Source organism: Thermobia domestica, chromosome 1 (genome assembly GCF_964235325.1).
Source record: "Thermobia domestica chromosome 1, izTheDome1.hap1.1, whole genome shotgun sequence".
Classification (NCBI taxonomy): domain Eukaryota; kingdom Metazoa; phylum Arthropoda; class Insecta; order Zygentoma; family Lepismatidae; genus Thermobia; species Thermobia domestica.
Genome location: NC_137454.1, coordinates 366,145,700 through 366,217,788, shown reverse-complemented (window position 1 = coordinate 366,217,788; position 72,089 = coordinate 366,145,700). Strand labels below are relative to the sequence as shown.

The window sequence follows — 72,089 nt, the reverse complement described above, 5'->3', positions numbered from 1 at the left end:
CCATAATGAAATGAAATTTTTGTTTAACGCCCCCACCGTTATGCCTTTTAAGGTAAAATAGACGGGTTCATTCTTTGTTACTTTGTATTTCAGCATCAACTTCATCTTAATAATTAAGGCGGTTGTTGTACAGCACTTTTTTTCTTTTTTTTTTTTTTTTACATTTCGAAAATATAGTTTTTCTCATATCCGTGAACCTGGCCCCCACCTACACAAACACTAATTTTAAAACATACGCTCAAAGTCAATGCCTAATTAGTACTGACGGCCTGTAATGTTTATATACATTACACTGTTACACAAACGTCAATAAACAAAAACAGATTCTGAACCCAGTGCCCTGCCGTGGATAATCAGTGCCCAGGACGAGAGTATACGATGACGCCCCCTATACATGTGAGTGAAGCCGACAGATTAGCCGCGAAGCGCCACCATGGTTTGCACGAATCGTAAGAAATTTTTCAAAAATGAACCCTGCTTTTCCTTGATTTTAAGCACTTTTTATTACTTTTTCCTTCCATTTTATATATGTGCACATGCATTATAATAACATGAGTAACATTAAAGGACCTCTTAAATATTAGATTGAAAAAATACCGCTGTTGATCTAAAATACTCCAAGTATTTTTCCTCTCTCTTTTCTCTTTCCTTCTTTCTCTTTTTTCCTCCCGAATTTTGCGACCCCTTATTACGACCCTGCTGGCTCGCACAATGGCACGGCACTATCTAATTCCATACACGAAGTTAATGTTGAATTAGTGCTGATGATACCACATAGAAAGAAGATTATTGCTCTTATCAGAAAACCAAAAGGTACATAAAAATCTTTAATGGCGGCATAATCAAAGGAAATAATCGATTCCTAATTTTCATAATAAGATAAATAGCACTAATTTTCTTTCCATGGGGCACTGTTAGCACTAATTCAACACAAACTTCATGTTTTAGCTCAGAATGTTTTTCTTTTCTGTTTTTGGACGTTTGTGTAACATCACAATTCTTTTTAACATTATAAGTCGTCAGCACTGTTTGGGCACTAACTTTTAACATGTTTTAAAATTAATGCTGGTGTGGGTGGGGTCAGCACGTGGAGATGGCCCCACTCACTTTTAATAATGCAGCACTAATTTTGTAAACTATGCCAAAAATTAGTCCTTAGGTTACCGTATAGAAAGAAAAACAATACTATTTATCTTATCATAAAAATGAGGAACCAATTGTTTCCTTTGGTGACGCCACCATTAAAAATTTTCGTCTATCTTTTGGTTTTCTGATAATACCACTAATTTTCTTTCTATGCGGTATTGTCAGCACTAATTCAACACTAACTTTGTGTAAGGAGTTTTATCTCAATCTTGGTTGAGTGGGTGGGGCTAGCGTCCATGAACCTAGCCACACCCAGAATCTTTTATTATTATTATTATTATTATTATTATTATTATTATTATTATTATTATTATTATTATTTATTTATTTTTTTTGCTTTTGACATTTGTGTAACAGCACAAATTCTTTTAACACTACAGTCGGGTAGTATTAATTGGGTACTAATTTTTGGCATATGTTTTAAATTTAATGTGGATGTGGGTGGGGCCAGGACATGTTCTTTTTCTCGATTTTCATGGAAACTACCTATGAGAATCCATTGGCGGATTAAACAAAAAGTCTTAGGGGGGGCTCTTTATTGTAGAGTGGGATATGTTCCCCGAAATCCCCCCCCAAAAAATAAAGGTAAAACGGATTCAGGAAAAGAGGGTGAAAGATATAATTGCTACGGAATTTACACCACAATGCCCCCTCCCCGAAAAAGATATTCCGCCTTATCATTTTGCGTCTACTGCAGAGTCATTTTGACGTTATGATTAGCGTCATACTAAAAGCCTTACTACTGCAGGGAACACATGTTAGTCGAACTCTTTAGTATGGCACTAATCACGCGTCAGAACGATTCAGTATAAGGCCCATTCTGTCTACAGGCCTGGTCGTGGCTATGCTTTACTAAATATTTCGCTAGAAAAAATATCTGGTTAAACATATTTTAGAACGCTCATAATGTTTCTGTATTTTAGTAAAATGAATTCAACAAAAGGACAAAAAAACTTACAAGTTACAACGCAAAACACGCTTTTCGGCGAATATCGCACAAAGCGTATTTGTCGATATAATACTGTCGCGATCTACGACAATGTCCCTGTGACATTTAAAAGTGCTGGTACATTCAGCCGCTTTTCGCCAGAACGAGATCGCAACCACGTTTTCAGTCGGTGCAATGTGGATTAAGATCGTTCTGCACTGGCCACGCTCGAATGCAGGGTTACAAGTTGAGTTGATGTTGAGTTAAACGTCCCTTTCAGCAGCGAGGCTATATGAGACTTACTGATTAACGTGGAATCCGTACACAGGGTTACAAGTATGCGCAGCAGTTTTCGAATAGTCACGTGAAGATCTTCGCGTCGCTGGTGGTCAAGGCCTCCAACACAGTCTGTGATAGAAAAAATGAAATGAAATCTTTGAGTTTTACGTCCCACGGTTATGCCGGTTAGGCTAAAGGAGACGGTGATTATGAGAGATGAGTGAAATGGTGGAATGAAGAAAGTGGGAGGAAACGGGAGAACCCCGAGAAAACCCACGAGCACGGTATTTGTCCACCACAAAGTTCACTTGGCGGGGGCTGGGATCGAACCCGGGACCCCAAGTACCAGAGGTGAACGCTCTACCACTGAGCCACCGCGCCCCCCCAGTCTGTGATAGAGTTCCACCTTTTTCTTTAATTCTCTTCCATTTAGAAGTGCAGATTGCAAATTCAGAACTAAAGAGGGAAAACAGCATTTTTTCTTGAGTTCCGATAGTTTTGTAAAATCTTTCTGCTAGAACGCGGAAGTTGTTGCTCAGAGTTTAGTCAGTTGCGCGTGTTAGCAATAGAATGTTGAGTCCTTATACATTTAAATCTTCCTGCGAAAGACGAGTTTTGAGGTCTTCTACAACGACTCTATCAACGGAATGTAGACAGTTCTTCAGTAGTAAGATGCCGTGTCATCTGGCCTGAAGTTCGTACGATGTGTTGTCTTTGGGTGAGATGAGGAGTTTGAATCTGCACGTCGACACTAGTAACCATTCTGGATATTGCTTCGAAAGTTGCCTTGAATTCTTTGCTGTTTGAACGCTTCTTGTTTCATGCTGTGATAGTGTCCTGAATGGCATCTGACGTTGCGTTCATGTCTAAATTTGTCTTCTGCAAAAGTAGATTGAGGGGAGGTTATCGTGAAAACACCCTGAAGACACGTAATAGTTACGATAAACTCGCTGTCATGCATGGCAGAAGAAAGTGCCCATGCTTTGACTGCTGTATCTAACTCGGATCACTTGGAACACACTGTAGAACCTCACTTATTTATTGAAATTTCACGTGAAATTGTAACACCGCGTCGATCCGTTCAACCCACCTCGTTTCACACAATGTCTCCAACTAGCCACTAACCATAAGCTTAAGGACAGTATTACGTTTTGACGATGCGGTGAAAAACGTAATGATCTCTTTCGTTGTTCCCAGACAGTTCCTCATGCACTGTACTGACGACGACCTGAAGATGGACAAGTTGAGGCTGTGACTGCAATATGAACAGTGCAGCGCGTTTGAAGCCTCCTTCTGGATCTCCTGCACTGCCCGGCGACTTTGAGAGGTCGTGACGGCGCAACCATCTGTACCAATACCAACGCAGTTTTTCGGGTCGAGTGAGAAGTCTCGTAGTAAAGATAGAACAATTTTTCCAATTTTCCCTCCAGTCAATGAGAGTTCTGGCGGTTCTGCATCTTCGGATTCCGAGCTCGAACCAATGCCTTCACCTTTCAGCTCTGCTGATCGAGGATCAAAGAAACCGAAACAGTCTTCTCTTATTTCAGCCATGTGTTCGTACCTTAGAATCAAAGACAGCTGAGATGTGTGCGAAACAGTGTTGGGCAAAATCAATTGAAATCAATTGCAATTGATCAATCAATTGAAAGTAATTGCTCTGAAAATCAATTGCAATTGATTTCAATTGCAATTGATTTCAATTGCAATTGATTTCAATTTGTAATTGACAATTAATTTCAATTGCAATTGAATTCAATCTTAAAATTTGCAATTAAATTTTCGTCAATTGTTAATTGTTAATTGGTCACCAGGCAATTGAAACTTTTAATTGTTAATTGTCAATTGCAAAGGGTGCAATTGAAATATTCAATTGTTAATTGCAATTGACAATTGAAACTTGTAATTGTTAATTGTAATTGTTAATTGCAATTGAAATCAGCAATTAAAACTGAAGATAAGAAGATGTGTGTATATTGTATTGTCCACTGGTTACTGTTTTACATATTTCAAATAAGGTACTTATAAGAAATGCTGGATACCTACCATCCCTTTCCCCCCCTGGGAAGAAAGTCGTGAAACTAAGTATTGTTTAAATATATTATGTTTATGGTTCTATCCCCCTCGAAAGAACTCTATATGCCCGTCATGCATACAATGGGAATGAGCACGAGCGAGTTCGAGCGAGTTTTCTTTAAAACTCGACTCGACTCGAAGCAGACATATTTGAGTTCGACTCGAGATCTCGGCTCGAAAAATTTCCCCAACTCGACTCGAATTCGGATCGAGTTTCCAGTCGAGTCGAGCCAATTCGAGCTAAATCCTTTGTGTAGTTCCAAGTACTACCATCTTCAAGTATCCTACATAGACAATATAATTATCAATGATACTACTACTACTACTATAACTAATTATTATTATAACCTCTTCAGTCCCAAGCTGTTAGTTGGAATCGCAGAGTTAGGAGTTTTATATATTATGAAATTGGGGTGCTATGAAACACATAAATGACAGTTTTGTTGGGGTGGGGTTGACGGGGTGGGGTGGGGGGCCTGTTCAGCCGGCTGAACATTTGTAACAAGGCACTATATTTCTGTCCATAATCGGATACTTATCTCTGGAAGAACAGGGAGATTCACCTTCTTAAATTTTGAGTACATTTATTTCTATATTTATCGTACATTTAGTTATGTATGTTGACTATGTTAAACTAATATGGAATGTGTACCAGGGGCGGATCCAGGACCGACTTCTGGGGGGGGGCGGTGGGTTGTCATACTGCAATTTTTAAGGGCTCCGAACTTTGGGATGGGTTATATATATATAATAAGAAAGTTTTGTCTTCTGGGGGGGTATCGCCCCCCTGGATCCGCCCTTGATGTGTACAATATTTATAATGTGTTTATATCGATAATTTGTGAACTATTAGTTCTTTCCATTTCATTTCCCTTTCTGCATTTCATTATCCGGTTCACTTTCCACAGAAATCATAGAAACAGTTCCTGTTTTCCTGAATGCAGAATAATACTGCAATAGACACATTTGGAACCTGTTGATTTTGAACACCCTGGTTTATTGTTTATATGGATAAACAACTAGAAACAGTTCTTTACCTGGACATTCGACTAGCTACTGGCACGCTTAGTACTAGTCCTGTTGCCAGCCCTTATGTTGAAGCCAACGAACATTCATTAATATATCGTCGTAGGAGGCTTCTCCTTAATTATTCTGCACACGTACTCTGTATTTCTAATCACCTGTGTAGATTTTTGTGTGTCATGGCCGGATTTACGACCTCTATGCTGCACATCATCGCTGTACACATGGTCCGTCCATGGTACATCCATGTGTGTAAGAGTCTCCTTTCTGACGAATTTGTGTGGCCCTCTCTATCGTTGCTTCAATTTTTTGTTGTCCCGTCAAGGCTGCTTCGATCACCACGGTTTGAATTACGCTTGTCTTCACACCCCAAGCAGCATACTAATTCCCAGGTGTACCAGCAACAGTTTGCCGCACTCTTACGGATGATTTAAAGAGGGAAATTCTGTTGGCTGTGCCTTTGTCATTGATGAGAGCAACTCAGAATATAGCTTACATCGCCTGTGATCCGTATATACTGCTTAATTTATTGCCATTAAGCTTGCCCTGGAACATGTTCTCACGCTCCCGTTCCGTTGTGTGCTGGCTTGCATCGATTCTCAGACCGTAATTAGGGGCCTCCAGAAGTCTTCACTAAGCACGGCTTCGTTGAAAACATTTTTCTGAGATCCAGCCATCAGCTCTAACACCAGGACTGTGTCATCGTTGTCTGTTGGATGCCGGGTCATGTTGGCATCCGGGGAAACGAACGTGCTGCCACAATCGCCAAGAACGCCGCCTTGTCTGAAGTTGCATTGGAGCATATTCTTCCTTACTGCGATCTTTACTCAGTTTTCCTCCTTGATACGCACTCATTGGCAAGCAGTTTGGGACAAGCCTAATGAAAATGAACGCAGTTAAGCCGCTCCTAGGAAAGTGACATACATCTTCTCGCTCTAGTCATCGAGATGAAGTATCTTCTGACGCGTTTTCGTATCGGACATTCTCGCGTGACACATGAGTATTTGCTGCGTGGTTTGGGCCGTCCATATTGTGAGGAGTGTATTGTTCCTCTGAGTATTCAGCGCATTCTTGTGAAATGTCCTGAATATTCAGATCTCAGAGAACGTCACGGATTGTCTTGTACCTTTACCCGCGCTTTGGTGGATGATGATGGTATTGTTAGCTTGGTACTTCAGTTTCTTCATGCTTCTGAGGTTGATCACATTCTCTGTTCTTTCTAGTCTCTTTATTCTTTTAATTGCTGCTACGTTTTTAACTATTGTTCTATCTTTTTATTGTTTTATCTATATTTATTGTTCTTTTTATCTATTTTTATTCCATATATTTATTCTTTTATCATTATTTTTTTAATTTTGCAGCACGTTTTGTTTTTATATATTCGTTTTAGCTTTTCCTTGCTCTTCTATTGATGCAGTACTTGTGCGAGCAGCCGTGTCCGTCGTGACACGAACACATGGCCTCAATGCTGAGGTCCCCATTCACTCCCCCCCCCCCAACTCAGTCATACATACAGATTACTAAACTGGTAATTAGAAATATTAATAAGCTGGATACACTCATCCCGTCAATGAATGCAGCCTAAATTCAAAAATCACAAAAATGTGGAGCAACATTATGTTTACTTCTTCCTCTTCAGAGCTTAATACTTGAATACTAACTGTTTCATTCTCGATCCATCACTTTCATAAGTGTCAATATCGCTTTCATCAATCATTTGGAGTACATCATCCTGGTCAAGGCCTCGATCTGAAATGGAAATCGAAACGAGTTTTCTCTTTAATTAACCAGAATTGTCAAGTTCTAGAGTTAATTCGTTAAAAAGAAACGCCAAATTAACATTTAAAATAATTCATACAACATTAAATAAATACAGCAACAATTCCAGCTAGTTAAGCATCCAACCCTGGCTACAAGCCTAAACAATTATACAAACAATTGTTCAATGTTTCTAGGAAGTAACAATAAAAATGAAATACGATGCAGTAGTACAAGGATTAGCCAGAATTTTATCAGTTGCGTACGATTGTTCAGCCGGCTGAACATGCCAACAATGGCGTCTTATATTTCCAGACTTTAGTTCATATCAATGAAATTTCCTACTAATAATACACAACAGACATTTCTTGATAAGCAAGAAGCGAAATGTATTCCCTAAAATAGGTTTTATAATGAATAGACGTACCTTTCTGAAAGGACGATGCAGCTTCCCGCTTTTCTGGACGTCCAGCCATACTTCGGAACACAAAACAAACAAAAGAGACGCGACACTCGCACTACTCACGTATACAGATGAAGTACAATGTTCAACGAGCTCGATGACGGAACTTGAGTGCATTTGCCCCGTTTGCAATAATACAACGTGTCCTTGAAATTTGTTCAGCGGGCTCGACAAGGGGACTGAAGAGGATAACACCGTGTACCTGTATAAACATGGAATATAGGCGGTTTGTATCGGAATACTAAAAATTAATTGACTGTCGATCTCGGTAGTCAAGAAATCTTCAGGAGGCAAGGACATCGGTCACGAGGTTCTTGGTTTGAGTTCAGGAGGAGCAAGTATTCGGGCTCGAGCCAAAAATTGTTAGAAGTTATGGGGTTCCAGCCAAAAATGTTTAAAACTGCTCGACCCGGGGTTTAGGGTTATGAACGACTCAAGCGGCTCGCTCGCAGCTCATTCACTTATCGAGCCGAACCGAGAAGTGAGCCAAGCCAACAGCTCATCCAACCGAGCCAGTTCGAGCCGATGGCTCACATGAGCCGAATCGAACCGAGCTGATTGCTTACCCCAACCGAGCCGGTTCGAGCCATTGGCTCAGTTAAGCTGACTCGAACCCAGCCTATGGACTCGTTTCAACGGAGCTGGTTCGAGCCATTGGCTCCAATCGAGCCGAGTCGATAAGTCGTCTTTACGGAGCCGGTTCAAGCCATTGGCTCAATTGAGCCCAGTCGATGGGTAATCCCAACCAAGCCAGCTCAAGCTGTACGCTCAGTTGAACCGAGCCGGGCCGGTTGACATCACTATTCCGGTTGGGCTTCTACTTTGGCTAAAAAATTGGACCGTGCAGTTCTCAGCCTTGATGGTAAGAACTACAAAAAATGTTATGAAATCATTAGTTTTACGTCCCACGCTTATGCCGGTTAGGCTAAGGGAGACGGTGATGATGGGAAATGAATGAAATGAAGAAAGTGGGAGGAAACGTGAGAACCCCAAGAAAATCCACGAGCACGGTGTTTGTCCACCACAAAGTCCTAACTGCGCGAGCTGGGATCGAACCAGGGACCTCAAGCACCGGAGGTGAACGCTCTATCACTGACCCACCGCGCCCCCTGGTAAGAACTACAGTATATACTTATATTGGTGCTCACGGCGTCATTAACTTGTTCCACCACCAACGAATTTCGAGGTACTTTGTTTTGCATCTTTTGTGCGCATATTCCCACATTTTGTGCATCACCGGAAGTGGGTCGAAATGGGCCTACAAATATGGCGGAACAAATTATTGCTCTTCCGCCACCAATGAATTTCGAGGTCGTTACCTTCACATCGTTTTGTGCCGTTTTGTGCGTCTACTTCCGTTTTGTGCGTCATGGGAAGTGGGTCAAAATGGGCTTGCAAGATGGGACGAAAATGACCAAGAGTTCCGCTACTATCGAATTTTGAGGTCGTTAATTTCACATCGCGTACCCTTTTGTGCGCCTATTTCGACGTTTTGTGCGTCACTGGAAGACGGTCAAAATGGGCCTCGAAGGTGGGACGAAAATGACCCACTGCTCCGCCAGTACCGAATTTCGAGGTCCTTCCTTTTGCATCGATTACTGAATTTTTGTGCTGTTTCGTGCCCCCATTTCCACGTTTTGTGCGTCACCAGAAGTGGGTCAAAATGGGCTTCCAAAATGGGACGAAAATGACCCACTGTTCCGCCAATATCGAATTTCGAGGTCGTTAATTTCACATCGCGTACCCTTTTGTGCGCCTATTTCGACGTTTTGTGCGTCACTGGAAGACGGTCAAAATGGGCCTCGAAGGTGGGACGAAAATGACCCACTGCTCCGCCAGTACCGAATTTCGAGGTCCTTCCTTTTGCATCGATTACTGAATTTTCGTGCTGTTTCGTGTCCCCATTTCCACGTTTTGTGCGTCACCAGAAGTGGGTCAAAATGGGCTTCCAAAATGGGACGAAAATGACCCACTGTTCCGCCAATATCGAATTTCGAGGTCGTTAATTTCACATCGCGTACCCTTTTGTGCGCCTATTTCGACGTTTTGTGCGTCACTGGAAGACGGTCAAAATGGGCCTCGAAGGTGGGACGAAAATGACCCACTGCTCCGCCACTACCGAATTTCGAGGTCCTTCCTTTTGCATCGACTACTGAATTTTCGTGTTGTTTCGTGCCATTTCTACGTTTCGTGCGTTACCAGAAGTGGGTCAAAATGGGCTTCCAAGGTGGGACGAAAATTACCCACTGTTCCGCCTCTATCGAATTTCGAGGTCGTTAATTTCACATCGCGTAACCTTTTGTGTGTGTATTTTGACGTTTTGTGCGTCACTGGAAGACGGTCAAAATGGGCCTCGAATGTGGGACGATAATGACCCACTGCTCCGCCACTACCAAATTTCGTAGTCCTTCCTTTCGCATCGACTAGTGAATGTTTCGTGCCGTTTTGTGCCCTTATTTCAACGTTTTGCGCATCACCAGAAGTGTCAAAATGGGCCTCCAAAGTGTGACCAAAATGACCCATTGTTCCGACACTATCGAATTTCTAGGTCGTTTCTTTCGCATCGTTTAGTGCCTATTTTTTCAAAAAAGTTTTCTGTACCTACTTCCTCGTCTTGTGCGCCACCAGAAGTGAGTTAAGCAGGCCTTTAAAGTGGGAGTTAAATGGCTCACTTCCGCCACTATCGAATTTCGGGGTCGGTTCTTTCCATCGTTTAGGGCCTGTTTTGTACGTTTTGTGCGTCACCAGAAGTGTGTCAAAATGGGCCTCCAAAGTGTGACGAAAATGACTCACTCCTCCGCCACTACCGAATTTCGAGGTCCTTCCTTTCGCATTGACTAGTGCCTGTTTTGTTACGTTTTCTGCACCTATTTCTCGTCTTGTGCATCACCCGAGGTGAGTTAAACGGGGCTTTAAAGTGGGAGTTAAATGGCTCACTGTTCCGCCACTATCGAATTTCGGGGTTGGTTCTTTCGCATCGTTTAGTGTGTATTTTGTACCGTTCTGTTCGCCTACTTCCACGTTTTGAGCATCACCAGAAATGCGTCAAAATGGTCTATCAATGTGTGAGGAAATGGAGCCATTGTTCCGCCACTATCGAATTTGAAGGTCGTTTCTTTCGCATCGTATAGTGCCTGCTTTGTACTGTTTTGTGCTCCTAATTCCACTTTAGTGCGACAACGAAAATGGGTCAAAATGGCCTACAAGTATAGCGGAATAACTTAATGCTGTTCCGTCAGCATCGAATGTCGAGGTCGTTTCCTTCACATTTTTAATGCATGATTTGTGTCGCTTTGTGCATCAGTGGGAGAGGGTCAAAATGAATATGGATTCGACACAAATTCTACTACTTTTACATGTCCCGGTGAACCCCCCTCAGACCCCCTTGGTTCGAATTGTGAAAAAATCTCCTCTGGCCCCCACCAACCCCCAACCAATACCGCGAAAACTATGAATGTGAAACTAACATCTGCCATTTTCTACTACTTTTTACATATGCCGGTAAAAGTCCCTATAATCCTCTGGTTCCAATTTTGAAAAACAATGCCTTTGGCCCACAGCCGATGGGGGCTGTATTTGGAAGTCAACGCCTGTGGAAGTATCACCATTCATCTCAGGGACAGCGAAAACTATGGATTTGACACTAATATCTGTTACTTTCCATTATTTTTACATGTCTCGCAATTCCCCACCCCCGGTGACTCCCGACCCGCATACAATGGTGGCTAAATTTGAAAATCATCGCTAATGACAGTATCACCGTTGATCTCAGCCACCGCGAAAACTACGGATTTGACATCGGTCATTGTGGATTATTTTTACATGTCTCGTGATGCCCCCCTTTATAATGCCCCCTTTCTTAGCTGATGGGGGCTAAATATGAAAGTAAACGCGGTCTTGAGTTTCATCATTGAGCTCAGCTATCCCGAAAACTATGGATTTGACATTAATATCGGTCATTTTCGATTATTTTCACATGTCTCGGAATTCACCCCTCTGGTGACCCAAGGCCCGCATACAACGGTGGATGAATTTGAAAGTCATCGCTAATGGTAGTGTCGCCATTGATATCAGCAACCGCGAAAACTATGGATTTGACACTAATATCGGTCATTTTGGATTACTTTTACGTTTCGGTACCCCCCCCCCCCCACGGCCCGCAGCCGAATACGGTGAGTTTGGAAGTTAATGCGATCGGAGTTTCACCATTGATCTCAGCGACCGCGAAAACTATGAAATCGACACTGATATCGTTCTACTTTTACATGTCCCGGTAAACGCCCCCCTGAGACCCCCTGGTTCGAATTTTGTTGAAAACGCTTTGCCTTAGTGTGGGACCTGGACCAAGGTATCTTTGATCAAAATTTGGTAACTCTCGGTCGACTTTTCTGGTCCCCAGGCCGGTCCCGGTTAACGTCCCCTGGAGACCCCCTAGTAAGAAATTTAAAAAAAATCTTCGTCTTGGTCTGGGGCCTAGACCAAGCTACCCGTGACCAAATTTTGAAAAGTTTCGGTCCACTCGTCTTGTCCACAGACCGCACAAAGATAGACAGACAGACACACGAACAAACTCTATTTTATTTATATTAGAAAGGTCAGATCCGCCGTTATTGTATTAGTGCGGTGCTTGAGCGATTGGTCGTAGAAATTCAAACTCCGATGAGTGATAATTTTATAGGCTTGTTTTATTACAAGTTTAAACTCTTTAGTCAGTAGAGAAGAGGGCGTAAATCATGGGTCAGAGTTGATGACAATGGGTTTTGGTGGGTCTGTGGGTCACAGTGGGTAAGAGTGGTTTATGGTGGGTGGTGGGTCACAGTGGGTCACGGTGGGTCGTGGGTCACGACGGGTGGTGAGTCAATTGGTCGTGGCTAAAGTTTTCATTGCCCCACGCCCTCTCTGAACTACAGTGTTGAAAATTAATCAGTGAAAATCAATTGAAAGTAATTGCTGTGGAAATCAATTGCAATTGAATCAATTGCCAATTAATTTCAATTGCAATTGAATTACAGAATTCAATTGCAATTACTTTCCACTGCAATTACTTTCAATCGATTGATCAATTGCAATTGATTCTCCTTTATTAATGGCCAACTGCAATTAACAATTAACCATTACTTTTTTCAATTGTTAATTGCAATTAACAATTAAATTTAGAGATTAATTGTTAATTGTTAATTCAATTGAAATTTGCCCAACACTGGTGCGAAACGACCGTAGTCTCATCAAACATACTAAAAGAATAAAACTAATCCTCTCGCACTCGATTGACAATTTTACAGACGTGATTTCTCATCCCCAACCATCAATGAGGGCATTTTGTGTGGTTTTATTGGCAAAAATGGTCCTTTTCGATGCTTTCTTCCAGTGATTTTTTAAGAGATCGTCACTACAAGCCATTCTAAATTTGAGCAATTCTCGAAAATTGCCCTCGTTGAACTTAGTTTCTGCACTGTCACCATCTGAGGTCCAATTATCCGAACATTCACCGTCCTTGTGCAAGGGCGCCGATCCCGGGGGCCGGGCCCCCCAAATCTCATGTGGGCCTCCCTATTGTATTTATGAATATACAATATTTGACATAATTTGAATGCAATTTGTCTTAAAATCCTCATATATATAAATTCTGCATCTGAATGGTCCCCCAGATTTACGGAGAAATCGGTGCCCTTGTCCATGTGGCCTTGAAAAGCAATACCTTGCCTTCCGAGGAATATCACATTTCTCAACATTAATTTCAGTTTATCGCGATTTTGGATGACTTGTCTTCTTGACGAATTGATTTGATTCTCGACTGATTTCACTGGTTCCCAGTAGTTTTTCAGAAACGCTTTTCCGACCTCAAGAGCGTTAATCTGATATTGTACCTTGTTGTGAGTTTCTAAAATACCGTAGAAAGTAGCGAATTTCTTCAAAGGTTTAATCTCAAGAGTTTGGAGAGGCACGTTTCTTCGATAGCGCCCCCCCCCCCCCCGCCCAAAACCCGTTGCAAAAAGTGAGCAATATTTACAAAAAAGATCCCTCTCCTTATGGGAAAGAACCAGCCATGGATAGTTTTCCAGATGTTCTGGCCTCAAGTAACATCGTCCTTCTTCCTGAGATTTATCTGATATTATGACTCGAATTATCGTTAGCGTAAACGCGTCATGCCGGATAGAGACTATTTTTAAATAGAATTTAAAGAATTAACCCTCTTTTGAAATATTGCAAGAATGATCCCAAACTTTCGTTCGTGTGGCGGTAAGCTACGAGCGGCAGTGTGTGTAATTTTAATATTTTAGAGGGCTCTTGGGGGAAGGGGGGCTATCGCCCCCCTCGCCCCCTCCTTTAATCCGCCCCTGTGAGAATCTGCCTATATCATTTTGGAATTCAAAACAGAACATTAAATTTAGTAACAACTTGAATTTTAAATGATTAAATGTTAGATAAATATAGTACGTAGTTATAATAAAAATTTGTTTTGTTTGTTATAGATACATGCTATAAATTGCAGGAAGAACATTAAAAAAAACCAGAAAGCTTTCTTTTAGTTATTCTCTTTTTCCCATATACATACTAATATATTTGTATTTTCAGTTGCAAGATTTTTCTTTTCTTTTTCAAAAAAAAAAAAAAAAAAAAATTGGAAATATGCATTAAGTGGATAGAGTTAACATTGCCTTGTATGCGTATCAGTTTTCCGCGCGCGAGTCTTTGTGTCACTGCATTATCAAAGGAACATACATCAAAATAAATCGGAGCGTAAAGAATATATTAAACATTAATTTTGTTATGCATTCATTAAGAAAATGAAAGTGGTTGTAGTTATTAAACTGTATATTTACCAAATACATACAGTTAGGATACTAGGTGGTTAAATATGGTGGTACAACAACTATTAATGGCAGAAGATAAATTTAATTATCACTTGTTTTGAAATAATAACAATTTAAGTTGAAACAATAACAGTTTTTAAGTTCCGATAAAATAGCCACAATCGGAAAATCGGTCAAATAGCACAGGTAGGAACATCTCTTAGCGTCACGCAACAAAGTGGTAGTACAGGTAGCAACATCTTTCAACATCAGGCAGGAAAGTGATAGCACATATAGCAACATCTTTTAACATCAGGCAGGAAAGTGATAGCACAGGTAGCAACATGTCTTAGCGTCAGGCAGAAAAGTAATAGCATAGGTAACAACATCTCTTAACATCAGGTAGGAAAGTGATAGTACATGTAGCAATTAGCAACATCTCTTAGCGTCAGGCGGAAAAGTAATAGTATATTTAACAACATCTCTTAGCATCACGCATGAAAGTGATAGTACATGTAGCAATATCTCTTAGCATCAGGCAGAAAAGTAATAGCATACGTAAGAACATCTCTTACATCAGGTAGGAAAGTGATAGTACATGTAACAATATCTCTTAACATGAGGTAGGAAAGTGATAGTACATGTAGCAATATGTCTTAGCGTCAGGCAGGAAAGTGATAGCACAGGTAGCGGCATCTCTTAGCGACAGGCAAAAAAGCGATACTGGAGGCAGTGAAAAATCTATTAGCGTGACGTGTAGACTGAGATGTATGCCGTTTATTATTAGGACTACATGACTTTCATATTCCCTTTCTATTAATAGTTTTTATATCTCTGGAAAGCTACTCTTCTTCTAGATAAATTAGGCTTCTAAACTGATTTTAATTTTTTTTTTTTTTAGGGGGGGGGGGTAGAAAGTAGAACGAATTCACAAGTTCATTATATTATATTGGATAATTTCATTCGAGTTTTCGGGTTACTAGGTTTTCAAGATACATGTAACTTTGTGGAATGAATTAATGGGATCTCATATTTTATACTGGGATACGAAACAGCCAAGATATAAGATTTCGGGAGTTGATGGCGTACTTCTGCAATCTAACTTACGTGGAGGCGAGCTTGTGTGTGATAGGGGAATGAGATATTCTGTGTGGGTTGTTCTTTCATGATGGTCTGTGCACTCGGCAAACTGCACCGGGACAAAGGACTTGTCGTGGTTTTGACCTCATGTTAATGTAGTTGGAAACCTTCATTACCTCGATATTATATAAGGACACAAAATAAATAAACCCTATTAAAAGAAAAACGACTAAGCTTCCGAGACAAACTAATCTCGCGGGTTGTAGCAACTCCTGTTTTTATAAACTGCCGATCAGTACTTGCAGTTTGTGGGAAACTTTCCTAATCCAGGGAAATATCATAGGTAGCAAAAAGGGAAAAAGGGATTTTTTAAGATAAAATGTAAAAATCCAAGGAAATTCTCGCGCTAACTGATTGCTCGATATCAGTTTTTTTTTTTTTTTTTTTGTTCTTCAGAAATAAATCAATATAATATTAATAGTGTGTGTGCATGTGTATGTCTGTTCAATGTAGCATCATTTGCACTCATTGTTGGTTACGTTATTTTCGTGTTTCTTTTTTTGTAAAAAAAAAATGAAGAATAAAAAATAGAATCAGAAAACAAGTATGTTTTACACTTCCTTTTATATAGCTAAATTGATCTTATCATATAACTTCTATCATAGGAATCGGACACTCAACAAATTAGGGAAATTTTCTTAAGGACACCTACGCAGTGTTGCGAACAGCCTCTTAAGAAGATAGGCTACATGTCCTTCAGAAATAAGCTTTTTTTTTTTTTTTTTTTTTACGCAAAAGTGGCTAGATTTTGAACTCCTAACTTACAACCCACATTGTAGATTTTAAACCCCTTTTTTGTGTGTAGGATTGTAAGTGAGTTATAGTAAAATTTGAAATGTTGAATATTATTCACTGAAAACTAACAAGCAACATACATGACTTTAAATTACAATAAAATTTATCAACAACTCATCTGATTTGCGAAAGTCAACTGGCAAATTATCAGTTGAATTGAAATAAGTCATCATTGATGACGTCGCAGCTAGACAAGACGCTGGAAGTGGATGCACCAACGTTGGATTGTGGATTGGTTATGTTTGTGTAGACTGTCATTGTCCCAATTTTCAGTAGTACTTCTTTCGGCAGGTCATAGTCCTTACAAACACTTCTTATTTCTCCGTACACCCACACGAGTAATCACGTTTCATTGAGAGTTTTCAAGTTAATTAAATATCCTATTTGATTCCTTTAATAAGCAAAAACAATCTCTGTAGTTTGAAGAACCGAACAGTTTACTAAATTTGTATTGGAAAACTTTTATTCTTGCAATGAAAGGTGAAACTTAAAATAATTAAAAATAGCAAACGGGGTCGTTACGGGAGCGACATTAAAATTCTTTTTGAGTTGATATATATTGTTAAGTAGCTGTAAATGTATGGATGGGGAGAGAGAAGAAGAATGAGAAACAAGTGTTTGTTGCGTAATAACCTCTTCTGTCCTGGTTTCTGGAAAGCACAACAGGAATTTTTCATTATACTTTTTTTGAAGGTCTATGCGGTGGTGAACATAACAAGAATATGATTTTTTGCGTTTGATGACGTCATAGCGGGGTAGCTGATGGTCCACATACGGGGACCTTGGTTCTTAAGTAGTGTTAAAACTTGTTTATGTGATATTATATGTTTAATTTATTATGTTTCCGTTTAACACGATAAATACATGCTGGTGAATGTAATGAAAGCTCAGCCCATGCGAATACAAATTAGTTTTGTGTATTGCAAAAAAAAAAAAAAAAAAAAAAAAAAAAAAAAAAAACTGCTATTGCAGTAACATAAAAGTACATTGGGGGTTCTCAAACTATGGTTACCTATTACTTGGAGCCCAAAACATACAGTGTTGATTTAAAGTGACTACTGTACATACATGAAGAAGCGTGTTGTCATAGGTAGTACTGGAAAACTCTTTTGCGTTTCACATAAAACCGATTAGGTAACTGTTTGTACTTTCAGAAGGTTCTTTATTTCACGATCATCGAGCTGCTTCTCAACTGAAATAAGAAACAACAGAATTTATTCATATAACTAGGAAGAGATACTAATGATTGTTATTGCAACACTGACCACCAGTGGCGGATTTACGGGGCAGGGGATGTTCTGGCTGAAGTCCTCAAATTTCAGGTATTTCAAAAAAATATATATATATATAGTCATGACTACCATAATAAACCTCAAGCGCTTCGTTTCAAAAATTCCGGCATTTATGAGAAAAAGGAAGTATTCCTACGCAAAGTCCCTTCCCAAGATATTTTCTAATTCTACCACTGTTAGAAATTAAACACAACTCAGATATCGAAGAGAAGAATTAAAGATACAAATCCCATGATTTAGTGTAATGGAACATGTTTAATCGACGACATGATAAAAAAAATCTAAATTGAAATATAGCACAATATGACCCCAATGATCAATTTGTGGGTATCTTTCCTTCCTGACCCAACTTGAAGTTAACACAAGTATTAGATATGAATTAGACAAAATGGATTAACACTTATTTAGGTGTATGATACATAGAATCAAAATAATAATAATTTAGTACCTGACGTCCTTTCTTTTTTTCAAAATTAGGAAAATATTTCTGGTCTTGTTCCCCCCCCCCCCCCCGTTCTCCTTAATGTCTCAACTGAATACTGAACTTGACTTCAGTAGTAATGTAAACATTCAATAGTGCGGAAACCAGAGACATAAGTTTGGAAAATTTAAATAATTAAATGTTGGGTGTACAATTAAGAAAAAAAAACTGTTAACATTTGAAGTTTGGGGGCCAGTACCCTCTATGCCCAGCCATATCATCGCCCAAATAGAAAATATCTGTATAAAATGATAAAATGATAAAATATTTATGTCATGTATGCTTTCAATTTGTTTTGTATAACTTAGTACCGTTTATTAGCATTTTTATCGTATGCCACGAAATGTGTGATACTTTCCTGAGAATTTGTATTGTAAACCTGAGGTCCATATTTGTGGACCTACACTAAACACACGTGTAGTCGAAATACTACTACGCAGATCAAAAAATGTAAAATTGCTATTTCTAGAAGTATTAGGGACATCTCTAAAAATATTGCCTTCAAAATATTGAAAATATTAATAAAAAAAATATTTGGCTATTTGCCTTCCTCTCCGCGGAAGCCATCTTCACTCAGCATTCATAGAAACAAAACAAAATACGTGGGAAAACAATCAACAAATGTGCCACCATGTGACAAATTTTTCAACTAGAGAACCCAGTAATGCGATTTTCGCGCACAGATACCCAAGAATTACCAATGTGTAGGAGTATAACGTTTCAGAACTCAGGTACTTTAAATTACAATAAAATCCATCAACGACTCATCTGATTTGTGAAAGTCAACAGCCATATTATCAGTGTGGAATGGACAGAATGGCAGGAGGACAAAATGGCAGGAAATAGTGGCAGGAGGACAAAATGGCAGGCGAACGAAATGGCAGGCGGACGAAATGGCAGGGGACGTAATGGCAGGAAATAGTGGCAGGAGGACAAAATGGCAGGCGAACGAAATGGCAGGCGGACGAAATGGCAGGGAACAAAATGGCAGGAGACATAATGGCAGGAAATAGTGACAGGAGGACAAAATGGCAGGCGGACGAAATGGGAGGAGGACATAAAAACAGAAAGTATAATTTGAATTCTCGGGTTTTAAACTATTTTATTTCTTACTTGGTAAATGAAGATTTCAACATAAATTTTCGATTTATTCATTATGTTTTAAAGTTCGAACTGCCAATAATATTTCAATTCTAATTGACAGTCATCTACAAACACCTTACTATTGCAAGCTTTCTATTCATACCAGCAGTGTCTTAATGAAAGAAATTAGTTTTAATCGTTTTCTTTTTTATATATATTATTTAAGATCTTTTCTGGTATTACTAGAAGGATGCAGCTTTTATCTTTATTTCTCACTGTGATCTGTATTAAAAATTATGTTTGTAATCATAAGAAAGCTAGCGGAAAAAAGTGAAATAGATTTGAGGACAATAAATGTGTATTTATTGAAATAGTTAATTTCTCATTCTCTCTTTCTCTCACGCTCGCATTGGTTCAAGCAGAGGATTAATCTTTTCAGAAGAAGACAGGGAAAGCATATGTAGGTGGATATTTTTGGTTTCCCCTCAGTTTGGTTAACAGTTAGTTTGTATTACTGTTGTTAGTGACTGTTAGTGTATCATGGAGGTATTAGCGTCTAACAAAAGAAGGTGAAAAGATTTTTGATCTCGGATATTCGTACACGAGACAATTAGTATTGAAGGAACTGCAGAGTTTCCTTATAGTGTGTTCTACGATATTTGTTATTATTGAGAATTAAGAAAGATGTACGTAATTAGTCATTCTTACATCTACAAGCTGTTTTTATAATCTAAAGGATATGTTATAGGAAGTTAGAAAAAAAAAACTTAGTCATTCCGGTAACTGTAAAGGAATTTTATAGGTCTGTACTATGATATGTATTAGTATTGAGGAATAAATAGTAACCATTCTTTCAGTCAGGGCCGGCGCCAGCAGTTTTGCCGCCTTGGGCGGTACTTTTACATGCCGCCCCGTTAATCCGCAAACCTTATTTTGACACAATACGTTCAAGTGTCACGAAAAAGTAAGATGCCCCATTCAAAAACATGTATGAAATGGAAAAGTAAACAAAAAATTGAACTACCTCTCTCGAATGCTTACGTAATATTTAAACGATCCCATACATAACACAATATTCGATTTCGCTGTATATCTGTGATATACAGCAGGGTATACAGAAAACAAAATTCTAAAAAATATGCTTTACTCACGACTAAGAATTTTAATTTTTAAGCTTATTTTATATCAAAAGGTGTTTCCAATAGAGTATGGAGCATGACGATAATATAGTGAGTCAGATATTACGGCAATATCAATCAATTCCAATCACCATAGTTATTTAAGGCATAAAAAAAAAGCTAAATTGGCATCACTGCACCTACGAACACTGCTGACGATACGATATGAACTTGTTCAAAGAGATTCTCGTAAATGATTAATTCAATTTTAAATTGTAACGTACAAACGTACATAACTAACCCTGAAAGCACTCAATCAAACCTGGAAACGTGTATGTTAATTCAATTTTACACAAGATTATGTTCACGATTTTAGTAAAGAAAGTGAAAGGCTAAATTCGTTATTAAAAGTCATTAAATGTACTCATAAAGAAGCTCTTCAAGTTAATAATGCTTCATGTTTCTTATTTTATAAGATGTAAAACAGCTGCACCATCTACTTTTCATAAATGACTATAAGATCTGACTGAGATAATGGGAAGCAATACGCACAAATGAAGAGGTCGTGGCGTGAAGTTTTGTACAACGTTCTAAGAAATCAAGGCAAACCCGAAGTGTTGTAAATCATTATGAACGCACATTATTACTTTAAATTTTCCACAGAAATACGACCAAGGATGTTATAAATAGAGGATCTGCCCATATGTATCTTCATCCTATTAAATCGATGAAGCCAAAAAAACAACCGAGCATAGACACGTCTGATTGGCTACTCTCGTTTCCGCCATCGTCTGATTGGCTACTTTCGTTTCCGCCATGATTGTTGGCTCAAAACATTGCGATTCTATTGGGCGAGGTGGGCAGAGTAGGGGTGGTGAAACTGTGACGTATGGCTTCAAGATTTTGTTGTAAGGGCAGATCCTCTATTTTATAAGATCCTTGAATACGACGCGCGTGGTGTCTACTATGCGAAAGAATAACTAAATAAGACAGTTGTGCGCGGAATAACATCATCGTGATGAAAGAGGTTTATTCCGTAACCAAGATTAAGCAACTTCAGAGCAAATCTTCAAATCAAATTTGTGATATAATGTTTGCAGTTTATGGAAATGTTTTCTCTTCATGTCGCATTAAGATGTTAGTAAACTTGAAGTAAGGCTGTGAAGAATATGGGATGAAAATAAATGTTAGAAAGACAGAAACCATGGTGATTGGAACCAGTCGTTCTTTCAGAAAAAGTGTTCCGGAGGGGCACACGTAGTATTCCGGGGGGCACTGCTGGTACTATTTTACTTATTATTATTATATTATAGACGTACTATTTTGGTCTCGTCCGGTGGGAGGCATTCTCAGAGCTCCGCGGGGGGAGAGCCCCCCCCCCAAAAAAAAACATGTCTGGAAGAAACACTAATTGGAACGAAGCGGTTGGTGTCAAATGTAGAAGTAAGAAGGGAGAAAATAGAACAGGTGACTAGTTTTCGATACCTGAGTAGTATTATTAGTCAAGATATGAAGTGTGAACGTGAAATAAAAGCAAGGATAGGAATGACGTAAGACGCCTTTAGGAGAAAGAAAAGTCTGTTTTGTGGTACCTTGAATAAAGAGTTGAGAAAAAGACTTATAAAATGCTTCGTGTGGAGTATTGTACTGTATGGGTCTGAAATATAGGTATTACGCAAAAATGATACAAAACGACTGGAAACTTTCGAAATGTGGGTGTGGAGGAGAATGGAAGAAATTAGATCAACCAGAAAACCAATGAGAAGGTATTAGAGATGATACGGGAGTTAAGAACAGTTTTAGGTAGACCCTATTATTGAGAAGAGGAAGATAAACTGGTTAGACTATTGGCTAAGATGGAACTGTATCATGAGGGATGTGCTAGAGGGTATGGTGGAAGGAAAGAGTTGGAGAGGAAGAAGACTATAATTAATGGATTATATAAAAAACAGAAATATCTTTCGTGAAAATAAAGAGGTTAGCCGAAGACCGTGTAACATAGAAGCTTCTTAGCTGAGGCAAGTGACCTGCCAATAATGGCAGAATACTTATGATGATGATGATCACGTCACATTATGAAGTGTTGTCAAAATTACTTTCACTTTTCGAAGACAAGGTTTTGTTTACAGGAGATTATCATTATGGTATTAAGAAGGATGAGGTTCCTCAAACCCATAGCTATTTGTAAAGTGCATCTTTCACCGTGAACAAAACAAATAAATAAATAAATTAAATTTAAAAAAATAAGATTGTGAGATGCGATATAGAGTGTTCTAAAGTAATATTGTACTACATTCGACATGTGGTTTTCCTTAAGGAAGCCTATAAATTGGAGTTCGTCTAACTGTCAGTTCATATCACTCTCTATATCTGACTGAAGATATATCATTACTGATGCAAGTAAAATGAAAGAAATTGTCATAGTCTGAGAAAAAAAAATCAAACCAAGTATTAATGATTTCAGAAGAATTCCTCCGGTGAGAATTCCAGCACACTGAGAGTGAAAAGTAACATAACAAAAAAATAGTAGGAATCAACATTGATCACGACATAATGTATGTTCCCGGGGAAATTTCATGGCTCAGGACGGGGAAATCCCCCCTCCCTCCGAGGCAGCCCTGAAATCATCACTGCAAACGAGGTGGTGTGAGTGCAACAAAGATGTCTGCACAAAACTCAGTACCCAGAAATTAACATCCCACAACCATATTCAATTCACTGGTTTATGAGGCGTGTACTCTAACTGCAATTTTATTTTCTTAGTATTGTATTTTTAATGTCATTTTTCGTAGCAGCATCAAGAATAAAATTAATATTCAATGATCAAAGACGGTATTTATTTCGTTTAACAAATAAAACGTCTTTAAACTGTTATTTTTTGATTATTATTTTTATTTTTTATAATTTCCGCATAACCTTTATTATATGCTTCATTGTGTATCTTCTCGTAAGATACGTATTTAAAAAAAGTGTCATTCCAACGTCTGTTACGAGGGCGTGCTCCGAAGTCCTTAGCTTTGCCCCCTTCCGATATTTATAATGTTTGTTTTTATTTGAAAGCTACATGTGTCTATATGTTTATGACGAAATATTAAAACATTGGTACTAAGGAAAGTTATTTTTTTTTGAGGTGAGTGCTTGAGATGGCAGGGCAGCCCAAGTTCAACGATGTTGAGAGTCGAGCGGTGATGAAGTTCCTCTTCCTCCAGGGGAAATCTACAAAGACGATCCATGCTGAGATGCAACAAACATTCGGGGTCCATGCACCTTCTCACGCCACAGTGAAGAACTGGGTTGTGAAATCTAAGACAGCCCATTTTGGCACTGAAGATAACCCCCGCCCTGGGAGACCATCCATAGTGATTGTGCCAGAAATCATTGAACAGGTTCATGAAATGATTCTCACAGACACGAATTTCTGCTAAAAGTATAGCAGAGGACCTAGGTATATCCCGTGAACGCGTTGGTGTTATTATTCGCGATCATTTGCACATGTGCAAACTTTTTGCCAAACGGGTGCCGAAATGTTTGCAAGCCGATCAAAAGCGTGCAAGAGTGCTTGCTTCCAAAGAGGTTTTGAGCGGTTTTGAGCAGGAAGGGACTAATTTTGTGGAACGTTTAGTCACGGAGGATGAAACATAGATCTATTTATATGATCCAGAGACAAAGGAACAATCAAAAGAGTGGCGTCACAGTGGTTCACAGAGGCCAAAAAAGTTTCGTGTGCAAAAATCAAGTTCAAAGGTTCTTGCCAGTGTTTTTTGGGATAAGGATGTTGTAATCTTTGTTGATTATCTAGAACAAGGTAACACCATAACCGGAGCTTACTATGCATCATTAGTGGAAAGGTTTCACTCAGAGCTGAAGCAAAAACGCCGTGGAAAGTTGTCCCGAAAAGTTGTCTACCTTCAAGACAACGCATCTCCTCACAAGAGCAATGTTGCGATGCAAAAATTGGCTAGCTTAGGGTTTGAAAACTTGCACCATCCACCATATTCACCTGACCTGGCCCCATCAGACTACCACCTATTTCGAAATTTAAAGAAACACTTGAAGGGGCAAAAATTCGCCACCATTTCTGAAGCAATTACAGCAGTAAACTCATGGTTTGACACCCAACCAAAAGAGTTTTATTTAGAGTTCCTAAATAAATTGCAGGCGCGAAGCAAAAAATGCATCGAATTGAAGGGAGAGTATGTTGAATAAATCCATCAAAAAATTTAATTTTGTCTTATTTTTCTTATAAGCTAAGAACTTATCAGCACCCCCTCGTATGTATCTTATTATGTTGGAGAGATTTTTAAAGAAACACTGGTGGAACGTTTGATTGATTGCACGTAACATCAAGTTTTATCATCGAGTTTATTAGGTCAGTACCTTTACTGTTTAAAGTCGGATTCAGAATAATCGGCTTAAGATTGGAGACTGATTTCTTCAGATTGAATTCGACCTCGACTAGATACCGATTTAATATAGGCATCTTGTACTTTCGTGTATCTTAATAGTGAGATGGCAACCTTGTTCCATGTCCAACAAAGACAATCTATTCCACTTTTTTTCCCCCTTTTTCCGCCCCAAAAGGAACGTTTTTTTTTGTGTGTGTGAGGGGACGTATTTTTTTTTTATGTGTTGTATTTCCGTTTCTATTTCTGTTCCTTTTCTTCCATTCGTTCCCCCCGTCTAGTTGTCCAGAAGGAATTTTCTAATTATCTTTCTTAGCTTTAGTGTTACATCCAATGGTCAAAAAGAAAAGAGAGGAGGGAACCAGAATTGGTCAGTAGCCAGAAAATTGGCCAGACTTCTTTCCACGGAAAATGAAAGAATAAAGGAAAATGAGATAATGCGGGCAAGAGCAAAAATGTCAGTCCATCTTTCACACTGGATGTCTGATCCAGTAGATTGGCTGATCAAAAGAACGTATTCTCTGCTTTATTGAATGAATCTAGGCGCTAACATTACTGCAATTCAGCACCACATATAACACATATATATAATTTATATCTGTTATCAAGTATATTCTGGAATTGTCCACAGACGGCACTCGCGTGTCCAGGGGCGGACAGGCAACTATAAGGCCCATCTTGCTAAATTAACAAGGAACCTCCCAACTGTAAAATGTTTTTTTTTTTTTTTTTTTTTGCTTATTTTGAAATGAATTTACATAGCTCTTTCGAAGGTGTTCCGATAGCACGAAATTTGTGTTATTATTCAGTTTAAGATCTCTTTTCGTCGCGAATTCTTTGATGACGACAATGAGGTCAAACATGGTTCCAGGTGAAGGTGCAGGATTTTTATGATTCTGGAGTACAAAACTTATTTCGCGTTTGAGCAATGATTTTGCTTACGTCGAAAAATTAGCTACTGTATCAATGTATCCAGTGAAGCTTTCCTCGTGTCCTATACATTTTTTGTATATCTTATTTTTCATTTATATCTTCACTTTCCTGACAAACGCCGTTCTCCCACGAGGAGTCGAATCCGGAATCACACGCGTTGAAAACATGCGCATTGGACACTCGAGTACAAAAGAGCACGAATCATGATGTAAAAATTGCTAGATTGAGAAGTGGAGGGTAACTCGCGAGTTCCAAGAACTCCACGAGCACAACATATTATATTGTAAACTCAACGCTTGGAATCGAACCAAGACTTTTCGCATCAGAGCTAGTACTTGTCCGCGTTTTTCTCTATATGCAATATCCGCTCGTATTAACAAACAAACCCATGTGCTTCAGCACAAGGACCCCTCGAATAGCCGACGGATGCCATCTCCGAAGAAATACGAGAAGGATACGAAGAGTCACGAAGAGAACCAGTTCAACTCCTCCACAGGCTCTGTCACCAAAATTGGCTATAAAAGAAGACACGAAGAAGCAGAAGATACCAGTCTTCAGTTGATCATACCCTACCTTTCTCTCCAAGTTGCTCTGGGCGGGAGAGACTCTCTAACCTTGCTGATTTCCGCACTACACTAGGCAGGAGATACCATCCCACCTTTGCGTTGCGGTGGGCAATAGGTTCCTACCAATCTCCGCGTTACACTGGGTAAGAGATAATAACCCACCTCTGCGCTGCTACGGGCAAGAGGTTCTTCCTACCAATCTCCGCGCTACATTGGGTAAGAGATACTAACTCACCTATGCGCTGCTAGGGAGGTTCTTCCTACCAATTTCCGCGCTGCATTGGGTAAGAGATACTAACCCACCTCTTCGCTGCTATGGGCAAGAGGTTCTTCCTACCAATCTTCACGCTGCATTGGGCAAGAGATACTAACCCACCTTTGCGCTGCTATGGGCAAGAGGTTCTTCCTACCAATCTCCGCGCTGCACTGAGCAGGAGATTCCTAATCAACAACTAGAAGACCTCTAGGTATGAAGTCCAACTTATAGAGAAAGGACAATTAGAGGTATTAATAACTTGTAACTCATTGCACAAAGCTTGTATAGAAACTTCTATAACAAAAAGGTGAGGGAACTGTATACTGCTTCTCTACCATACATTACAACATAGTCTCAGTAAAAAGCTCATTTCTGATGCGATTTTTTCCACTTTGGATTTCCGCTCGTGTGAGTTTGTGATAGATAATATCGTGTTCAAGGGCCTTCTCGGATTTCCCCCGTTTCTCCCCATATTCTCGTTCGATCATTTTTGTTAACAATCACACACACTTCCATTAATCACCCATCCGCCATACTAGCTAGCGTGTGCACTTTTGTTTTGTTATACGAGGCGCGGGTCCGATTTTCCGATTTTGAGATCCTTGAAATTTGTTCATATTACAGTGGTTTGGATTTTACCTTACACCATAGTTCTACGTCTTCATACACCCTTAGTGCTGATAAGAGTCAGTAAACTCCAATCAACCCAATTATTTATAGTTTGTATCCTTAATAATAATAATAATAATAATAATAATAATAATAATAATAATAATAATAATAATAATAATAATAATAATAATAACAATAATAATAATAATATGCCAAATCCAACTCTTTCAATTTAAGGGGGCGCGGTGGCTTGGTGGTAGAGCGTTCACCTCCGGTGCTTGGGGTCCCTGGTTCGATCCCAGCTCGTGCCGTGTGGAGTTTGTGCTGGACAAACACCGTGCTCGTGAATTTTCTCGGGGTTCTCCCGTTTCCTCTCACTTTCTTCATTCCACCATTTCATTCATTCCTCATAATCACCGCCTCCTTTAGCCTAACCGGCATAACCGTGGGACGTAAAACTTAAAGATTTCATTTCATTTTTTTCTTTCAATTTAACGTCCTACGATTATGCCCGTTATTCTAAGGGAGAAAATTTAATGACAATGGAAAAATTGGTGGAATGGAAGTGTAGGAGGAAACGGGAGTATCCTGGAAAAACCTACGGACACGATGTTGCCCATCAGAAATTTAGTTGGGCGGGGATCGAATCAGGGATCCCATGCACAAGAGGTAAGCACTCTACCACTTTTACTACGTTTTTGCTTGCATTTTACTTGTTCTTCCATTAACCTCTACCGACAGGGATACGAACACACAAACACCGAGAAAAGTTAAAATTCCAAAGGCTCTCCCACTGGAAATCGAACCCGGGACCCACTACACCAAAGACGCATGCGCTAGCCACTAGACCAACAGGAAGGACGAGGAAACGAGAGTACGCCGAAAAAACCTACGGACAAAATGTTGTCCACCACAAAATTAGTTGGCCGGAGATCGAAGTAGGAACTCCACGCACCAGAGGCAAGCAGTATTGGTGGGCAAAAAAACCGGTTTTTCGGTTTTTAGGAAATCCGAAACCGTTTTTTGAAAATGTTCAAAAAACGAGTTTTTCGCCGAAACCGGTTTCATTTTTCTCCAAAATCGGTTCGATTTTTCACCGGGTCAGGTTTCGGTTTTCTTCAAAACCGATTCGGTTATTTACCGGATCCGGTTTCGGTTTTCTTCAAAACTGGTTCCGCTTTTTTTTTTCGAAATTGGTTCTATTTCTGACCAGAATAGTGTTTCGTTGTTCTCTGGAAACCGATTCCGTTTACACAGAAATAGTTTTATGTGTTTTTCAAAAGTTTTCACCGAAACCAGTTTCGGCGAAAAACCTAACCGGTTTTTGGAGAAAACAGAAATGTTGGTTTTTCGGATTTCGAGTTTTCTAGAAACCGGTTTCCGCTTTTTTTTTATAAAAACCGGTTTTGACCATCCCTAGTAAGCATTCTACCACTGACCCACTGTGCTTCCCTTCTTCTTAATGGAACCATAGTTCTGACTCAGTAGTTATATTGTGTTTGTAAATCATTTGTCTCTTGTACAGTATGGCGTGGGAGGTCCGGGTTCGATTCCCGGCGAGGGCTCATGTGGTTCGAATTCCACGTTCATCAGTAGGTCCACATCTCATATAACCTCGCTGCTGAAAAGGGACGTTAAACTCAAAATCAACTCAACTCTCTTGTACAGTATTCAACATCTGTTTGTTACATTCGTAATATTTGTAAGGTTATTTCTGTCAATAGCTTGCGTGCCCCCTTTTCTCGCTCTTCACGCTCCCTAGGTTTGGAACCATAACGCATAATATCTCACATACAGTTTTCTTACGGAAACACAACGAAATGGGTCCTCAAATCTAAATACACTGAAACAAATACATTGTTGGAAGTGAAATCGACCTTTCTAAGCAGATGTGTTGTACAAACTAAAGTAGCACAAAACTGACCCACGATGTTAACGATATTAAAATTATAATGTTGGCTACTATTACAGCTTTGCGCTTTTAAATTAGTCTTAATGTACTTAAGACCGCTCGACGAGATAAAAAAAAAGGGAAGGCGGAAACTGTAGCAGATGTAGTAATTGTGAAAGGTGGTTAAAAAAAAAGCCGGCCGGCGGCAGAACATAGAACATGTTACAAAACAATTCATCAAAACTTCAAATAGGAATTGAAAGGTATAAAAATATGGAATAAAAATTTAAGGAAAGTGAAAAAAAAAAAAAAAAAAACAAATTACATAGAACTGAGGAAATTTCATTTTCCAATGTCTAAATCACTATATTTTTGATTCTGGCAGTGTTAGCTGAAGTGTTGCTATCTTTTATAACGAGAATTTGTCGAATAGAATACTTTTTCCTGAAAATAAGTAAGTCTTTCTGGCATTCAGACTATTAAGGATTATACCCTTACAGCTTGTCTAATGTATAGCATTTGATGCATGGAGCCCTTGGTTTGATTCCCGTCGATAAAGTCATTAAATTTGAGCTCATTACAAGGGTTTGGCTTTTATTTTTAACACCTATAGGAACACATGTTCATTATAATGTACACATGCGGTCATTTTGACCGTGTATGCATTTTTAGTGTTTATTTACCTATTTTACTGTTTAAAAATATCGCAAAACAATAAAAAGATTAAAGAACATTTAAATTAACAAACAAACATTACTAGACATGATTGATAATGAATGTGTTACAATTTTGAAACTTTTACAAAAGCAGAAACTTCTTGTTATTGAAAATGATCAAACATTGACATATTATATATATTATAAACTCCCTCAATTTCTTTGATCACACTCTCACACATTCTTCAGCACAATCTGTATACACTCTTCTTTGACAATATCCACAATTTGCGAGGTTGCACTTGATGCATTTGTCCTATCTTGAGGCATTTTCTATCACTTCCTGGTGGGCATTTCTCACATGTTTTCCTTTTCTGGAATCTATCATCAGGCACGTATTCAACCTGGGGAGCTGTGTTGTTTTGCGATATTCTGCGTGGTGATAGGGGCTTGGAAAACAGGAAGATATTGTGAACGACGAGCACCAAAATCAACCAGTGTTGCCAATATCAGAACGTAAAAATGCCCATCGGTCAAATTGACCGATGTGTACTTATAAGTGTTAACTATTGCTCTACCTACGTCTCATATAGCCTCACTGTTGAAAATTTACGCCAAGTTCCAACCAACAAGTAAGCAAACAAATTGACTCATCTCTGAGACCTCAAAAACTACGGACTGAACACTAATATTGGTCGTTTTCGATTACTTTTACATTTCATCATTCACCCTTTCGTCTTCACTTGCTGAAAATATCCTAGAAATCTAAGTTTGATCAGGGTCGACTTATGCACAAAAAATCCACTCACGTTTGCCAATTGCAAAAATGCTGATCGTTGGGTCCAACTAATCCTATTCATCGGTTTGGCAAGATCGATGAAAGATATCTTCCTTTACAGCAGATTGAGAAATTCACCAATAACGTATCATTCTTAAGTAGCTTTCAATTATAATTGTGTTTGTGAAACAAGAACAAGCCGTACACTCGACACCACACAGAAAACACACAAATGCACCTCGTCTTAACAAATGTTTTATGTCACTTCACAATAGATTTGGGTGTAAGTGGATCAACAAATCAAACTTCCGTTTAAATGTATGCTGTACTGTCACATTACTGCTTGTTTTGACAAGTTCTAGCACGTACCAGCTTCTTTGCTGCGGGGTAAACTCCACTTTCAACATTACTGCCCTCTGGTTGGATAAATTTGAACTACCGATCCTGGAAAGAAAGACATAAAAATATTTTGAGTTAACTAAGCTTCCAACATTATTTACTTCATTAATGAGATGTCGTTGGATCACCCTGCTTACAAACAGGGGCGTCATTTAGGGAGGGCAGGAGGGGGCAATTGCTCCCCCCCAAGAGTTTGAGGAATACATATATTTTAGTCGATTGTAATACTAATATACTAGTACAAAACGTGAAAGTTTTCCGTCGATAGTGCTCTTTCCTCCCCCCAAGCAAAGTCTGAAATGACTCCCCTGCTTACAAGGGTATCTGGACAATTATTCCGGTATCTATCCGAGGCTTTGTACTTTCACCGGGAGTTCAACTCCAAACCAGAAATACTCAGAAAACAAGCTCTTTAACCTACTGTTTGTTAAGAGTCTTCATCCCGGCGAAATTAAATTACCGCTAATTTTAGAGTGATTATGTGATATATTCAAATAGATAAAAGATAATTGAAATATGGAACAAGAGCGCCCTAGACAATATTATTTTGCGTGGGGTACCATTATCACAAGTCACCTAGTGGCTTTTTGTTTTCAGCTGTTTAGAAACACGAAAATAAATGCCGATTTTCAAAATGGGTCGAAATCGAAAGCAGATAAGTGAGTCGTGATAACGGTTTCTTATGTAAAATAATATTGTCTAGGGCGTTCTTGTTCCACATTTCGATTATCTTTTATCTATTTGAAGATATCACATAATTATTGTAAAATTAGCGGTATTTTAATTTCGCCGGGATGAAGACTCTTAATAGGTATTTGTCTGAATTCTATCATCAAAACATGAATGCTCATAAATTATACTAAACATTTCTTAGTGTAAGAGAAATACATTTATGTATGTTAGTAATTTAAGTTAGGCATCTTTTTCATTTTTTGATAGCTCCCTCGTGGCCAAGCGGTTAGCATACGCGCCTTTGGCGTGGGAGACCCACGTTCGATTCCCTTCAGAAGTTTATGTGCTCGAATTCCAAATTAATCAGTTAGTCCACGTGTCAGATTGTCTCGCTGCTGAAAGGAACGCTAAACTCAAAATCAAATGAATTAAAATGAAATGAAATCAAGTCAAATCAAATTAAATAAAATGAAATCAAATGAATTGAAATCAAATTAAATTAAATCAAATGAAATGAAATTAAATGAAATTAAATCAAATGAAATCAAATGAAATCAAATCAAGTCAAATGAAATCAAATCAAATGAAATGAAATTAAATGAAATAAAATCAAATAAAATCAAATGAAATGAAATTAAATGAAATCAAATGAAACAAAATCAAATGAAATGAAATCAAATCAAATGAATTAAAATCAAATGGAATAAAATAAAATAAAATAAAATAAAAAAGTCAAATAATTTTTTGTGATGTTAAGTCACTCCTGGTATAATTGCCAAATTTGGTAATAAAATAATTTGATTTGTAACACTACATAATGGCACACACTTTTTGGTCACTTTTCATGAGAACTAACCTCAAGAAAGTTGTATTCTCAAGTTTCTACGTGTAATTTTCCAACTAAAATTAAGAAGAAAGAAGAAAATAACTGTAACTTCTAAGGGAATAAGGGACTCTATAAAGGGTAGTTATCTAGTTGGTTCATCTTGATAAAAAGATTGAGAGGAGCCCACACATCTAATTTTCACCCCCTCCCTTAATTCTCCGACTTCCCCTCCCCTATACCTTCTACGATGTAGGTGACGGATTATGACAGGGCTGTTGATTGTTCAAGTTCAAGCCAAGAAAGCCGCTACTAATTAAGGTTTATTAAAGACCCAACGTATCCGCTGATTTTCTGCATTTTCGGTGTAATTTTCGGTCGATTTTCCCCCCTCTTCTTTTTTTTTCCTGTTCTTGGCAACTATGAGCAGTTGGCGTTAATTATGTCAAGAAATAGGAAGGGAAGGAGGGAATGAAAGTTTGTCTCTAATTTTCCTCTAAAGAAAGAAAAGAAAGGGAATTATATAAGATTCGTTTTTCTGTCAAATATAGTTCTAAAGAAATGAAAATTTTAAAAGAAAAAAGAGAGAACGGATGGGCACAAATACAGACAGATGTGGAGTTCTCTCAAATAAGTTTTCTTACTTCATTTTTTAACTTTTTCTGTTTCAATTAACCTTTATTGTTTCTTTTGACTGTGCTATTATTGTCGAAAACCACCAATTGGATCACGTAATTATTTCATATAGCCTATTACAAATACCCAAAGGCGGCTCTTGGTTAAGTTGTACTGGAAGTGCTATATATCGGCTGTTCTAAAAATGGCGTCCACAGACCACAGTGCACCATTCTACGAATCAAATTAAAGCAATATATTTGTTTACTTTTCGGGTTCTCGTCTGGAGACACGATAACACTATTTGGCAACATCGCAAATAAAGAACTATAGAACTATAGAGTAGATCTACCAGTACATCTATCAAATAGTTACGCCGATTCTTTCCAGATGACAGTTAAAGTTGATATAGATTGACGCTACCATCACTTATTAGTGTAGCAATCAATGTAACTCCTAGACAGGGCCGTTCCGTGGGAAGGGGGCGAGCGGGGCGACGGCCCCGGGCGCCGAAGTAAGGAGGGCGAAAAATTCGGGAGAAAAAAGGAAAAAAGATAGGGATAAATTGCTTGAAATATATGTATGGGGACGCCGTCATATACTCTCGGCCCGGGCGCTGATTTTACACGGCACGGCCCTGCTCCTAGTTGTATACGTAGAGCAATGATTCCAAGCTAATCTGCGACGTTGCCACATTGTGAAATTTTGATTTTCCATACCCGGAACTGAAAGAGGCCCCGGAATGCATACCATCATACAATATTTTCGTTTTATATTGGCCTGTACATAGTGCTGTGTGGTCCGTGGACGCCATTTTTAGAACACCCGATATATTGAATGTTGCAATAGGTAAAGGAAAAACGTAGAAGAAGCTAAGTGACTTGACAGCGTTTATTGCACACATAAATACTGTTCAAATATATCTCACAATGTTCAATGTACAACGTAATCCAGTGGCGTCTCATGACATATTTCGGTGGTTCATAGCCGTTAGAAAATCCTAATTTTAGAAGTCTTTCAGTATTATGAATAAGAAAAACTATTTTTTTTTTAAAAAAAAATAATGAAAGTAACCATACATATATTTACATTATTAAGAAGTACCTATACATATATTTACCATATAGACCCTACCATATACACCATACATATATTTACTCGTATTAAGAAGTACCCATTCATAAACAAATGCTTCATTTAATTCGCATATGAAATCACTTCTGATGTTCTTCTGGGCAATCAACTTGTCAACACTTCTGAAGTTTAGTTTTTTCCCCCCTCTGTTGGTACTATAGCTAAATGCACTGAGACTATTTTGAGCTACGGTAATCCTTTAAATATTTTTATATTCTTTAATATGGCAAAAACAATTTTCAGTTTCTGAAGTCAACATCGTATTATTTACTATGATTTTCATTAATTTTGTTGTATGCCATTTTCTTTCTACAGACTCACCATCAATTTCATGACAATATACTAAATGGAATCTCCCTTACACTGTAAACGTGCGTTAACTTGTATATATGAATTGCCAGGTATGTTGTTTTGTGAACTGTTAACAGTGTGCGCGAAACATGCAATGTATCAAACTATTATGAAATGAAATAAAATGAAGTCTTTGAGTTTTACGTCCCACGATTATGCTGGTTAGGCTAAAGGAGACGGTGATTATGAGAAATGAATGAAATGGTGGAATGAAGAAAGTGGGAGGAAATGGGAGAACCCCGAGAAAACCCACGAACACGGTGTTTGTCCACCACAAAGTCCATACGGCGCGAGCTGGGATTGAACCAGGGACCCCAAGCACCGGAGGTGCAAACTATTATGATAGTTGAAGAAGCACCTTTAATTACGAACGCTTTTGTCCATGTACTGTTTTATTATTATCTCAAGACATTTCATGCCTTTAGTTTGTATTACGTTCTCTGTTCGAGGTTAGGCTATTTAAGACGAGATTTACAATTTAAAAAACGAGGAATTGAACCCAGGGCTTTTCCACCAAAGACATACACTAGTCACTATACAAATGGGGAGGACATGACACTCCATGAAATCAACCAAACCATGGGAAACACCATAGAATCTTCGAACTCCTAATGCAGATATACAGCATATTCAAATCCCCCAAAATCTAATGCAACCAATCAAAAGTGAGCAAATGACACTTCTTTTTCTACAAGATTACGGTGAGTCTTAATAGAAATGATCATTCGAACAAATCGTGATAGAATATTTCGTGTACTTACCAGACGCGCACGAAGAAAATTCTGTTGGATGAGTCTAAAGTTTGAGAGGAAGGGGTCAATACTGTAAGACACTACACAGGGGTGTAGCCAGCAGGTTTGTGTAGGGGGGGCCCGTGGTTTTTGAGGGGGGGGGCAGCTACAATGTACAAAGCCAAAATAAAATGTTGCTGCTAGTGTTTTTGAGGCCTGAAAGAAAGGAAAATTTTGGTTTTCTTCTGGAAAACTAAAATCACTATTTTAGCTTATTATTATTATTATTATTATTATTATTATTATTATTATTATTATTATTATTATTATTATTATTATTATTATTATTATTATTATTATTATCCATAAATTATATTCAAGATAGTTTTTATCATGCTTAATCAAGAACTACTGCCCGGGACCAAACGCTATACTTTCGTGCATAATTATAAAGGTAACCAAGAAAGTTCTGTCCCTTTTCGTGGAAGTCTGTGTTCAATTGGACCTCACACCGTGAGCTGGATGCGAGTGGAGATAAGGCGAACGTCAGTTGTTGGTGTGGATATATCCAACATACTACCTGGTTGTGGCAATTCAGACACACCGTGAACTTGCGTAAAGACAGAGGGAACATGGGACATCCACAGAGCGTCATAAGAGCATGTATGCTGAACGAGTTCAAATGGAGGTCAAACGCCGCTGTAGCGGGACAGAAGATATGCCAGGCCTTTGGTGAGGGTGTCGTGACGCCTCGGACATTGCAGCGATGGTTTAACAAGTTTAAGGACGATGACGAAACACCCGGAAACACCACGTACCAGAAGACCAACACATGTACAAAGAGGAACTGGGACTACAATTCAGTGTGTGGAGAAACCATTCGGCAGCACATCCATCAACTTGTGAAGCACTACAAGTTGGGTCAATGGGTCTCACATATTTTGACTCCGGGCCAGAAGGCAACGCGGCAGTCGCCTGTGTTTATTTACTGTTTCGGAGCCATTTCTGGACAGGGCGTTGACATGTGATAAAAAAGTGTGTCCTATACGAAGCTCCACGGCGCCGTCATCATTAATTAGCATTCCATGAACCGATTTCAAAACAGCCGAAACCAGCACTGTACCAGAATAAGGTCCTTCTCTGTGTTTGGTGCATCGTGCATCGGGAACTGCTACCAGCTGGTCAGAGTATCAATGCAACTGTGTAGTGTCAGCAGTTGAGCTGTGCTCAACAAAAACTCAAAACCCTGGAGCCATCGCTTCTGAATTGCAAATGGGTCTTCGTTTACGGGACAACGCTAAGTCCCACGTGGCTAAGATGACTCGGGACACCATTTTCCGCCTTGGATGGGAAACAATATTGCAACCACTATATTGCCCGGGTATTGCACCGTCCGATTATCACCTGTTCCATTCTTTGAACAACCACCTTAGAGGACGCCAGTTCAAATCCCTATTAAAAGTCCAAAATGCACCTGATACTTTCTTCGTTTCACGGCCCACCAAGTTCTACCGCGATGGATTCCATGGCCTTCCAGAACGTTTTCAGAAGGTCGTCGATGCTGATGGGGACTATTTTTATCTTCCAGGTTAGGTGACATATCAATGTTCGAAGGTGGTGGGTGAAAAAGCAACAAAACTTTTCTTGGTTACCTTTATATTTAAATTTAAGAGCTTGTATACAGAACCTATCTACACAAGATTGATTTTCTTTGAAATTTCACTTAATTTCTTTACGGTTTCCTGACAAATATATATTTATTTATTATTCGTGACTAAAAAAAAAAAAATATTTTATTACACTGAGTAGAAATAAAAGAGAGAGCGAATGAAATCCAAATTGAATAAAAGCATTGTTTCTCACCAAATTTTCCATCCTCTATGTATTTTAAAACACTTGTTAAAGCATATAAAAATATACTGTACTTACAAGTCAGTTTAGTACCTTTGTTTTATGGCTGTATTTGTAGCACCTTGTTAAAACGTGTCTTCAAACTGTCAAATATAAATCGCAGTAAATTGTGTAATCTGCTGTCACAAAAAAAGTATCATATTTTTCGATCGGTATAAGGAAGAGATACTATACCATTTTTCGATCGGTATGGAAAAAAACAATATTTCTCCTTACTATTATACCATAAAGTATTAATTGTCAATAAACTTTGTTACTTTTATATGAATGAAGTGAGATAATTTTACTATGATGTTTTAAAAGCTGGTCATTTGGGGGGGCCAGAAAACCATTTGGGGGGCCGGGCCCCGATGGGCCCCCCCTTGGCTACACCCCTGACACTACATCTACGTACAATTGATCCGATGTAATTCTACATGCGAGGAACGATATGTAATTATTAAGTTCTGCCATCTATATTCTAAGAAAAAATATAGCATTAGATTCTTTTTTAAGAAAAGAAAGAGTACAGATGAAGTGTAACATCAGACCTTTAGGTTACATCCGTCATTTTTCTATAATTCTATTGTGAAAGAGCACAAACGTATGTCGACTTAAAAAGTTTTGAGGGGGATTAGAACCCGGTAGATTCTCCGTGTGTCTGCGCCCCCCCCCCCCTGATGCTCACACTGATTAAATTCAGCATAATTTTAATGTGTTTATTACAGTTCTCATACTTCTTTACTTTTCCAATCTGATGTCGCACATATATTACATAACTCAGGTCCACTACTAATTCCGTTCATATAAGACGCGAGAAAAGCAAAATGATGATATTTTCATTTCATAATTTATCAGCCATTTATTGCTTTAAAGCAACTTTGAAATTTCTTCGCAGTTTAGTTTTCACCTCCAGATGATAGTTAACTTATGTTCTAACTTCTTTTTAAACTTTTACAATTCGTCAGTCCACTAAAAGATATACAGTAGGCTAGTTTGCAATTGCTCAACAGAATCCTCTACAAAATAGGGTACTGATAAGACTTTTTTTTTTTTTTTTTTTTTTTTTTTTACAAGAAATTATCCGAAAAATGCTTCCGTGTCGAACAGGTCTTAGATTCACTAGTATTGAGAAAGTATTTTAGGAAAACCTATACCCTGGCCGGTGAACGATGATTTCTGACAGCTTTGCACAAGGCCACGGCAAGCGAGCAGTAGACAGCAGTTCAACCAACCCTAGGCTCAGAGCCTGTCGCGTCTCCATGGTAACCACCGCACATTGCCAAACTTTCACTCACCCTCCCCCTTACCCTCATCGAGGAAGCAGACAATTCTCCCCCTGCGTGAGAAGCACATGGCAACACCGCACTACTCAAGCGAGCTGAGCGGTCAGAAGTAACCGTTCGCCGGCCAGGGTATAACACTACAAACCTATCGAGGAGGATATACGAGAGTATACGGAATATATCCACCTATTACTTTTTATATAGTTCAGCATATATTTATTTTAATTGGGATATGTAATGGAGATATAAGCATGGATATAATCTATAGTTTTGAAAACGGTCTAGCGTATACCTACCAAAAATTCTAGCAGTACATAGCTCATGAAAATTATGGAAAGGAAATAAGAAATACGAGCAAACACATTCATAAATCAATCAGTATACCACCACACAACACGTTTACACTCTTGTTACCTTGAAATACACTGAAAGAATAATACGGGATATTTCTGGGCATAAAATACAATCTCCGAAGTAAATTCCAATCCTTCCCTAAGAAGAAACATTTCTGTGTTTTTTAAATAGTATTATACCTGAACGTACGTTACTGCAAAAACAAACACTTGTCTTTTTCTATTTTGCATGTTAAAAATGAATGTTGAAATAGAAAAATCAGTTCCAAAATTTCCTTGAGGTTCACACAATACAGAAGGTAAGATTTTTTTACCAAGGTGGCAACGTTACCAAGTACAGTATGTTTTGATAAGCTATTCGCTTTTCTTACAAACATTTAGTTTATTTAGGCAGGAAAACTGTAGCCTAATGAAAGATCAGAGGTAACACGAATTTAAAAATAAATTAAAATTTAATTTTGTTCTCCGTTAAGGAATCGTTCACATATTACGTAACGCTATTTTCAAACATTCTTACCCCCTCCTGCCTCTTTGTCACACTTCATAACACAAGGCAGAACCCCTTGCCCTTCGTCACGTAACGCTTTTTGATTTTTGTTTTTTTCACCAATTTTGCGTATTTTGCGGATTATTACAACACAAAACTAGTATTCTGAGTAAATTTGTAGTGTTTTTTTTTTTTATCCAATAAATCGACCGTATTAGAAAATGGTAGTATCGTAATATTACTTTAACCCTATAAGGTTGTTTAACTAATCCCTCTTAATTTTTCAATATTTCATACTGCCGTTTTCGCAAGGAGATCGCACCCATATAAGATCACCGATGATTTGCAAGGAGGAAATACTGCCGGAAGATGCACGTAAAACAGTATTTAAAGAATTGACATTGACCTCATCTTTCGGTGTCTAGGATTCTCCGTGTATTTAAAGTTCGCCAGTGTCCACGATGGAAAGAAGTTCGACCACAGATTCAAGACGTGGCTGCACACGTGGAGGAGCAGGGACATCTCATTTGTGAACAAGCTTTCGAGCCCTCTTTGGACCATGGACTTCAGATTACCTCTTTTGAAACTCTTGTTGTTCTAAATCAGTGTCAGAATGCGAATAAATGAGATTTCTATAGAAAAATTCAAATCCAAAGGGAAAAAAAATTCAGTACAAGATCCGTCGAATTCGGTATTTAGTATTTTATTTTGGTCTGCAAATCATGGATCGTTCCGAAGAGGAAAATTATTTTATGGAAAAGAGTTTCTTTTATTTTACATGCAGAAAAATAGAGTGGTTAATCATTCAGACAAAAAGTTTTAAACCATATTCTCAGAAATAGCGATACGAGTAGGAACACGATGGTACTTTTAAGCAGTGGTAACGATCACTAATAACTAATTCCAGAAAAGCTTCGTGTCTTGTAAATACAATACGGCGATAGCTACAAAACGGAGGTTCATTGTACAGTAATACACACAGGGTTCGTCATTAGTCATGATAGTGTCTAGTAGCATCTTCAAATCCCTTCCGCATAACTCATTTTATATATGTTCCTAAATTTCCAAAACAGTAGAAACATTTATTTATTTATTTATAAAAAGGGGAAAGAACTGAATAAAATTATTTGTTTGAAAGATTGCAAATAAACCCGAGACTAAAAATAAAAATTACAACAAAACGCTTTATGTAACGTAGACGTAAACTCCCTCCTCCCCCTTGTCACACTTCGTAACGCAAGCCCGAACCTCTCCCTCCCCTTACGACGTTACGAAATATGTGGACGGCCCCTAACTTAGGAATCTCTGGGGAAGGGGTCTAAAACTCCCAGTTCCTTTCATACGACTTCGGAAAACCATAATTTTGTTTCTTCCATTAGTTTATTTTCATTACAAGAAATTGAGATAAAAAAGAAATGTAGGTAACTCATTGAGAGAAGGAGTTATATATTACTATATTCTTCTATTTTAAATTGCATAAGTTTATTCTTTGATTCAGGTTTAAGCGCCACATTACTAGAAATTAGTCAACAATAGCTGTCAACGCTGCTAGTTCAAATCTTGATTTGATCGTCAGGAGACTGTAGTTTCTCAGTTCAGCTGCCCGAGCTTCCCTTCTGTACTACACACAGAGTAGTCTATTACGCTCGCAGCTTTGTTGTGAACGTGATGGTGCGATGATGGAATGCATATACGCAAGGGGCAAAACAAACAGAGAGTAGAAACAAAACGACAATATTATTAAATATTATTATTGTAAATATTATTTAATATCTTACGGAGCAACAAACAGCGCACGATATTTGGTGGTTCACGTGCTCTTGCGAACTGTACAAGGCGGTGCCACTGACCGAAACTAAAGATTAAAACTTCTGGTTCTACTCTTTTATGATTAGATATGAGCTTTATAAAAACACGGAAAAGTACTTACAGGAGTCATAAGAAAAATTCAAGGAGCATGGATTGAGAATAACTTTAGCAAGCGGGGATTGAAAAAGAATTCATGAAGTTCACCTCTGGTCCATACATCAGGAAAAGTAACACATTACTTCACTAAAATGATTATAAAAGTTTTTTTTTTTTTTTTTTCAATCTCCAGTCTTGGGTAAGCAGGGTGATGAAAAATATCTTCGCGTGATGTATCTTGCAGCTGTTTTGTCCGGATGATTTAGAAGGCCCTAACCTTCTAAAAACACCCTCTTGAAATATCTTCTTTTTTTTTTCTTTTTATCATTCCTAATGACCACTCTCACCCCACTTAAATGAAGAGGGTAAAAGAATGAAGATTAAAAAAAAAGAGCGTAATATGAAAACTGGATAAAATACTCACCCTCGGTCTCTTATTTTATTTTGTTTCTTCCCAATTGCATGCGTGTCGAAGACATAATATAGGCGAAGGGGGAGAAAATATAATATAGTAGTCCTAATCTATAATAACATAACTGATTTCTCCCCGACCCTCCTCACTCTTCTTTCTACTTTACCCATGTCTTGTCACCGCCTCATTCTTTCAAGTAACATCATTTTCTTCCACACAAAAATGGAAGAGGGGGTAGAAAAAGGTTTTATTTTTATTATTATCAGCATCTGCTTCCATTCTTCTTATATATATTTCCATCATAAACTTGGCCGAAAATAAAAATATATTACATATTTCTAACCATTTTTCTATAAAAATAAAAATAAGGCAATACTTCAAAATAAAATGTAATTCCATTAAGAAAAACAGGTGCTACCTATATATATAGTTTGTCTACTAAATTTTCAGACTGGCATTATCAGAAAATAATGCAGAAGAGAACTGCTTTGATTGGCTACTGAACTTCAATACATGTACCTCCTTGTTGTATAAAGGCATTTGCACGCCTGTATAGTGTCTGGATTTCATCCTGGAAGTCCCCTTGTTCGACAGTGCTGTGTTCCTTCGACACAGCCCTCTGAATGTCTGAATATGATCAAAATGTTTTCCTTTCAAAGTCATTTTGACCCTTTGAAAGTAGAAATAGTCTGCTGAAGCCAGGTCAGGTGAGTAGGACGAATGGTTGAAACGTGTTTTTTTTTTTTTTTTTTTTTTTTTTTGCTAACAGTAAGTGTCTGTACTTCAATGGCTCTGTGGCAGAGTGTTGTCCTGCAACAAGAGCCCGTCACCCAAATGAACCATCTTGTTCCACACAAGAGCGGATCCAGGGGGCGATCGGGACAATCGCCCTCCCCCAGAAGAGGAAACTTTCTTCTTTTTTATATAAATGAAAGCCATCCCAGAGTTTGGAGCTCCGTCCGGGATCCGCCCGTGGTTCCACGATCTTCCGAACAGTATCCTTACGAATGTCCAAGTGCTCCGCAATCATCCTGAGGGACTGACAACGATTCTCAGCCAGTTTTCCCCGCAGTTTTTCAACATTTTCGTCAGTTCGGACGGCTACCGGACGGACAAGTTTAATGTCTGTCCATGACCGCCTCCCGACAATCACGAAAACAACGATGCCACACAAAAATCTTCGCTCGAGATAGAGCATCATTGTTGTAAGTTGTTTGAATCAGGGGTATAAGTGAGGGGGAACGCCATCCTCCCGTCTCCTAAAAATATGTACGGCGCCCTCCCAGTGCTTAAAAAAAAATTGCAGTTGGCAAAGATAGGCAGCGGGATAGCGTGACATCATGCTTACCTACCGTCCCCTCCCTTTTCAGATCCACTTTTGCTCCTGGTTTGAATCATGTCTGTCCGGTCTCCGTGGCTGTTTTGCCAAGTTTTACACAAACCCTGATAGCTATTCTCTGCTCTACTTTAATATCCATGAAAAACAAAGAAAACACAGTTCACTGAAAGCATTTAAACTCGCAAAATTCGGAACATAAATTTGTGAATTCTTCACACAATGCACAACATACTCGGTATTAAAAAATACACATAATAACCGCTTAGTAGCCCCAGAGGTTACCTTACAGTGTTGCCAGGCTTGAAATTTAGTAGACACACTGTATATATGAATTGTGTATTTGTGTGTGTTCCTTCGTAGATCTCTTGAAGTAATAAATCTGCCTCATACACACCTTTCAATCACAGATACATAAAATAAAAACAATCCTCCATATTGTAAAGTTTTGTCCCAAGGAGGTATAGGTAAAGCGTTAATAAAAAACAGTGTCCGGAATCGATCTCCCACTACCAATTTTATTATCTAATTTCTCTATAAAAGTATTTTCACAAAATACTGTACAAATTAATCTTTATAATATCAAAGATTAGTTATAAGTGGTCTTTGACCGTAAGGTCACAGACAGGATCTCTGCAGAACCCCGAAGCAGGGTAAGCAGAGTGGAATTAGGTTCCCAAAGCTCCGAAGCAAGCTGTGGGTAGGTTAGTTGGCCAACAGAGCCCCGAAGCAGGCTAAGCCAGGAGGAAGGATAGGTGTAGTCCCGAAGCAGACTAGAGGCCCTGGGGGTAGATTACTCCTAAAGTCCCGTAGCAGACTAGAGGAGGGTCACCAGAAAACTGGTACTGAATTGCCTTTGTCCATCCAATTTAGGATTCCTTGGGTGGCAGTGGCGCTGCTGCTCCGATGTCGTCCTGTGCTCCGTGGGAGGGGCTAGAAACCATCGTCTGCAAGTGATTGTAGATCCATCTGGTGTGAGGTCTTCTTGCCGAACCACGTGGTGGTGTTTGTATCACTGACATGTGGAATTGTTTGTTTACAGCATCACATGGGATATTACAATATAAATAAAGTAAAACATTCTTAGCAAATATAGAAATTGTACTTTGATTCTTGATGTCCCAGCGAACAGAAATAACTCTTCATGGAAGAAGTAACTTTATAATCTGTTTTGTTAACACAAATCCATTGCGTGAAACTGTCCAACTTTCAAGATATTCACTGTATATTCGATAGAACGAGGAACATGTATGATTTCTCTTCCGAGATTTTAGTATACCTGAATCCTGCGTTATACACTAATTTTCAATTTATTTGCTATATACGTACTTTATCGAATACGAAGTATAAATGAAAAAAAAAAATTAAAAACGGAATAAAATTGTTTTCAAGCTTTACCAACAATACAAAAGTATCTAGTAATTCATTCGCAAGATGGATCTGTTGGTAGCAGTGGTGGAATACTTATCTCTCATGCGTGGGTTCCTGGTTCAATTCCACGCCAAGTAAGTTATAGTAGACAAAATCGTGTCCGTGGATTTCCTCTAGGGATGAACATGAGTCGACTCAAAGGTAATGTTCTCGAGTCGAGTTCCGAGCCGAATCACAGTTTTAAGGTCGAGTTTAACAAATGGCTCGCTCGTTCAGCTCGTTTTGAAATCAAAGCCTAATTAGATTGGATTGCGAAAACCATGAGAAATGTAAGGAGTAATGTGGAATACTTTTGGTGTTGCTCACGAAGAGGGAGACAGCTCGTATCTCGTCTCGTGTCGATAACGAGATAACGAGACGACAATAGATTTTTACAACGAGAAGCCTCGAATGTCGTGAGCACTTATATATGCTGAAGTTCTTACCATCAAGGCTAAGACTTGCACGATTGAATTTTTGAGCCTAAGCAGAAGCCCAACCCGGGAAGTGATGTCAATCGGCTTGGCTCGGTTCAACTGAGAGAACAGCTCGAGCCTGCTCAGTTGGGAGTGTTACTGCCTCGGTTCGACTCGGCTCAGGTCAGAGATGGATTGGAGCAGGTTCGGTTGTAACGAATCCATCGGTTCGATTCGACTCGATAGTAAATGAACAGTGAGTCGAGCCGTTGACGAACGTACACCCGGGCCGCACAGTTTTGAACATGTTTGGATGGGTCCTTATGACTTTTAACAATTTCTGGCTAATGTGTCCGAATACTTGCTTCTCTGGAACTCAAACCCTCGTGAACGATGTCCTTGCCTCCTGAAGATTTCTCGGCGACAGAGATCGGCAGTCAATTAGTTTTTAGTATTCAGATCCAAGCCGTCTATCTCTGATGTTTATACACGGTGTAATAATAATAATAATAATAATAATAATAATAATAATAATAATAATAATAATAATAATAATAATAATAATAATAATAATAATAAGTAGTAGTAGTAGTAGTAGTAGTAGTAGTAGTAGTATCATTGATAATAATTATATTGTCTATGTAAGATACTTGAAGAGGTTATTTGAAACTACACACAAGATTTGGCTCGACTTGACTCGAAACTCGATTCGAATAGGAGTCGAATTTCGAGTCGAGTTGGAAGAAATTTTTCAAGCCGAGTTCTCGAGTCGATTTCAAAGATGTCTTTTTTGAGTCGAGTCGAGTTTCAAAGAAAATTACTTCGAACTCGCTCGTGCCCATACCTAATTGCCTCGGGGTATTCCCGTTTCCTCCCGCTTTCTTATTCCACAAATCCTTCCATTTTCATTCAGTAATCATTCCTCTCCCTTAGCCTAAGGAGCATAAACGTGAGACGTTAAACTAAAAGATTTCGTTTCCTTTCATTTATTATTATTAGTGCTATTATTATTAATAGTGCTATTATTACTATTATTATTATTATTAATAGTGGCTAGCACGGGGTGCCTTTGGTGCACCTGGTTCTCGGTTTGATTCCAATAAGAGGGCAACAAAAATAATTTCACAGTCATTCACTTAAATTTAACATCCGTCCCCTTTAGTTACAGGGCATAATCGTAGGACCTGAAACTGAACAAGTTTAGTTTAATTCTATATACGAAATTTATTCAATTGTGAAGGAATCGTATGATGGTGCGAAGTATTATTATGATCGCGTGTATGAATGAGATGGTATTGACACATTTATAATTTCATATAAAGATAACCACGATGGTTGTCAGAGATGTACCCTTAATTCAAGAATATATTCCGCTAAACTAATTGAATTTCACACTGTAACAAACCAAACTCTTTAACGTGATATACACTGCCGCACTGCTAGTAAAATTTTGCATATTTACTCCCTTGTTTGAAAGGCTCATAGTTCTTACCTGCAGTGCACACTCATGTGGGAGAGAACAGAATGAAATACAGTGCGAATCTCGCTATCAAACGACATATGTTCAACCATCACTATTGTGCTAGTAATGTAATCTGCTCTACTCCTACGAACACTTCCATCCGCTTCAGCATGATTGCATCACGATAGAGTCAATCTGAATATTTAATTACAAGCAATTCAACAGCACTGGGCGTGGAGTATGTCCCATAGCGAGCAAGGACAGTGTAATAATTGTAAGTCGAATAACGGGTAATTACATCGGACTTCTATTCCCCACACACCCGTTCGCACACATACAGAATCCAATTTACGCTGAGGATTTTGAAACCATGTCTCTGGAACATGTGTATATACTAAATTACATTCATAACACATGCACACAACACAATAGACGGATAATGAACTGCGGAATCAATATGTTCCTTGATTTGTTATTGGTGAGAGTCGATTTCCAGAAACTGGTTTAATTTACCACCGTTTTCCGTGGTTTCAATACTTCGTTTGTCGCATCCCATATTGTCAGAATTGAGCTTCTGAATGGGTATTGTTGTAAAACGGAAGATTGGTTGATATTTTTTCTTTGTCAGCAATGGTTTAGCTTTAAAATTTGTATGCAATTTATTAGCCAGTTTCCACGCTTATTTTGTGGATCCCTGAATAAACAGTTGAGGAAAAGACTCATAAAATACTTCATGTAGAATATGTACTGTATGGAGTAGAAACACGGACATTATGACAAACCGATTAAAAATACCAGATTTCGAAATGTGCCTGTGGAGAAGAATATAGAAAATTAGCTGGGGCAGCGGAAAACGAATGTAAGAGTGTTAGAAATAGTGGGGAGAGGACAAAAGAACAATTTTAGGAATTTCTGAAAAGAGAAAGTGGTTGGGGCTAGTCGTTCTTTCAGAAATAGTACCGGGGGGAGGGGTACTGCTGGTACTATTCTATTTATTATTATACAGGGTGCGGCCCGTAAAACCGGCCCGTAAAGTGAACACATAAAATGAAATGTAATGTATTGAATATGATTAACTACAACACATAAATGAAATGTAATGTATTGAATATGACTACTCACCTTCACAGCAGGTGCTGAAAGTGTCCTCCACCCACTTCAACACACATGTGAGCACGATTGAGGAGATTCATATATACCCTTGTCAGTTCTTGTGTTGTAATGCTATTGGTGACATCCTGAATCCTGGTCTTGAGTTCTTCAATTGTGTGTGGATTTGTTTCGTATACTCTTCCCTTTAACAGTCCCCATAAGTAAAAGTCACACGTGTACAAGTCTGGTGACAGAGGAGGCCACAAGCCTTTGCTGATTGTCCTCTCTGGTGTAAACATCTCATGCACAAGGGACAATGATGCAGCTGATGTGTGGCATGTTGCACCGTCCTGCTGAAAGTAACATAACTGACGCTCCTCTTCGGTCAAGTGTGTATAAAACTCCTCCAGGATTCCCATATACACGTCACTGTTCACTGTCGTCTCAAAGAATATGGGCCCAATAACGCGTGTGGCGGAAATGGCACACTAAACACCAATCTTATCATGCAAGGGTACCTGGTGGATTGCGTGTGGATTTTCTGTCGACCAATACCGGTTGTTTTGGGAATTTACGTACCCAGACAGGTGGAACCACACCTCGTCACAAAAGATCCAGTGAGAATGAACCCTTCAACAATGGCAACACGCTCGGGTATCGAATACGGCATTATCACACACTGACACTCACCCGGCTTAACACAACGAGGCCTTTTTGTCAACTGGTTTCGACAAGTTTCACTGGCTGCGGCTGCACGTGACTGCTGCAGGTCACGTAAGTCGACCCGACCTCGACACGCCATCTCTTGGTAGGAAGGTAGATTATTTAAGTGTTGCCAAAAACACAATATACCAGAATATTACGACGGGCCGGTTTTACGTGCCGCACCCTGTATCATAGACGTATTAGTTTGGTGTCCTCCGGGTGTGCCCCCCCCCCTCAAAAGCATGTGTGGAAGAAACACTGGCTGGGGCATTGGCTGAGAAGGAACTATCGCGAGGAATGTGTAGACTATATGGCAGTAGGAAAAAGAGGGAGAAAACGAAAGAGGCATAGTTGATAGACGATATCAAAACAGAAGAAATGTTATGTAAAGACGAAGAGGCTAACGGAAGACGGTGGTGTCTGAAAGCTTCTTAATTGTAGAAAGTGACCTGCCAATAAAGGCAGAATATCCATGATGATGTGATGATGAATTCCCTTACCGAAAAGCGAAAAGGGCTTAAAGCTATTTTAATGTATTTATTCACTTCGTTTTCACACTATGACTAAAAAAAATCATTTTATCCTCAATAGCTTATGCAGTACCCACATACCTCTAAAATATCGAACCTCTTCTGTAATAAAATCGAAAGTTTCAAACCCTTCTCTCGAGTTCAATCGATCTGGAGTTCAGAAAATGAACACGAGCCCTGGAGAGCATGACACATATAAGTTGAAACTTAACCTAGAATCCGAGTCCAAGCGAGCACGAACGTCAGTGCGACTGGTGAGTAAGTATTACGATCCCGAGACTTTAACAAGCGCAAACCCAATGTATTTTATTAGCACAAGAAGGAACTAATGTAAATCTGAGCTAGAGTGACCCTCACTGATATTAATGATACCGAGCTCCATTCAAGATAGTGAACTTGCACGAAACGGATTGAAACCCGATTCCAAAAGTGGCAATGTACAACGGTATTTTCTAAAAATTTCCATTTTAACACTGAAATATCACGCCATTGGTAATAAACAAATCACGCCACGCAGTGCAATCTATAGAAGAAAAAAGTAATGGTTTCAATTGTCTAGCTAAGTCAGTTCGTTGGAGGCAGTTATTTGAATCAATCGCTGTGTGTTGAGTACCTATACTACATGACAATGCTCCAACTCACACAACTGTTGTTTGTACACCTGCGGTGAAAGACTGTGGAGCCAAAATTTAGTACTGCAGCCTTGGCATCAACAGCCGTATTGCACTACATGCCATGGACGCCTTATTACCAGTACCACGATATTTCAGTATCAGTCCGGGAACTATTGGAAATACCCTTGTAATCACTCGTTCTACTTTCTTCTCCTTCTACTTCAACATTGGTTACAGATATCTTAATTAGAAACACTATTGTTTTTGTTAATTTTAATGTTATATTATCATCAGTAGTAGTTCATGCGTACTAAAATTAAGCACAAATGATGAACACAGTAAGGAAAGAGAACGAGAAAATTCGTCAATCACATTGTCTTGCTGTACAGTTCTAAAGTTGAATCTCTTCCTGTAGCCACTCCGATCACCTGATCTGATTCCGTTATATTTTTTCCTTGAGAGTGTTTTTGGTTTTGTTCAAGAAATTTTATTTATACTTTTAACGAAGTTTTTTTCATGATCAAGTCATTCTGGCTCAGTAATGATGGTGTGCTGTAGTCAAGCAATCAAGGCATTAGGCTGATGAACGTGATGCGAAATGCATAGAAAGTCTAAGTAAAGAACGTGAAGTTAAGAAAGAGGTGAACGCTCTACCACTGAGCCACCTCGGCCCTTTCCGTTGGATTGAGCTTAACCTCCAATTTGGAGGCTAATGAGATAAGGTCGGTACAACTTTACATGGGACACGAAACACATAAGGTACCGCAGGGAATCGAACCTGAGTCTCAAGTACCGATGACGTGTAAGCTAACTATGAAGCCAAGAGAGAAATCTATAATAAAAACGGATTTTTTGAACATAAATACATTGTCATAAGAATAGGTTTCTTCCTAGTTCTTACTCCTCTAATAAGACCGGAAGTAGTAGAAATATCTTTGTTAGAGTTTTAATATTGATATTATTGTTGATGATGATTTTCAGATCTGTGCCTCTTTCAGCACCGAGGCTATATAAGGCTTGAACCTACTGCTTACAGAGGGACACGAACCACCAAGAATAAAAATCTGGGTCTTCCGCGCTCAAACCATGTATACTAACCATAATCACGAAGAAACTCTTCAATGTCGACAAGTATTAAATAAGTCAATAAGAGATTATCAAAAACGATTTTGTTTATTTACTGACTCAACGTCCCAAGAACACATTTCGTATCCTCTCTTCTCATTTTGCAGTACCTGGAAGTGGTACAGATCCATTTCCGGTTTCAGTATTGTTTTCTCTGTAGATCCAAAACGGTCTGTGATAACGAGCTCCTCATTTTTAATTATATAATTAAAATAAAATGAAAAATCTGTCACTTTAACGCCCCATGATCATGCCCTTTAGGCTAAAGGAGACAGTCGATTAAGACAAGTAAATAATGGTGGAATGAGTATGTGAGAGGAAACGAAAGTACCCGGAGAAAACCCACAAACACGATGCTGTCCACCACAAACTTACTTGGCCGGGAATCAAACCAGGTATTCCACGCATAGAAGTAAGCGCCCTACCACTTCTTTTTTTTTAAAGTTAAGAGTCTTCATCCCGGCGAAATTAAAATGCCGCTAATTTTACAGTAATTATGTGATATCTTCAAATAGATAAAAGATAATCGAAATGTGGAACAAGAGCGCCCTAGACAATATTATTTTATATAAGAAACCGTTATCACGAATCACTTATCTGCTTTCGATTTCGAGCCATTTTGAAAATCGGCATTTATTTTCGCGTTTCTAAACAGCTGAAAAACATAAAGCCACTAGGTGACTTGTGATAACGGTACCTCACGCAAAATAATATTGTCTAGGACGCTCTTGTTCCATATTTCAATTATCTTTTATCTATTTGAAGATATCACGTAATTACTGTAAAATTAGCGGTATTTTAATTTCGCCGGGATGAGGACTCTTAACTGATTTACCGAACGTTCCTCAGTAACTTGCTTAACTACTTATCACTATGTTTTACTTCATTTTACTCGTTTTTCAGTAACCGATAACGAAAGGGATAAGAACACACAAACACCGAGGACAGTTAAAATTTCAAATACTCTCCCACCAGGAATCGAACCCGGGACCACATACACTAAAGACGCACGCGCTATTGGGGAGGTCAACCGTGTTCTCCTTTATATATGTGTTAAAAGGTTTGGTTAAGTGGAGGTTTGAAACTTACCTTTTAGCAGCGAGACAATATGAGACGTCTAGCTATAGCTTAACGAACGTGTGTTTTTGCACTATAAGAGCTCCCACTGGTAATCGAACTAGAGTCTTCGGCTTGAAAGACACATATGCTAACCAATTGCCACGAGAAAGCTCCATTATACATTAGAAGAAAAGTAAGAACAACGGAGACAGGGAAATAATACTGCAGAAGTAAAGGCAGTTCTTGGAATATTGGAGAAGCTGCAGATAACTGGTCTGGCCTTGGATTTGAAGTAATGAAATGGGGAAAATCTCAGATAAGATGTTAGCTCATCATCAGAGATCAGCACAATTCAGAGGAAATCCATTATTTTTAATGCAAAATGCAATCTACTCTCCGGCAGCACGAATTTTCTTTTTCAGGAAACTAAAGGGGGGGGGGAGAAGAGAAATATTCAGTTTGCACAGCAGAATTCGAACCCAGATATTCCAGAAACTAGATTTCGTAGAGTAAGTTCTTTTTTATCCCCTCTCTCTTCTATCTTCTATAATACCCCTGAGGAAATACCGTTCATTACTATTACTGCCGTCCTCTTTCCCGACCGGAACACATTACACAAGAGACGTCTCTTCTCTCTCGCTGGTACAGGTATCTATGACCAAAATCAATAGAACGAAACACATCAAAGCCGATGACTTCTTTTCGACTTTATACGAGAACAAGAGCCTAGAGAGACAACGAAGAAAAGTGGAAAGCGATTTGGCTCCTTGGGAAATGGTTCCTAACTTCTTCTTCTTCTGGGACTCGATGGACCCTGAGAGGGAGACCCACCACTTGTTCAGGCAGTAACTGTCCCTGAATAGAATTTACACCTCGAGGAACCTGGCTTCTGAACTAACTGGAACAACCGAAGTTCTTTTTGCTGACTGGAAAGATCGTTCGTCGCTTTTCTGGAACAAAATGGTGCAGCTACTACAAAGCGAAAGTCCAATGAGAAGAAAAACGGACGACGGAAAATCTGAAAGAAAAATAGGAGAATGGTTGTAAAATGAAAAAGAAAAGAAATCTGGGAAGAAATACGGAAAAGAAGTCTGAGAGTTTTGTTGTGTGAGCTGGGAAAGACAATGCTGGACAGTGCTGCCATATTCCACGTAATTCTGCTAAATTTACAGCAAAAATTCCTCTCTAATTTTAGTGATATAAAATGGCACAAAATCTTTAAGTTAATCGAAAAATGAGGATCATTTAAAAATCGGAAACTAATTTCTAAAATATCCAGATATTTATTTTCTCCAAAGCCTCGTTTTTGATAATTAAAAGATCGAACCGGTTTTCGATAGAAAACGAAACATATTTTTGATAGAAGATGAAACCGATTTTTGATAGAAAACAATATAGACTTTTTTATTTAAAAACAAAACTGATTTTTGAAACAAAACAAAGCTGATATTTGATAGAAAACGAAACTGACTTTTGATAGAAAACGAAATTAATTTTCGATCGAAAACGAAATAGATTTTTGGTAAAAAAAAAACAACTAATTTTTTGATACAAAACGAAACTGATTTTTGATAGAAAACTTAATTGACTTTTGATAGAAAACGAAACCGATTTTTGATAGAAAACAAAATTGATTTTTGATTTAAAAATTAATTTTTGATAGAAGACGAAACTGACTTTTGACAGAAAACGAATCCAATTTTTGATACAATAGAAAAAATGGATTTTTGATACTAAACAAAACTGATTTTTGATAGAAAACGAAACCGATTCTTTGATAGAAATTAATTTTGAGTTTTGACAGAAAACGAAAGCAACTTTTAATAGAAAACGAAACCAATTTTTGATAGAAAACGAAACCGATTTTTTATAGAAAACGAGATAGATTTTTGATACAAACCAAAACGGGTATTTAAAAGCGCTTTTTGATTTCCTGCAAAGCGAAAAACTGCTTTTAATGTCCATCACTAATTTAATCACTCTTTTACATTTTGTAGGCTACCATTTAGTTTTTGTCCTTGTGCAACATAGAAGTCATTAAGGTCAGGGTGGGATGGGCTTCGAATGATGATGACAGTGTTTTAATTCAGTGCAATAATTCCCACCAAACAATCTAGTTTCCCTGAGAGCTGGATTTTGGTTCTGGCGCTGTAGCTTAAAGAAAAACCAGATGGTAAATGCGTATAAACAATCATGGATGAATTAGTGGATTAAAGAAGGAGATAAAGAGCGAGAAAAAGTAATGAAAATCCCACAGATAGCTTTTTTTTTTCACAGACTCAAATTACTCTTGAACCAGGACTTTCAAACCAGAGATGAGAACTCTTATCCTTGTATCCTTGTAGCTTCTTAAGAGTCTTCATCCCGGCGAAATTAAAATACCGCTAATTTTACAGTAATTATGTGATATCTTCAAATAGATAGGAGATAATCGAAATATGGAACAAGAGCGCCCAAGACAATATTATTTTGCGTTAGGTACCGTTATCACAAGTCATCTAGCGGCTTTCCGTTTTCAGCTGTTTAGAAACGCGAAAATAAATGTCGATTTTCAAAATGGGTCGAAATCGAAAGCAGATAAGTGAGTCGTAATAATGGTTTCCCATGTAAAATAATATTGTCTAGGGCGCTCTTCTTCCACATTTCGATTATCTTTTATCTATTTGAAGATATCACATAATTACTGTAAAATTAGCGGTATTTTAATTTCGCCAGGATGAAGACTCTTAATAACAACTAAAGGTCCATACTAGTTTATACTTTCCCTGGCGGAATAAAATCAAAATTTTTAAATGGGTGTTTCGTTTCAATACAGAATAATACATATTTAAATTATTGCTTCAAAAATCTTCACCAGTGTTTAGCAAAACAGGTAAAAGGATGGATTTTTATCCCTAATAAGGCTACCTTAAAAAAAAAGAAAAGAAAAGAAAAATATGTTTTTGTTCTAAATAATTACAAACATAATATACAGTTCACTATCAAAAATGTCTCAAAATTTCTTACTTGATGCTATCCATTTACAGTTCCCCATTTTTCAATGTTGCACATTCAAAAATACACAACATTTTTGCCACACAGAAGAATGAAATACGTTCTTCGCGTTCCGAGTCGCGCTGCGCTGTACTTACAGAGACATCTGTTGAGCAAAGCATGAAGCTGCGACTGCATTCGGGTTAAAGAAAAGAGAAACGGATGCTCATTGCAGCCACGAAATAACTCGGGATAAAATATTCACATAGACTCAGAATTTCACACGCGACTATATTCGCGACAAGTTTTTCTAATGATTACTTTTAAGAAATTACGTTTACCTAATAGATGGCAGGAGGATAGCATAATAAGAGACATTTCGTACCTTCGTTAGATCTCTAGTTTTCTATCAACTATTGAACCGTGATCAGGAATAAAGCTATTTAACATAGTTTGCAATATTTTCAGAACAAACAATCATAAGTATTCTTCCCAGATTCGTAGACAGAACAGTAAGGTGGAGACCAAAATACAGTGGACTCACTCTTAACTGACTTTGCTTTACCCTCCCGTCGGTATAACCTTTCATCTATCAAAAAATAATTCATTTTCGTTATCAGTTACGTCGGTGCTCAACAACTATATACAATTCTACAAATCAAAGAAATTTTAAAAGTAGATTTTTGTGGTTTTAAGCCCCCCAAATATGTTTTTCTTCGTTTGGTAAATGCATTGATAAAATACAATACCTTACTCTATTCAGTATTGTAGGATCAATCGGGTTTTGTTTTTCAGTTTTGTTTCTCTTAGATCAATACACATATAATCCTAAATTAGTACATATGAAATTTGTGTGGTAATCTACTCAGTTTTTATTAAATACACAGTATTTCGTTCAACTGTATGTCACTGGTGGTTTCTGTGATTGTCTACTGTGCTTTATTCAATATACAGTAATTCGTTTAGCTGAGTGTCACTGGTTGTTTCTGTGATAGTGTGCTGTACTTTATTTAATATACAGTATTTCGTTTAGCTGAGTGTCACTGATGATTTCTGTGATATTCTACTGTGCTTCATTCAATATATAGTATTTCGTTTAGCTGAGTGTCACTGACTGTTTCTGTGATAGTCTACTGTGCTTCATTCAATATATAGTATTTCGTTTAGCTGAGTGTCACTGACTGTTTCTGTGATAGTCTACTGTGCTTCATTCAATATATAGTATTTCGTTTAGCTGAGTGTCACTGATTGTTTCTGTGATAGTGTGTTGTACTTTATTCAATATATAGTATTTCGTTTAGCTGAGTGTCACTGATTGTTTCTGTGATAGTCTACTGTGCTTCATTCAATATATAGTATTTCGTTTAGCTGAGTGTCACTGATTGTTTCTGTGATAGTCTGCTGTGCTTCATTCAATATATAGTATTTCGTTTAGCTCAGTGTCACTGATTGTTTCTGTGATAGTGTGTTGTACTTTATTCAATATATAGTATTTCGTTTAGCTGAGTGTCACTGATTGTTTCTGTGATAGTCTGCTGTGCTTCATTCAATATTTAGTATTTCGTTTAGCTGAGTGTCAATGATTGTTTCTGTGATAGTCTGCTGTACTTTATTCAATATACAGTATTTCGTTTAGCTGAGTGTCACTGATTGTTTCTGTGATAGTGTGTTGTACTTTATTCAATATATAGTATTTCGTTTAGCTGAGTGTCAATGATTGCTTCTGTGATAGTCTACTGTGCTTCATTCAATATATAGTATTTCGTTTAGCTGAGTGTCAGTGATTGTTTCTGTGATAGTCTGCTGTACTTTATTCAATATATAGTATTTCGTTTAGCTGAGTGTCACTGATTGTTTCTGTGATAGTCTACTGTGCTTTATTTAATATATAGTATTTCGTTTAGCTGATTGTTTCTGTGATAGTCTTCTGTGCTTCATTCAATATATAATATTTCGTTTAGCTGAGTGTCACTGATTGTTTCTGTGATAGTCTACTGTGCTTCATTCAATATATAGTATTTCGTTTAGCTGAGTGTCAGTGATTGTTTCTGTGATAGTGTGTTGTACTTTATTCAATATATAGTATTTCGTTTAGCTGAGTGTCACTGATTGTTTCTGTGATAGTCTACTGTGCTTCATTCAATATATAGTATTTCGTTTAGCTGAGTATCACTGATTGTTTCTGTGATAGTCTGCTGTACTTTATTCAATATACAGTATTTCGTTTAGCTGAGTGTCACTGATTGTTTCTGTGATAGTCTACTGTGCTTTATTCAATATATAGTATTTCGTTTAGCTGAGTGTCACTGATTGTTTCTGTGATGGTCTACTGTGCTTTATTCAATATACAGTATGTCGTTCATGTTAGTGTGATTGGAGTAGCTTATGGTCGAAGTTTCTGATTTCAATAACTTTAATTTGTTAAACTGTAATACGGCAAGCCTTTTTACCCGTTACAGATATAATATACAATTTAAGTGCTATGAAACAGTGATTTTCGTTTTAACCACCTTTTTTGTTATCTGACCAGGATCCGGTACCTCGTGGTCGATTAACTAGAAGTCTACTGTAATTTTGGGGAGCCTATCTTAGGTTCATTTTACGTTTTCCACTGCTTTTCGTGGGGGCTGGAGGTGGTCGCAGGGAAGCTAAGCCTTGCTGGCATTTCGTGACTTAATGGCGTATCCAATGCAAGTGACCTGCCCCAAACCCTCTAAGTATAGTGATACGAAAAATATTTTTGCTTACGTGCAGCATATTCCACTTACAGACCTACAGTGGCTCAAAAAAGTATTCATACACACAAAGTTTTTGACGTAGGGTTATATATAAAGGTTAAATAAAAACAATGTTACAATCATCTGAAAATGTACATAATTTATTATGTTTGTTTGTACAAAAAATGTCAAAAGAAGAAATATTTAGATGACAGAAATAAATAAATGTACTTTCTCAACTCAAAAAAGTATTCATACAGCAACACGAACCACAAATCTCGACGAGTTCTAACTATCTGTACTAGAAAATCAAGTTTTTAATACTCTGTATGCATACCTTTAAAACAAATCATTGCCTCGAGACGCCTTGGCATGGACCGAACAAGCGTCTTGGTCATTTCTGGGGAAATCTTAGACCACTCGTCCAAAAATATCTTTTGTAGTTCTTCCTTGCTCGAAGGACGGCGTTTCTGTACTATACGGGTGGTGGTGTCGAGATAATCCCACAAGTGTTCGATAGAATTGACATCTGGGCTTTGTGGAGGAGTCAGAAGCCGTTATGAAGCGTTGTACAGTGACAATTCCCTAATTTTCAAAGCGGTGTGCTTAGGGTCATTGTCCTGTTGGAAAACAAAGACTCTGTCAAGACCCAACTTCTGCACACTGTTTGGTAAGTTAAGGCGCAACATACTAATATACTTATTAGCATCCATGACCCCTACAATAAAAACTAAGTTTCCCACTCCAGAAGACGTCATGCATCCCCAAACTATCACACTTCCTCCTCCGTGTTTTACAGTAGGGATAGAGAGGTTGCGATTGCAATTCATTGTTTGGCTCTCGCCATACCCATTTTTTGCCATCTGATCCGAATATATTAAATTTCAATTCATCGGAAAATACAACAGTATCCCAAAATTCGTTAGGTTTAGTATGGTATTCATTGACAAATTTTAGGCGCTTTTGTCGGTTTACTTCTGAGATGTATGTTTTTAATTTTGGCTGTCCTAGCATGAAAATTGGCACTATATAGTAAATTTCGTATAGTTTGAGGATTCACACTGCAAATAGATATTGACGCGATTTCTTCAGCCAAAGACACAGCACTTCTGAAGGGTGATTTGCGTGCTAAATTGATTACTTTCCGTTGGTCGCGGCGTTTAAGCACTTTTGGGCGTACTGATCTTCGTCTATTATCTGTTGTTCCGGTTTCTTTATACTTCTTTATGATGGAACTGCAGTACCAAAACTAATTGAGAGAGTTTTTGCAACTTCACGATAACTCCTACCTTCTATATAAAGAGAAACAACCCCCATCACGTTGTGTCAAGGAAAGTTCACTTTTCTTGCTCCCCATTTTGACTACTAGCACTCACAACAAAAGCAGACTAACACACATGCAATGAGCTGCAGGTAACGTACAATGTAGGTACAGTACGATTGCTCGAGTTGAACAGTACAAGTGTTCAAGGCACAGAACAGGATAACAGTCCCTTTGTATGAATACTTTTTTGACTATCATAATTAAGTGATTCGCATTGTATTCGTCTCCTTATAGTCTTGGCATATTTTCAACTCATGCAACTGCTAGTACTCTTCCGTCTCTTTGTTTCAATATAACTTTTAATTTTCTGCTCTCTCATATAACTCTCCCACGACAAAATTTTTGGGTGTATGAATACTTTTTTGAGTCACTGTATGTTAGGACGGGTTATTTTAACATAATTTATCACAAAAAAACAAATGTTGTAGAGTCATTTTCAAAAAAAACTTAGTTTCCAGATGCTTATATTTAACAAAAATTATATAAGGTATCAGCAAATTAGTTATATGACTTATTCTTCATTTTTGGAGCTCTTTCTCGTTAGCACGTGCATCAAAATTTCTCATCCGGGGCATGGACGATCCTGGGGGGCTAGGAGGACCTGGAACCGCAATGCTAGGTAGGCTTCATAGCATCTGGATATCTTTGCATGAATATCTGACAAGGAGACACACAATACCTGAACTGGCCTCATCAAAGTTATGTAGAGACCTGCACCACTGTCTGTGGGTGCGAATAGAAAGCATCAAAGTCCCGTAAACGCAAATAGAAGTGTATATATACCGGGTGCGTCATTTATAATGTCAAACCTTGATGACGGAGAAACCAAAAGAGAGAGAGAAGCGAAACCTTGCACGAAGCAACTATACAAAGGGGCACATTGGTAGACGTATTAAATTTTGTAAAAGCTGACAGCGTTACCAACTTCTACAGCGCAAAATTCTCAGCTTTTACAAAATTCCGAATATCTCAGTAAGTACTTGACTTATTGACTTCAAATAAACGTGAGAATGCTTCTTATGACATACCAAATTGTCCTATAAATTTTAAACCGTAATGTACTTATGGCCTTTTTCGAGTTATTGCACCATATCCAAACTCGACTTTTGTCTTTTCTGTTATGTCAACACTGTTTAACGGACCCATCTAAAATTGGTGTCAATTTAAACCGTTCTGGCCAATATTTAAATTATTGTGCAAAACTAGTGTATATCTAACCCCCTGTGTGTGCAAAAAGCGTTTAAATGTGACACATATTTAACGTTATTTCTCGAGAAGTTTGCAACACTGACCTGCGGGTAGCATATCTGTCGTCTTCCTTTTTAGTGTTGAATTCAATTATGAAATGCAATTTAGGTCGTTCCATTTAAGAAATCATAACTTTATACTGGGTTCGCAACACTGTTCATCCGGTGATGTCAAATAATACGTCTACCAATGTGCCCCTTTGTATAGTTGCTTCGTGCAAAGTTTCGCTTCTCTCTCTCTTTTGGTTTCTCCGTCGTCAAGGTTTGACATTATAAATGACGCACACGGTATATATATATATATATATATATATATATATATATATATATATATATATATATATATTGGTGTGCGTGGATCCTTACTGCCGATAGGAGCACTAAAATTTTCCTGAGGCAATTGGGAAGCAACCTAAAATAATATGTATTGAGCTGAGATCCAGAAAGCCAGAAATAATAGAGTTTAGGTGACAATGCCTAACCACACATTGCCCAATTAAACCAGCAACATGTGGCTGGTCATACCTATTTATGGACTAAGCGGAAGCAAGTTTAATTTACAAGAGTATTTCCGTAAACCTGTTGGCTAATTTCATCAGTATTTCAATACCATGCAACTAAAGAAAACTAACTAACTCTATGGCATATAGAACCCGGAGGTTCAATGCCGCGTTCACAAAAGCTCTCCACTGACTTCTATCCTTAGCTAACTGCATCCAGTTTTTACTTTGTATTCCAATCTCTGCGAGATCCATCTTAATATTGTCCTCTCATCTACGCCTAGGTCTTCCTAATGGTCGTTTTCCGATTGGCCTTCCAGTCAAGACTTTGAAAGCGTTTCTACTTTCTCCCATTCTAGCTACATGACCCGCCCACCTAAGCCTCCTAGACTTGACGACCCTAACAATGTTGGGTAAACCATATAAATTATGTAGTTCCTCCTTATGAAATTTCCGCTATTCCCCATTCCCGTTCCTCTTGGGTCCGAATATTCGTCTCAGGATCTTGTTCTCAAATACTTTCAGTCTATGTTCTTCCCTCAGAGTAAGCGACCATGTTTCGCAACCATACAGAACAACAGGCATGATTATCGTTTTATATATTTTAAGCTTCAGAAAACTGGAAATAATAATTATCGTGTCACCACATTTGTATCTTTCACAGATTAGTATGCTATCTAATGCTACACAACGCTTGATATATTAACTAAACAGTATAGAAGCTGCTCAAATGAATTAAAACTAGAACAGATGTGTTTCTTGAGATATTGGCTGCATGAAATATTACTATGCTTCACGTCTGCTGTAGATAACTTGTAAACTTAACTTGTAGTATGGCAACCCTGAGCATTTTCCCACCAACTGAAGACGACGAAATAAACGCGGAACTCTTAAATCCAAACGAATGACCGAACAGATAAGGAGGAAAAAGATCAGTGATTCTGATTATATCTGAAGATTTCTTTTTTCTTTTTTTAATTCCATCTTCTTTTCTGTCTTGATTCACGTTCTCTTATATGCCATCAGCATCAAAAGTCATTCTGCACCAAAAGAAGACGACTAGAAGGAAAGAAGCGAAAGAAATAGAAGACATTTTCTCTTTGACCGGAACTCCTTAGATTTCTTATAAGCTGGACGAGAAAAGAGACTTTTGGGAAAAAGAGATTGTGATGGAGGGCAGAAATTGGGAAGATTCCAGATTCTTCCCCTCCAGTTGTAATAGTAACAACTCCAGAAAGCAGATTGTTCAATTCTTCCGACTTCTTCTTGACTTGTAGTCCAACAGAATTTTAGCCGAACAAGACATATATACAACAAATTATAAAAATATATATCTTCTTGTGAAAAGAGATTTTTCAACTAATAGGGTATAATCCTAGCAGCCAAATCTTCAAACGAGAAAGGAAGAAACTGAGGGTCAGACTAAAGCTTATATTTGGACTTCGAGGGACCAAGATTTAGTACTTTTGGCTAACTTCAAACAATTAAATTTCCGTTATAAACTGGTGTTAGTGAACCATACTCATTTTGAGATATACAAGGCGTCACCACATCTATTCCGACGCGGGACGTTTATAAGAAGGAAGTCTTTAAATATGGAAGCACTATCTACAAGCGAAATTGTTTTATACCTAAATATTAACCTTTGGCTAGCTGGGGACTTTACCCCCAGACTGCCATTTACTCGGTCTAGTGTCTTGCACCTCTTATTTCAATCTTTGAAAAGTCTAAAATACCAACTTCCGTGTCTCTGACCTTAAATTATTCCGAGATATGGTGATGATGTTATAGGAATTGTAACCCCACACTCTTTTCTTCCCACTTTTTTCTTCCTTTTTCGTGGAAATATGAAAACCCACTGAAACACGTATTTAATCATTTTAAATGAGAAAACCATATACCAAGTTCAATATCTCTACCCTTCACAGATTCGAAGATATGAACTTTTTACTATAATAATTGTCACTCCTAGTTTTCCTCTTTTCTTGTCGAATTTCTAAAAGAAAAATCTTCCTTAGTGGTACCTTACGTCTCAAATCCTATAGACTGTCAAAATTTAAAATTTCTAGCTTAAATGTACACGGTGGCTCAGTGGTAGAGCGCTTACCTGTGGTGAGTGGGGTACTTGGTTCGATCTTCTTTCAAGTAAGTTTGTGATGGACAACACCATTCTTAAGGTATTCCTGTTTTCTCCCACTTTCTCATTCCACCAATTATTCCATTATCATTTACTTGTCTTAATAATCGTCTCCCTTAGGCTAAAGGGCATAAACGTAAGACATTAAACTGAAGTATTTCATTTCATTTCTCTTACTTAAGTGGTCTGGCCTGGGCGTTGCTAAGTCAATCAGGATTTAATATGTAAAGACAAGCCTTCAGCTAGCTGGGGACTTCACTCCTAGGTCAGCGCATTTGCACGACTTACAACCTCACATTTTTCATATTCCTAAGGTACCAACAGGGGCGCCGATTTCTCTGTAAATTTGTAGGGGGGCGCACTCAGACGCAGAAGGTATATATATATGAGGAGGTTAAGACAAATTGCATTCAAATTATGCCAAATATTGTATATCATAAATACATTAGGGGGGCCCACATGAGCTTTGGGGGGACCCAGGCCCCCTCGGCCACCCCAGGATCAGCGCCCTTGGATACCAATTATCCTAATGGATTTCGGGATGCGTCCATCTTATTTTAACAATTATAACACGCTCCTTTGTTTCTTCCCGCCTTTTTCTTCCCTTCTAAAAGAAATATATTTTAAAAAGTTGAAACATGTCTTTAACTATTTTAAATGAAAAATCTAAATTCCGAATTTCATGTCTGTAACCGTAACGAATTTCGAAATATGGCTATCTAATTATTACAATTGTTACTACATCCTATTTGTCAGTTTTTCTTCCCTTCTAGGGCAAATAACATAAAGGTTCAATACGTGTATAATTATTTTAAATGGGAAGTCCAAATACCGAATTCCATGCCTCTAACTTTAAGAAGTTGCAAGATGTAAACATTTTATTACAATAATTGTAATTTTCATAGATTTTATTTTCACTTTATTTTCTTCCCTTCTAGATCAAATGATTAAAAAAAGTGGCTAATTATTCTAAATGAGAAGTCCATATAGAAAATTTCGTGAGCCTACCATTCAGAAATTTCGAGATATGAACATTTTAAAATTGTAATTTACATTCCTCTTATCCACCTTCTCCGTCACATCCATCTGTAAGTGAGTACGTGCATTTTATGATGCAGATATTATTCCCGGCCCATAGTATGTTTTTCTAACATGTCACTGAGACAATTTGCACTGCCGGTGTTTGAAACGTGATTTCATGAATATTGGAGTGAAACATATGTAGAAGGCCGAGTTCCTTCTCCTTCATCTGCATATCAAAATGCAGATGAGGGGCACATTTACATATTATTATGTAAATATATTAATTTGCGGTAAAATTAATTGCTTTGAAATTAGTGTGCATATTAAATATTATCTAGTTATTATGAATAAAAATGAGAAACACCGAGCGTAGTACGGAAATATTAATACAATATTGATGTATATTGTATTTAATCATGTATGTTATTTCCTTTATAGGCTTATGAAATTTTATTTTATTGCGTGCATCTCATTACTGGGACATTGTATTGTACATACTACATATGGAAATGAAGTGAGATAGTTATTATAATATACTACATTTGATTAATTAAAGAAGGAATAAAAGCATAGTCTATGGATTCATGCATTGAAGTTGGAACTTTGGGAGACGGAGCTACGCTGACAGAGAATTTTTTTCTGCGACTCTTCGCCGCCTGGAGAACTGCATGTGAGGTCCATGGCAACTCACGCTTGCAGAAATCACTAAATGAGCGAGAGAGTATGACTCATTACATATAGGAAGGATCCTATTCACTTCCTCTAGTAAAGCAAAGCTGAATTGGATACATTGCTGACTGACGCTCAACATCCTTTGTTGAAAATGTTGTAAAAATTTTAGCGTCAACATGGTAGTTTTTGAATTTGTATAGGTGTGATTTCTTTGCGTTTTACAAAGATTTCTCGAGTAGCGAGCTCATAGCGTCATTCCACCCCCCTTCACCAATGTCCGGTACTCCGTCAGCGAACGGGCCTAGAAGTTTTACCCAGGATGCACAGCAGTTTTGAAAATTTGTACTTTATTTTGATTCATTTTATATGTAAAATATTAATATTAACGTATTACGCTCACTAGTTCTTGGAAATACCGTTCTAAATTCATGACTATTTTTGTCAACGTGTTTCCCTTGCGTTCAAGACATTTGGCTCTTGTATTTTTCAAAATTAACAGTAACCAAAGATGTTTTCTTCTCTCTCTCTCCTACCAACATGGCTGCGGATTGGTAGCAGACAGTTTGAAGGGAAGCCAAAGGAAGATAGACTTCCTTCAAATACTACGAGAGATGACAGTTTATTACAATAATAAAAATGTATTCTGTGTATATTTTTCTTTAATTTTGTATATAATATCATGTGTTTCTATTATGCTAAGTGTTCGTTCTAAGTGAAAATAGTTATGTTTATGTGTAAATTCTATGGACTTCTGTTTTGATCAGAAGCTTTTAAATGTTACCGCCATTGCAACATGATGGCAGCACTTACCAAAGGATTCTGGTGAACTATGCTGTTAGAAGCAGGTTTTCCGTGGTCTGTTAGGAGAATACCACCCAGTAGTTATAGCCGGCGGCATCAAACCCTTTGTTGGAAGACTCAAAGAAGAGCGAGTCCTTCTTTTCTTAGTATTGGCATAGTTTGATATACTTGTTCAGTGGCTGAACAAGGGTAGTTGTTTCAAAGCTCGAAGAGAGTACACGTCTTACGATTGTGTTGGGATGTCTTCTATACTTCCCAAATACCGGGCAGTTTGACCCAGGAAAAAGTGTGAGAATCGTTTCTCCCGTGGATTTCCTGTGAATATACATGTAACGACATGTATCGGGCACTACTTTGTTTTAGTGACCAGTGCTACGACTCACCAATTTATTGGTGACTTATATCAAGTATTTCGAACAGTGCTAACCTTCAAAATTTGTAAGACTGAGTCATACTCTATTACAACGTCCGAACATGACAGTGACAATTAGGATTTTAACTATAGCTCCTTACTAACTGTTAGGCAACAGTACTAGGTAGACGTTATTTGTCTAGAAACTTTCTCAGAAGCACAGTGGGGCAGTTAACAACTTCCGGCATGGAAGTAGAATTATATATATATATAATCTCTATCTGAGAGATTTCAGGCCTGTCACGCTATTAAGGCAGTGCCTCCTTGGACTATAGCACAAGGACACAAGCATTAGTTCAATTGCTTGTTTTTTCTGACATTCTGTATGTCAGCGTCAACAGAGCTTTATCATCCAGCCGATCAAAATCGTCAGAAAGTTTTCTTGGTTTCAGTGGAATGATAATGTGGAACACTACCGTGGTGATTTCCAGCAGGAACTGTGTGTCACATCTGATAAAGGAACAGTGCAACGAATGTATATAAATATTGATCAATTTATTTTATTTTACTTTTATATAAAAGTGTGTATTATTATGTTTATGATATTACGATCCTCCTCTCTGAGAGACAGTCAGAGACATTGAACTCAAAATTAATGAGGAGCTCATATTTAATGTAGTAATTGTTAATCCAGTCTTTTCCGAGATCAAACAGATCTCCTGTGTAATTCAATTTCAACAAATCCTCTTTTATTTTTTTTTTATATAAAGCTAATAGTGGCTATGTGTGTGGAAATTAAAAATCAGAGTGTGTGTGAGTGGTGCACCATAAAAAGGAGAAATTCAATATCTGTGTATAAAATGAAGTATTAAACGTGTGTCAACATTCACCAAATGGTCTACCAAGACAGAGATAAACCGCCATCTATCCAAAGTATTTCTAGAGGTCTGTTTTTCCTGCAGGGTGAGTACCTGATACTAATTCCAATGTTTTGTTTTCAGGAGTGTGAGTCAAGGAAACATTTCTCCTTGTCTTAGTACAACTGACCATCTTCCTGAATGGGGCCCAGGGAGAATTACGCCCATAGAACTAAAAGAACACAGTCATGAGTATAGTGAGTAATTAAACAGGCTGCTACCTGTTTTGTTTAAAGTAGAATTTTTTTCTTAACCTTTTGTTATTGCGGAAAACTCACTATAAGTAGCTTCCAGACCATGACTGTCGTACAGAGTACCCTGAGATCTGTTGTTCATTTTAATTAATTTTCATATGCTCAACCGACTTTTACATGTGGCAGTGGCGGCTTCTACCGGAGATCAACTTTATCTCCAAGCAGGGAATTAGGTATTCAGATGCATTTAATTTACATTTTATGTAAATTTTGACCTTAGTTTAAATATTCCCAGCCACTCCACATTATTTTATTAATTTTATTGTGGTGGTGTTTTTCTGGTATCCTTAGCTTTGGCTCTGGCTACCTGCACCTCACATAACTTGGCTACCCAGCTTCAGGGCACGATATTCCACGCTCTTGCGCCATTAACTTGGCGCCAACAGCGTAAAGGGCGATAGCGTATATTCTTTATATACACATTTGGTCAGTGTACTTTTGGAAGTAAAAATTTTTCGGTTTATATTTTTGTGAAATCCCTCAGAAAATTTCCAAGAACTGCGGTGTCTTATAAGTTGAATTTTATGTTTGTGTCTTTGAATTTTGTGCTTTTTAATATTGTCTATTAGAGAATTCAAGCTTATTGAAGTTTAGGGGGGAAGTGAACCTTTGTATTAAATTTGTTTTCATTTTTGGTTGTAACGAGAGCACAGGCTCGTCAACTTGCAATAATGGAAAGCACCAGCGATAGTTTAGTTGAAGCGCAGTGCGCTAATGAGCGCGCTGACAGCGTTGTGGGAGAAACCGCATATGTGGTGGAAACGGTTCCGCCTGCCACCGGTAGGGAACCGGAAGTGCCTTTGCGGGAGGAAAGTAGCGAAACGGCTGTACATCCGAGTATTGTTGAAAGCCCAGTCAGTAATGAAATTAGTGCTATTAGTAGTATAAATCTAGCGGCCATTCTAGGAGAAATTTTGCAGTTCCAAAGGAAACTCGAGGAGAGTGCCAAGAGTTTAGAACAGAAGCTCGAATTGAAGCTTGTTGAAAATGCGACGAATTTAGAATCTAAGTTAGAAGAAAGTACAAAGAAGTTAGAGAATAGCTGCGTACAGTTGGAAAATAGTTTAACCCAGGTCAGAAATGAAACCAGACAGAACAGCGAAAAACTAGAACAGGGTATTGAACAAAGTCTGAAGCAGGTGCGTAGAGAGTCAAGAGACATGCACCAACGTCTCAAACAGACGATAGAGTCCAGTAATGCTCGTCTTGAACTCCAGTTGGAGACCGTGAGTTCGAGACTTGAGCAAAGCGAGCGTCAGCTAACGGAGCGGTTGGAGCTCACCACCGCCGAGTTAAAGGGGGGAGATCGATGGCGCCCGCGAAGAACTGTCCAGTCGTGTAGCCGAAACAGCAAGTAGGCTAGACGAGGTGCAAGAAAATGCTAGCAGCGTAGCCAGGCAGCTAGAGGAGAACTATAACGATCTCACTGAAAATTTACAGCGTGTCTCGTCTGGTGTAGAACAGACCACCCAAAATCTAAATAACCAGGTCAGGAGAGTGGAAGTGAGCTTCGCTTCCCAATTAGCCAGACTTAGGGGGGAAATCGAGCAAGAGACGCAGCTCGAGGAAATACGTTCCGAGTGCAACGGTAGCATCCGCCAGATGCACGATACCGTCCAAGACGTCTGCACTCAATTGGAGAAGAAAATGGAGGAATGGAAATACTCCATGCAGAAAGAGACGAGCGAGGTGATCGAGGGACGTCTCGCGAACATCTCCGTCTCTGCCACGCAAGAAAGACCTCCATCACCACAAAACTCCTCGAGTCGCGACTTGCACTTTTCCCAACCTGGGAACCTGGCTAAATCCCACGAGACAGACCCTGTAACGTCGACGTCTCGCTCATGTACTCATGAGACGAGACAGAATCTGGCCACTGCCCTAGGTCTCAACCACAGAGACGTAACCTTGCCGGTTTACATGGGGACCGAGACCGTGACAGAGACCTATAATTTTCTCCAGGACCTTGACCGTTACTTTGAGGTCACAGGGGTACCAGAAGAAATGAGACTTAGCTTCATACCCAGGGCGGTCAGGAACACATCGTATCAATGGTTCCAAGTGAACCGTAGTAAAATCCAAACTTACCATGACTTCGTTAATGAATTTAAGCAGTGTTATTTGAGCGAGGAACGTCTTGCGAATTTGACGGCAATCATACTCACGTCGCATTTTGATAGTCGTGTGCACAAATCCCCAGCAGAATATCTGTTGGATTTGTTGCATAAAAATAGCATCTTGGAACCTCGTATGACAGATGCCACCTTATTGAAAGTACTCCCGAGGCACTTTCCTAACTGGTTATTTCGGGCTATTGTCTCGTCTCGCCCGAAAACCATAGCAGAGTTGCTTAACTTAGTACAAGAACTGCAGTCTTCGATGACGAATCGAGACCAGTTCTATCAGCAGAACCCTAGGAAGGGGGTCAACATGCTCCAGGTGAGCATAGACAACGAAGAAAATAGCCCCCCGGCCATTGCGGTAAGCAGCGGCTCGTATACAAACAAAAAGAACACGAGAAAACCAGCGTCCTTACCAGAGACGAGGACAACGACCAAACCAAAACAACCAGCGCTCACCACCCCGTAATCAGAGCAACGGAAGTGGGTCGTCTGGTTGGTTACGTCGTGGGAACTCCCACACCCACCACAACAATCGTGTAGCCCGCGGTAGGAGGGGAGGAACGCGCAACACAGACAGCCAGCGACGGAATTCCTTTAGAAAGGAAGAGGAAGAAATCCAGTTACTGGAACACTATGACCGTGCGCCCCCTCCACCGAACCAGCATACCAATGTTACCAGGAGTAACCAATCCTCATCTCCTTCTTCAAGGGAATGAGGATTGCTCGCATATACTTGCGGCGACGGTAGGTTGGACACGGAGAGAACTTGTTCAACCGAGTTGACAAAATTACAACCCAAGTATGTGCGTAATTCAGAAACCAGTTTAGAGAACGTAAACATAGAGAATTCTTGCGAAACTGCAGTGAAGGAAATTTATACTTCAGAAGAAGAAAAAGAAGAAGAAAATTGTGATTTTTGTTTACAAATAAAGAGTAAGAAGCATTTTGATGAAGGCGTTTTAGAAAAGAAATTAGTTTTATTAAGTATGAACGGAGAACATATCGACATAGACAGGGAAATTTATGAGGAAGCAAATGGCATCTTTAAGAACCTCTTTGACTCTTGTAATGAATCGTTACCAGCGAATAACGTCATTTCACTACCAGATATAAATGTTTGTTTATTTGGCAAGGAAGTAAATTGTTTATTGGATACCGGGGCGACCTGCTCCGCGATCTCTAAAGAATTTTGGGACACCGTCTCAAATAGCCAACCCCCACCCGCATTTTTGAGTGCGAAGAATATACGGGTAACGTCGGCTTTTGGTAGTAAAGCAGCGACACTAATTGGCCAAACTCTGTTAGTCATTGTGATACAAGGGAAGGAATATCATACTTTAGGTATTATTATTTTAGGCTTAAATAGGTCTTTGATACTAGGATCCAACTTTTTCACAGAATCTCGTGCCGTGTTAGACTATGACACCGGCCTTCTACATCTCAAAAATCCTCATGATGTAGAAGTAGCGTTTAGATCCGTAGATTGCGAGACTGAAGATCTAGTAGTTCGATGTTTGCAGTGGAATGGTGAGTGCAGCAAACCATTTAGTTTAATGGATGAAATTGATAATGTTAATTTTAATTTTTCCCCGTCAGACGAAAGACGGAAGGCCATACGGGTTAATGCACATGATGAGTCTAAGACCTCCAGAGAGCAGGCAACTCGTGCACCAAACTTGGATGATGGAAGATTCCCAATTGCCCAAGAAATGGCGAATCACGTATTCCCACCAGAAGAGTGGATGAAAGTGAAGACTCGCGCCTCCCATTCAGAGATAGAGGAGTTTGTATCGAACTACTCAGATCTCTCAGCCTCCCAAAGAGATAGTTTGAAAGCTGTGTAGCTCAAGCATCAAGCCCTTTTTGATGTCAAGCCAGGTTACATAGCTAACTACGTGCATGAGATTGGAGTAACGGACGAACGTCCAATCAAGACCAAGCTTTATCCTTACCCTAAACGCTACAGAAATTTAGTATCCAATGAAATTTCGAGATGGTTCGCGTGGGGTGTGATCAAGAAACAGCCTACGGCTTATATAAACCCACTGGTAGTGACACCAAAAAGTGATGGACGCATACGAGTTTGTATCGACGGCCGAGCTTTGGCTAAAATATCTGGTGATTTATCTGACAGACCAATGCCTCCCTTGTCTGTTCTCCAAGACATCTGCGATAATTCTTGGTTCAGCTGCGTGGATGCAACTGAAATGTTCCTACAGATCAAGGTTAAAGAAAGTGATCAAAAGTATTTAGGATTTTTACATGAAGATATTTCCTACGTTTTTCAGAAATTACCTTTCGGTACTAAACAGAGCCTTGCTTCTTGTGTTAGAGCGTTAGATATGCTTATAGGAACTGAAGCGCGAGAGTACTGCGGCGCGTATGTCGATGACCTGATTTTAGCCGACAGGAGCTTCAGTGAACATCTTGTACACCTCGACAGAGTGTTGGGTTTACTCACTGCAGGTGGCCTAACTCTCAGGCTGAAGAAGTGTAACTTCGCAAGAAAAAAGTTAAACATACTTGGTTTCCAACTTTCTCAATACGGTATTGGAAAAGATCCGGAGAAAGTGAAGTCGGTGTTAGATTTCAGAACACCCCGGAACGTCAAGGAACTGCGTTCCTTCATTGGCTACTGTCAATATTACAGATGCTTCAGCAGGAAATACTCGGAGGTTCTCTATCCGTTGTTCAATCTGCTGAAGAAGAATGTAAGGTTCAAGTGGGAACCCGAACATCAGGCAGCGATGGAGAAGATCAAACAGATCTTCCAAGAAGAAGTTGTATTGAAGACCGTCCTGCCTACAAACAACTCATCTTAGAATCGGATGCGTGTGATTTTGCGTGTTCTTCTCTATTGTACCAGCGTGATGATAATGATGACATTAGGGTCATCGCTTTCACATCACGTGTCTTCAACGCTGCGCAGAAGAATTACTCCGTAACTGAGAAGGAGTTCTTTGGACTGATAGATGGGGTTGTTAAATTTAAGCAATATTTAGTAGGAACTAAATTCATAATTCGCAGCGACCACCTTGCTCTGAAATTTATTCTGTACTGTAGACTTACAAACCAGCGCATTACCCGGTGGGCGATGTTGCTCTCCAACTTTAATTTCGAGTTTCAGTTTGTAAAGTCAAATGATAATTTGAGTGATTATCACTCACGGTACCCTCCTCACACAGAAGAAGACCTCAGTGTTGCACGGAAGCCTATCCTCCAGGAGTCGCTGATGACCATACTGACGGAAATTCCTTGTGAGTTGAGGAAGATGATAGCCATACTACCGGAGATGCAGTCTTCAGATCCTGTCTACGGCAAGATCAAGAGAGAAGTAGAAGAGAAGACGGACTCACCAAGAGTGAATGGTGCTTGTCACCGTTTCGAAGTTTTGAACGGACGCTTATGTAAGCGTGACCGGGAAGGAGTTCGAATATGCATCCCAGAAGTGTTAGTAATTCCACTGCTCGATTATTACCATTCAGATCGAGGGCACATGTCGGCCAGCAAATTGCTACCACTTCTAACTGAATTTTTCGTATAGCCAAAGATGAGAGCAAGCGTGAGGAAATATTGTGCTTCCTGCGAATTATGTCAGAAAAGCAACCCTCCCCACTGCTATCGTCCGGGACCCCTGAATCCCGTCGTCGTGGAGAAGCCAGGCTACTTGGTCTGTGCAGATTGGTTAGGACCCATAACCAAGGGAATTGGGGGAGTCCATTACATTCTTGTGTTCTACGATGCTTTTTCAAAACTTATTGGTTTATACGCATG

General features: G+C 38.6%; 1 long non-coding RNA gene across 1 annotated transcript; it reads right to left on the bottom strand.

Annotated features, from left to right (window-relative positions):
• Positions 1-29,420: 29,420 nt before the first annotated feature.
• LOC145668241 (uncharacterized) lies at positions 29,421-54,386 on the bottom strand. The gene is made up of 2 exons (XR_014127998.1): positions 54,282-54,386; positions 29,421-30,912 (listed from the first exon to the last, which is right to left on the bottom strand). It is a non-coding gene; the product is annotated as an uncharacterized LOC145668241 (long non-coding RNA).
• Between the last annotated feature and the right edge of the window lie 17,703 nt (positions 54,387-72,089).